The sequence below is a fragment of the Ovis aries genome, chromosome 24 (genome assembly GCF_016772045.2).
Source record: "Ovis aries strain OAR_USU_Benz2616 breed Rambouillet chromosome 24, ARS-UI_Ramb_v3.0, whole genome shotgun sequence".
Lineage (NCBI taxonomy): Eukaryota > Metazoa > Chordata > Mammalia > Artiodactyla > Bovidae > Ovis > Ovis aries.
This window is the reverse complement of record NC_056077.1, coordinates 7,232,841-7,304,929: the sequence shown is the minus strand read 5'-3', so window position 1 is coordinate 7,304,929 and position 72,089 is coordinate 7,232,841.

Here is a 72,089-nt window from a genome sequence, read left to right as displayed (position 1 = left end):
AGAAGGAAATAGAACTTGCAAAATCTTGATAGTGAAGCAATATTATATTTATCATTTATATTATATTCATTATATTATTTTACATTATATTTATTATATTATATTCAGGGACCCTTTGGTTAGTAGTAATAAGTAGCAAAATATGCATAGGGAAATATGAGCATCCAGGGAGGTAAAAGACAGTTCATGAAAAGCTGTGATGCAACATTTAAAAAAAAAAAAAGGACGCACAAAAAAACTGAGTTGCAACCTCCATCTAGCAAACCATATACATCTAACTATATAGCTTGAAGAGTTTGGACAGATGGGTGCATGGATATGTTCATGGAAATAACACTCTAATCAATATATGAAACCGTTTCAGTTCTTGATTCTAGCCTCATCCCCATCACTATCTCCTTAAGGTTACTTCTCTGTTCTCTGTCACTGAATATTGTGTTTACCTGTCTTTGAACTTCATATACCTGGGATCATGCAACATATACATTTTGGATCTGACTTCTTTTATTCAATATTCTCTCCATGCGTGCATGCTCAGTCACTCAGTTATGTCTGACTCTTTGTGACACCTTAGACTGCAGCCCTCTTTGTCCATGGAGTTTTCCAGGCAATAACACTGGAGTGGGTTGCCATTTCCTACGTAATGATGTTTTATTATTGTGTGTGTTTAATTTATTTATTTGCTTGTGCCAGGTATGAGCTGCAGCACACGGGATCTATGATCTTCGTTGTGGCACGCAGGAACTTTAGTTGTGACATTTGAACTTGGAGTTGCTACTTGTGGGATCTAACTCCCTGACCAGGGATTGAACCTAGGCCCCTATATTGGGAGCACAGAATCTTAGCCCTGGACCACCACAGAAGTCCCTCTTATTGTGTTTAGTTATATCCTTATTGTTGTGTATCAGCCCATGTTTTGAATGCATCACAATGTATGGACCCTTTTCTACTGAGGATGAACATTACAGTTATTAATAGTCTCATGTGTTATTAATAATGCTGTGATAAACATTCTTGCACATGTCCTTTTGGAGGACACTGGTGTTCATTTCTGTTGGAGGTTTACCCAGGAGTGAAGTTGTTGTGTTGGTGGTGTGGGTTAAGGCTACTATGAACCATCACATGCATTATCCCATTCACTCAACATTTCTAGAATACCTGCTATGTGCTGGGGGGGTAGAGCAGCCAACAGCAAAGCACCCTACCCTCTTGACACTTGCTTCTGGGTATACCCTCAATGGACTATGTGTACGTGTGTATGTTAGTAGCTTAGTCATGTCCAACTCTTGGCAATCCCATGGACTGTAGCCCACCAGGCTCCTCTGTCAATGGAATTTTCCAGGCAAGAATACTGGAGTGGGTTGCCATTTCATACTCAAGGGCATCTTTCCAACTCAGGGATAGAACCTGGGTCTCCTGCGTTGCAGGCAGATTCTTTACCATCGAGCCACCAGGGCAGGCACCAATGGACAACATAAGCCCCAGATCATGACTGAAGTAAACCTGCCATCACAGTGCCTCTAAGACTGGAGCATGATGCTGGGGATACTGACATTTACCCTATCAGTCTGCCTGAACGCTTTTTTAAGGAAAGCTGAGATGTGGAGAACATGTGATCTTTGACTCAGCAACAGCAGAGAACAATTTTAGGGGGAAAACATCTGATGGAAACACATTGCCTACCACACTGCCTCTGGGTATGATGTGTGATGACCTTGTTTAGACTCCAGGGAGAGTATGACATACACAGTCTGCGATGCAAGGGACCCAGAGCAATTGGGATGTGACTCTCAATGAGATGTGATTCCTGGAAACTGGAAGGGAAACCAGAGCTTACAACAAGATGTGAGCAAGCCATTTGGGCTTCCCATGACGGTCATGCCCTGAACTCAGTGCATCAGCTTCTCGTAACGTTTAGACTTGTTTCCAAGCTGAAATCCTCTTGAGGAGGCAGGATGCTGGACCAAGCTTGGTCCCTCTTCCCTGAGGAAGAAGCTGGCTTATCCACTGTACTTAGTTCCTTGCTACATTTTCCTGTATGTTATGTGCATGCAAGCTTAGTCATGTCTGACTCTTTGTGACCCCATGAACTGTAGCCCACCAGTCTCCTCTGTCGATGGAATTCTCCAGGCAAGAATACTGGAGTGGATAGCCATTCGCTTCTTCAGGGCATCTTCCTGACCCGGGAATCGAACTCACAACTCTTGTGTCTCCTGTATTGGCAGGCGGACTCTTTACCTCTGCACCCCCCGGAAAGCCCCACATTTTCCTATGAGCACCCACAACAAAACCAAAGCAAAGAGCTTTGAACTCTTTGACCAGATTTTGAAGGCTATTTCTAGAGCTAGGAACTTATCAAAGGACAAAGAAACAAGGAATAATATTCTTCCCGTTTTAAATGGGAAAACAAACAAACAGTTGATTTTGCATGATAAAGCAAGCAAGAACTTCCAAGGGGAGTGGGAGGGCATTCACACAAATACCAGGGATTAAGAGAAACTTAAGAAAATGCTACAGTCTGTTTAGTATTTAGGGAAAAGTCTGAGTCATCATCACCAGCCTGAACCTCTATCCATCAGAAAAATGAAGACCAAATAAAACGTATCCTCTGAAAAGACCAGTGATGCATTGTGAGACTCCAAAACTTTTTACTCTTTCAATCCAATATTCTGCTTTTAGGATATACAAATGCACAGGATATTCACTCTAGTATTTATGATAGAAATAGATCAGTGGGGAAGCATGGATTCAAAATAGGTGAATGGTTAAATTATCATGTCTTCATAAGGCAGACTGTCACAGACTGTGAAAATTATTTTAGGAAAAAATGCTTAGTACATACAGATGGTATAAATTTAATTGATGAAAAGGCAATATGCAGACCTTTACATATTCAGCATGGTAAATCAATTTCATCCTTCATCTCATCACCAATTGGTTGCTAACACCAATTGCTTGGAACTCTGCATTGGAAAAGATTCTGAGGTCCTGTGGGCACCCAGCAGTAATGATTAGCAAGGACTGTGTGGGCAAAAGAAAGGAGGGCATCTCACCTGTGCCAGCAATTTGCCATGCCAGGTTTATTCAGAATAATTTAAATTCTGACACATGCAATATGTATTCACACACATGAGTATGTTCGTGCAGATGAGAAGGGGAGAAAACTGAGCCAGAAAGAAGTAAACTCTGTTGATCAGCAGAAAACTATGACTTTGTTTACTTATGTGATAAGATGTGTAAGGATTTCTGAAGCTTCCATCTTACTGATTCTTTGGATTAAGTGAAATTGTTAGTCACTCCATCGTGTCCAGCTCTTTGCAACTCCATGGACAGTAACCTGCCAGGCTCTTTTGTCCATGGGATGCTCCCAGCAAGAATGCTGGAGTGGGTAGCCTTTCCCTTCTCCAGGGGACCTTCCTGACCCAAGGATCTAACCCAGGTCTCCCACATTGTAGGCAGATTCTTTTCCATCTGAGCCACCAAGGAAGCCCTGGATTAAGTAAAGTCACGTGGAATGACAAATAGATTTCATGCTTGTGAGAACATTCAAAGCCAAGCAAAACGAGTTTGTGGAGGAGGAGACGTGGGGACCCTTATATGTTGCTGGTGCGATGTTAAGCGATATACAGCTCCTTTGCAAAACGGTTTAGCCATTTCAGAAAAAGTTCACCATAAACTTATGAGATGGCTCAGCAGCTTCATGCCTAGAAAAATGAAAGCATGTAGCTGACACACGAATGTTCTTTAGGAGCATCAGTTCAGTTCAGTCGCTCAGTCATGTCCAACTCTTTGCGACCCCATGGACTGCAGCACACCAGGCCTCCCTGTCCATCACCAACTCATAGAGTTTACTCAAATTTATGTTCATTGAGTCAGTGATACCATCCAACCATCTCATCCTCCGTTGTCCCCTTCTCCTCCTGCCCTCAATCTTTCCCAGCATCAGGGTCTTTTCCAATGAGTGAACTCTTCGCATCAGATGGCCAAAATATTGGAGTTTCAGCTTCAACATAAGTCAGGACTGATTTCCTTTAGGATGGACTGGTTGGATCTCTTTGCAGGGACTCTCAAAAGTCTTCTCCAACACCACAGTTCAAAAGCATCAGTTCTTCAGTGCTCAACTTTCTTTATAGTTCAACTCTCACATCCATACATGACTACTGGAAAAAACATAGCCTTGACTAGATGGACCTTTATTGACAAAGTAATGTCTCTGCTTTTTAATATGCTGTCTAGGTTGGTCATAACTTTCCTTCCAAGGAGCAAGCGTCTTTTAATTTCATGGCTGTAGTCCCCATCTGCAGTGATTCTGGAGCCCCTCAAAATAAAGTCAGCTGCTGTTTCCACTGTTTCCCCATCTATTTGCCATTAAGTGATATGACCAGATGCCATAATCTTAGTTTTCTGAATGTTGAGCATTAAGCCAACTTTTTCACTCTCCTCTTTCACTTTCATCAAGAGGCTCTTTAGTTCCTCTTCACTTTCTGCCATAAGGGTGGTGTCATCTGTAGGGCCTCCTTCAGGAGCATGCTGCTATGTTGCTACAGTCGTGTCTGACTCTGCAGCCCCATAGATGGCAGCCCACTAGGCTCCCCCGTCCCTGAGATTCTCCAGGCAAGAACACTGGAGTGGGTTGCCATTTCCTTCTCCAATGCATGAAAGTGAAAAGTGAAAGTGAAGTCGCTCGGTCGTGTCCGACTCCTAGTGACCCCATGGACTGCAGCCCACCAGGGCCCTCCATCCATGGGATTTTCCAGGCAAGAGTACTGGAGAGGGTTGCCATTGCCTTCTCCGTTCAGGAGCATAGTGTGTAATAACTCCAAGTTGGAAACAGTTTAAATGTCCATCGGTGGGTGAGTTGAGAAAGAAACATGGTGTCTCCATACAATGAACTATTATACAGCCTTTAAAAGGGAATAAGGCTATACCTGCTATAACATGGATGGGCCTTAGTAACACTTGGCAAAGCGAGAGGAGTCAGACACAAAAGCCCACATGTTGTATGATTCCATTTATTTGAAACTCTTCCTAAAACTTAGATATATCTACAGAGATAGAAAGGAAATCAGTGCTTACCTGAGGTTGGGAAGGAAATGGAGATTAATTATAAACGAGTATGAAGGATCTTATCAGACGATGAAAATGGTCTGAAACTGGGTTGTTGTGATGGTCATATAACCCAATTAATTTACTAAAATGCACTGAACTATTTATTTATTTTATTCATTTTTTATTTTAAGATTATCACTTTATTTAATTTTATTTTTTAGTTGGAGGAAAATTACTTTACAATATTGTGTATGTTGCTGCCATACAACAAGGCAAATCAGTCATAATTGTATATATATCCCCTCCCTCCTGAGTCTCCCTCCCACCTCCACCCCCATCCCATCCCTCCAGGTCATCACAAAGCCCTGAGCTGAGCTCTCTGTGATGTACCGCAGCTTCCCACTAGCTATCTATTATACACGTGGTAGTATATCTATGTCAATGTTCCTTTCGCAATTCGTTTCACCTTCTCCTTCCCCCACGGTGCCCACAAGTCGCTTCTCTACACCTTTGTCTCCATTCATTCCCTACAGATAGGTTCATCAGTACCATTATTCTAGATTCCATATATACGCATTAATATACAATATTTGTTTTTCTCTTCCTGACTTACTTCACTCTGTATAACAGCTCTTGGTTCATCTCCCTCACTAAAAACTGACTTAAATTCATTCCTTTTATGGCTGAGTGATATTCTGTTGTATATACGTACCGTATCTTTGTCCATTCATCAAGCTGGTGGGCAACTAGGTTGCTTCCATGTCCTGGCTATTGTAAATAGTGCTGCTGTGAACATTAGGGCACATGTGTCTTTTAGAATTGTGGTTTTCTCAGGGTATGTGCTCAGTAATGAGATTGCTGGGTCATATGGAAGATGTATTCCTAGTTTTTTAAAGGATCTCCATACTGGCTGTGCCAGTTTACATGCCCATGAACAGTGTGAACTGTGCAAGTTAATTTAAATAGGGGATAGTTTTGATGTATAAGTAGGCCTCAATAACGTTGTTTAGAGAGATAAAAATGGAAGGAGACAGAGTGTGTGCTAACACTAAGGTGCTATAAGGTGCCTCTTGCTAGCTTGGTGGAATATTAGTTTCTTATTTAGGTCTCTCTATTTTTTTCCTTGTTTTCATCTGAATATGCCTTTTTATTTTTGAAAAAAAAAAAAAAAACACCAATCAGGGGAAAAACTACCATCCCCTACACCTCCCCCACCCCCACCCCAAGCCCTTTCAGAATCAACAGATCTTTTGAGGGAGCTCTCCTGTGCTCATCTCCATTCCCGCTGGGTGATGCAATTAGGCCAGCATGCAAGGGCACCTTTGTGAATGCCCTAATCGTATCCACGAGCATGTTGAAGGCCCTACTCTTAGCAAACATATCCTTCTCCTCCTCTAATACCTAGATGAAAGATTTTCGCCTTTCGAATGCTTATTTCCCAGCTTCCAATTTCCTGGGGCCCTGGCCTTCAGCACTTATATGAGGCGTGCCGTCATGCTTCAGGCTGGAGAAAAATCATGCCTTCGTGGTGTAAGGTCAAGACTGTGCACCTGTTCGAATCCTCGAGAGCCCCAAGAGAAATAGCCCTGCCAAGGTTTTCTAGACATCACAGATTTCTTGTGTTAGAATTGCTGGCAGTGTCTGGCACAATATTTTAAAGCCGTTCTGCAGGTGAAGGCCCTTTCTCAGAAGGAGACTATTTTTCTACCTGCGTTGGGAAAATGTCACACAATACACTCCATCCTCACCCCGTTACATTACAGAGAGGAGTTACTCATCACTGATATGGGTCAGACACAGCCCATTGTATTGTAGCAAATAACAACAAGTATTAGCACGGAGCTCTTAAACTGTGTGCCAGGGACTGTGTGAAACAGTTTTTTTTTACCTTTTTATTTTGTATGGGGGTACAACAGATTAACAATGTTGTGGTAGTTTAAGGTGAACAGCAGAGAGACCCAGCCATACATATACATGTATCCATTCTCCCCCCAAACGCCCCTCCCATCCGCTGCCACATTGAGCAGAGTTCCCTGAGCTACACAGTAGGTCCTCGTTGGTTATCTAATTTAAATAGAGCATGTCCATCCCAAATGAAGCATTGTAGAAATGTTATTTCATTGCACCCTCACTAAAGCACTGTTCATTATTACCTATAATTTCCTATAAAGGAAATGGGGGTTAAAGAGAAGAAATGAGTCAGTTAGTGAGGTGCAGAGTCAAGGCACGTCTTTCTTATTTTGAATTTGGGATGGACAAGACACAAAGTGGCCTGAAACCAGGGGACCAGATGGAAAATATTCGCTTGGCCAATAAATGTGCTCAGGTTTTCTATAACATGTTAGGGACAAATCTGAATGAACTTTTTGGCCAACCCAATAGACACTACTCATTCATCTGAAACTTGGGGTAGGCCCATACTGCAGGACAAGTAGGAGATGTATACAGCTGGCCCCCATCACAGTAAAGTCCACCCAGCAGATTCTAGTGTAGATCAACAATGATGAACAAGCCACCACAGTCTCCTCCACCCAAGTGATGATAAAAATCTCCTCTGTAAGGCACATACAACCCTTCTGAAAATATACAGGAGCGACTCCCCAGCTGTCTGAAAAACACTGATTTAACTCGTGTTTCCTTAAAGTGATTCGGGCTCAGTTTGTGTCATCAGGCCTCTTGGGGATATTTGATAAAAATTCATACCTGTTGTTCAATACCAAGAATTAATACATTTCCTGCAAATGAATTTGTGTCTGCTGACTTAATTGCTACTCCAGTGAGATGATTTCCTTTCTGATTAAAGACCATCCTTGGATGAGCTTGCAGACAGTGTGACCAGATGGATGGAGCTTCTCAGAGGAAAGCGGGTCTGCAAAGTGTCCTGCTGAAAGGAGGTTTTGGGACGTGAGTGAGAATGAAGGCTCAATATTGAGTGGTGGATATCCTGAGAGCTCGCCCCTACTCGTCCATATATCCTGGGAAGGGGAGGGGGGCGGGCGCCTGCCCTCTCCCACATTTTTTGTCATCTCTCCACCTCTGCAGGAGCAGACAAATGGACCGTGGCGATGTGTTAGACGTTAGAAGGATTTTTCTCTTTGGATTTCTGCTTCTCAGTCTTGTGTACAGGAAGGATAAATAATGTCGGAACATAATAAAAATGCTTTCAGTCCCCTGAAGCTAGGAAAGCATTTTAATGTAGTGAGTGATGTTGCAAAACCTTCTTTATCAAGAAACATGAAGGAAAAGCTTTTCAAATACCAGCTGAGTACAAACAGGCCTGCAATGTTCAAGACACCTCCCCAGAGATGGTCAGGAAGGGGCTTGCTCAGAAAACAGCACCCTCATCCCATCCTGTAGGTGAGGATTCAGGTTGATGGGGCATTAAGCTTTTCAAGAACTGGCTCTCACCCCCTCTTTAGCCTCCTGAGGCCAATTTTACCCTCTAAGCAGGCTGATGAAATTTCTGGTTCCCAAACGGGCTCTGCGGCTTCCTGTTTACGAGCCTTATATCCATGGGGTTCTCCCTGCCTCGTGTTCCTTTGTCCTCTTCTGATTTATACTGATGCTTCGAGACCCATTTCCTATGTTCTTCCCTGAAGAAATTCATTCTGGAAGTCCTCAACCACAGAGCGGTGTCCTCTCTATATGCACCCTTAATCTTGCATTTTCTTCTGACAAATGCTCTATATCAATATGTCAATATATCTACGTCTGTCTTTGTATCTGAATCTAATCCACACTTCTCTCCCTCTCCATGAGTGGTGTGTGTGTGTGTCACTCAGTCATGTCCAACTCTTTGTGACCCCATGGACTGTAGTCTGCTAGGGTTCTCCGTCCATGGAATTCTCCAGACAAGAATACCAGAGTGGGCGGCCATTCCCGTCTCCAGCAGATCCTGGTCCAGGGACCTAACTCAGGTCTCTTGCATTGGAGACAGATTCTTTACCATTTGAACTACCAGGGAAGCCCTTCCTTATACAGGGACAAGGCCAACACATATATGCAAGAAAAGATGGGGATTTTAACCTAAAGTTATATCTTATACTTTCCCAAGAGAAAAACCACTCTGGTCAAGAAAGTTGCAAAAAAAAAAAAAAAATGGAAATTGATTAGTAGTAGAATGATGGTTGACAGGCATTGGGGGCTGGAGGAAATGTGGAGGTAGTGGTCAAAGGATGCACCCTCTCAGTTATAAGATGAACAAGTTCTGGAGACCTAAGGTACCACACGGTGCCCACATTTAATAATGATGTATTGGATACTTGAAGTTTGAAAAGGGAGTAGATCTGAAGCACTCTCCCTCCCACTCCCCAACAAACACACGCAGAACAGTAACTTTGCGAGGTGATGGCCAGCTCAGTTCGCTTGACTGTGGCAGTCATTTCACCACGCATACTTACATCATGTCATCCTGTCGTATACTTTCAGTCCAGTTCAGCTCAGTCGCTCAGTCGTGTCTGACTCTTTGCAGAATTGCAGCACGCCAGGCCTCCCTGTCCATTACCAGCTCCCGGAGTTTACTCACACTCACGTCCATCGAGTCCGTGATGCCATCCAGCCATCTCATCCTCTGTCATCCCCTTCTCCTCCTGCCCCCAATCCCTCCCAGCATCAAAGTCTTTTCCAATGAGTCAACTCTTTGCATGAGGTGGCCAAAGTACTGGAGTTTCAGCTTTAGCATCATTCCTTCCAAAGAACACCCAGGGCTGATCTCCTTCAGAATGGACTGGTTGGATCTCCTTGCAGTCCAAGGGACTCTCAAGAGTCTTCTCCAACACCGCAGTTCAAAACCGTCAATTCTTCGGCGCTCAGCTTTCTTCACAGTCCAACTCTCACATCCATACATGACCACTGGAAAAACCATAGCCTTGACTAAGATGGACCTTTGTGGGCAAAGTAATGTCTCTGCTTTCCAATACGCTATCTAGGTTGGTCATAACTTTCCTTCCAAGGAGTAAGTGTCTTGTAATTTCATGGCTGCAGTCACCATCTGCAGTGATTTTGGTGCAATTTTTATTGGTCAGACATCCCTCAATAAAGCTGGAAAAATTATGTGAAAATTTTAATTGAAGTTGATTTTAACCCTAACTGCTGAGTTCTGGAGCCTAGGGCAGCAGCATTTCTGAAATCAGGAAGCCATGTTAGAAATCTAGATATCAGATAGTTTTGCCAATCCTGGTGACAGGAGCAACAGGGCCCCCTGACTCCCCCATTGATATGCGGTCTCACCCTTCTGTCCTTAAATATTTAAATAAAATCATATCCAACTCCCCATCCTATATAAGTTAGGGAACTCGGTCTTCAACCTTCTCTGTTTCAAAGGACTCAGAGATGGAGTATTATGCTTTTAAAAATTACTCTTGAAAATTTCTCCTCTAAGCCACAGGTGGGTGCATCTAAGTGGCTTCACTAGTGCCCGACTCTTTGCGACCCTATAGACTGTAGCCTGCCAGGTTCCTCTATCCATGGCAGTCTCCAGGCATGAATACTGGAGTGGGTTGCCATTTCCTCCTCCAGGGGATCTTCCCAACCCAGGGATTTGAAGCTGAGTCTCTTATGTCTCCTGCATAGGCAGGAGGGTTCTTTACCATTAGTGCCTCTTGGGAAGCCCATCTAAGCCACATATTTCCCACTAAATGTGAATTCCCACCTCTTTAAATTATCCCACCATGGCTGTTTTCAGTGGGTGAAATGGTAAAATGGGAAGAGAACGGGTTTTGAGGTAAACATATTGACTGCAAAAGAAGGCAATTAGATGAGGTGCAGGCTCATGAAACTGAGCTAGAAGTCAAGCAACAAAATGGAAAATGGAGCTAATGATGGTCTAATTGTCCCTCCCCTGTAATGTGGTTATAAAGATTAAATGAATCAATATATGTGAAATGTTTAGAACAGGCTTTGGACATAGCAGGCATTGAATGCATATTATCTATTGTTGTTGCAAGTCAGGGCCAAGGGTGTGTTGGGGGTAGGAGAAGTCAAGATGGAAGAACAGTATTAGAAAACAGGAGATAATGGAGTTCTATTTACTATTTCAGTGTTTAAAGCTTAGCCTAAAGTGCTATTGATGAAGTGACTCCTGTATAATGAGAATAATAAATACTAAAAAGATAATGAGCTTAGAACATCCCTCAAAAAAAAATAAAAGCCAATTGTTTACTCAATTATGGTAAATTGCTTATGTAGTTCCCACAGATTGTGAATTAAGTCTCCTTTTTCAAGCAAAACACTGCATAGGTATGTGTGCTTGTATTTTTTCTTTCAATTGTTGAAGATAATGAGAGGGATATAAAACTTCTTGAATTAAAACTGTGTTTCTGGACTAAGTGAAGAATACTTATGCAAAGTCCTACCTCATGACTTGAAACACAATAGGAACTTGATACAGTAAATCTCCTCCGTTGGAACCTTCAAGTTGCAAACTTTGAAACAATGCGAACGTGTGTTCCATCAGCATCAGGTATGAGTGAGACTGCAGCTTGTCCTCCGTCTCCTATTGCTGACGATCCTTCAGCTGTACCATCTCCCACCACCTCTCCCTCCTCCAGTCAGTAATTCTTCTTGCCTGTTCAGTCCATGCCAGCCCCTGGATGCCAGCTGTTGAACTGAATTACTATACTTTCTAAGGCACTATACTGTAAGATTAAAAATGTTTTATTTTTTGTCTTTGCTTTTTATGTATTATTTTGTCTGAAAAGTGTCATAAATCTATCCCAAAATAGTACCATATAGCCCCTTGTGTTAGCTGGATACCAAGCTAACTTTGTTGTTACAAACAATTTGAAAATGCTTTCTCAGAATGAAACTGGTTCATATGTAGGGGACTTACTGTATCTTTTTTTTTTTCTTTTCATGTATTTCAGCTGTGAATCTTCTATACCTTGATTTTCCTTGCAGTGCACTAGCTGATGGTCTTGGAGTAGACAAGATTTCTTAGGATACAAAAAGTGTGAAATGAACCAGAAGTGAAAAATAATGTGTGTTTTCTCAAGTCCTCCTGGTGACTCCAGTGATCACTCCAAAGAAAGCCTGTATTCTGGGAAGGTGATACTGGAAATAATCTATTATGGAGCCGAAGAAGGAATCATCACCGGAAACAACAGAAATAGGAGGGGCTTTTAACATTGGTAAGTTTCATCAGTGACTACTGTCATCCAAATCCTAAACTGGGTATAACCAGGAAGGGAAAGTAAGATACCAACCATGAGATGCTATGACAAAGACATGTTTATGAAACTGATTCTGTTGTTATTCCAACTTATGAAACCAACACCACTCATTGTAAAAAGAACTTAAAAGTATATTTTCAAATACATTTCACATTTATTCCTTTATTTTGTAGCTGGCCTTTTCATTCTCTTGTGTGTTTAGTCACTCAGTCGTGTCTGACTCTTTGCAACCCCATGGACTGTAGCCCACCAGGCTCCTCTGTCCATGGGATTTTCCAGGCAAGAATACTGGAGTGGGTTGCTGTTTCCTCCCCCAAGGGATCTTCCCAACCCAGGGACCAAACCGGCATCTCTTGTGTCTCTTGCATTGATAGGTGGGCTCTTTACCACTGAGCCACCACCTGGAAGCCCTTCATTCATTCTCTTAAGTATTTATTAAAGAGCAGAAGATTTGAATTTTGATAAAGCCCAATTTCTCATTGTTTTTCACTTCAGGTGCAGCTTTTGGGTCCTAAGAACTCTTGTCTACCCCAAGACCATAAAAAATAATCCTATCTTCTAGAAAGTTCAAAATGCTAGCTTTTAGCTTCTTGATGTATGATCCACTTTTAGTTAATTTCTATACAGTGTGAAGTTGGTTTCTTTTCATATAAATATCCAGTTATTCCAGTAACATTTATTGAAAATATTATCCATTCTCACACTGAATTACCTCAGCACAATCATTGAAAATCAATTGATATGCACTATATTTATGGATGCTGTATTAGGTTCCATTGACCTATATAGTCATCTTCATACCAGTTTCTATTCTATTTTTATTTCTATTCAATTCCTTGATTATTGTAGCTTATTCTGGTCTTCATTTTCTAAATTATTTAGGTTATTCTAATTTCTTTGAATTTCCACATATATTTTAGAATTAACTTGTCAAAATCCTATGAAAAAAAAAAAAAAACCATGGGGGCTGAATCTATAGATTCAAATCCCTTTAAATTTGTTGAGACTTATTTTGTGGTCAACTTTTCTGGGGCAAGTATTGGAAAACCTTAGTTTAGCTCAGCTTTATTCCTAAATCATGGTCTTTCTGCATCTTCATGGAATGCCTCAGATAATCACTAAGGATCCTCCATTTTTTCTGATTAAAACTTGACCATCTCCCAATACTGTCTGATCTCTGGTAATTTACAGTTTCCTTGTTCTTTGAACAGTCTTTCATAATGTCCCTGTGTTCGTATGTTGCCTCATGCTAGGCAAAGTATCCTTATGTAGACCTGAGGCATTCGTTTTCAGCACAAATCACTTCTTTTTCCTCTTCCTTTTTTAAAAGAATAAAAAGATTTTACTGCACACTTCCAGCAATTTAATTTTGGGGGGAAAATCAGCTTTAGCATAGACGTCTACTTCTAATATCAAAATATATTTATGTTTTATTATTTTTATAAATTTATATTATTTAAGATATACAATATGATGTTTTGATATACATGTACATTATAAAATAATTATATTATCATTATTACTAGGGATATATATTTTATCTTTGTCCCTGGCACAGAACTCCAAAAACCCTTGGAATTTCCTGAGTGATAAGAGTTCATGAAAAACCCCTTTCAACCACACCTGAGTTTATGTTATTGAAGAGATAGCTGGGGCTTCCCTGGTAGCTCAGCTGGTAAAGAACCCGCTTGGCAATGCAGGAGATACAGGAGACATGGTTTTGATTCCTGGGTTGGGAAGATCCCCTGGAGAAGGGAATGGCAACCCACTCCAGTATTCGTGCCTGGGAAATCCCATGGACAGAAGGACCATGGGGTCACAAAGGGTCAGACATGACTGAGTGTGTGCATACGAGCACACACACACACATACACACACACACCTAAGGATGGGGGCTGGTTGCCAAGGAAACCAACTATGTGTTTAGAGGGTTGGAAGTTTCAGTCCCACTCCCTTGACCCCCAAGGAGGAGAGGACTAGAGGTTGCATTGATCACCAATGGCTGATGACTATTATATCGATGGAATAAAGTTTCTATTAAAAAAATCAAGACAGGGTTTGGGGAGCTGCCAGGCTGGCTAATATGTGAAGACTGGGGGAGAGTGTTAACTTTTCTTTATATCTCGCCCTCTGCATCTCTGCCATCTGGACTTTCCTGAGTTATAACCTTTTGTAATAAACCAGGATTCCAGTAAGCAAAATGTTTCTCTGCATGTTGTGAGCCGAGCTAGCAAAGTAACCAAACCTAAGCTGGGGACAGTTGTTGTTTTCGGCCTTAGATAGTATCACCAACACAGTGGACACGAATTTGAGCAAACTCCAGAAGATAGTGGAAAATAGGGGAAGCCTGGCGTGCTGCTGTCCGTGGGGTCACAAAGAGTCAGACATGACTTCATGACTGAACAGCAACAATGACAACAAGGAGGGAACAACTGGAATCTCCCACCTGTGGGTCAGAAGCGCAAGTGCCAGCCGAGACTTGGGATGGGCCTGGGAGGAGTGCAGTGTTTTAGGACTTTGTCAGCCAATGCAATCTCTGGGCAGACAGAGTCAGAGTTGAGTTACATTGTAGGACGTCCAACTGCTGTTGAAGAATTTCTTGATACTGTGGTGGGGGAAGGGCTTCCCAGATGGTACAGCAGTAAAGAATCTGCTTGCCAGGGCAGGAGCTGCAAGAGAGGCAGGTTCGATCCCTGGGTCAGAAAGATCCCCTGGAGGAAGGCAGAGCAACCCCCTCCAGTATTCTTGCCTGGAGAATCCCATGGACAGAGGAGCCTGGCAGGCTACAGTCCATGGGGGTCGGAGAGTCTGACACAAGCACCATGGTAGGGGTGGAAACCTCACCCTTTGTAATTGAGTACAGAATTCTTACAAGGACATACCCTCAATATTTCAGTTCTGCTTAGTCTTTAAAAATGAGAGTGAAAATCCTTAAAGATTTTAGAAGAGACTGCTCTAAATCTCAGAAAAGCCTAGAAAAAGAGGCGTGGCATTCCAAACTTCACCCCGCCCTCCTTCCAGCTGCCGCCGAGAAGCGGAGGCACCCTCTCCATCTTTTTTCTTCTGAGTGGAGTTTTGGCAGAAGTGCCTCCAATTTGTTTGTTTTTTAGATTTGCTGTCTTGCCTGAGTAAGCATTAAACAGAAGGAAACCTCTCTCTCAAGGTGAAAAATTACTTTTAAATTTTCCACTTAGGAAACCGCGTCTTGGTGCCTTCATTGGAGAGGAACATGAAGGCTGACCTCAGGGGATCTGCAGGAAGCCCAGACAGATACAGGCAGGGGCTGTCTGCAGACAGACCGTCTCTCCTCTATTTCCACCCGCCTCTCCAACTTACCCTGTTTTTGTCTATTTTTTTCCCCCCTTTTCCTTGAAGGTCTAAATGCCTTTGAAAGCCTCTGGATAAACATATATCCACCGCTATACCAATTTGCACGGTTCTTTCCTATTGATTTAGCTTGTAATTTATTTCTTTATTTCTGACAGATTTCACTTACATTCCCAGGTAAGGGTGAAGTGCTGAAGCTAGAAAACTGTAATTAAATAATCGGGCGGCTGGCAGGCTGGGAGAGGCTCTGAAGCTGCTCTTTGTGGGTCATCCAAAAGAAGGCAGAGACAGGAGTGGCAAGCGATGGGAAAGCCATGTGCTTGTAGGCATGGGTAGGCTTTATTTTTGTAAATAAGAATCAAAGCAGGTTTTCATGCTGAATTACGGCAGTTCCTTCAAAGTGCCATGAAATGGTATATTATTACCATCGCATGCCTGATTCCTCGGCCTGGAGCCGGGGAGGGAAAGGGCCCACTGTGTTATCCACTGCCAGCTCTTTAATGAGATGATGAGAGGCGCAAACTGCATAGTGTGCAATATTTTTCTTCCCGACTCAATCTATAATAAGTCGATAGCCCGCTGAAACCCAGGGTTTGGTGCATTTTTCCAATTTACTTGCTGTCGATGACTCTGAAAGTGCTGATCCCATCAAACCGCCCCTCTCCCACACAGATTTCAATAACTTGGGAAAGAGAAATTCCATTAGCCTGCGATGGCGCTTTAAACAAACAGCGTGGTTTCCCTCTTCATCCACTTTACCTCCGATCGGCTTGTCTTCTCATCAGGAATTATAACAGTGTGTGAAGCCACCTTCCCCAGGAATGCTGTGAGAGCGCATTTATTTACTCATGAAACAGTGGGTGGAATAATAGATGACGGTGGCTATTTATGAAGCACAGGAGCCATGCTATTAAAAAAATAAAACAGCAAACACAAAACACGGTAGATGAATGGATTGCTTCAGATACTCCAAGTCCAGGAGGGGGCCAACTTTTCCCATAAAAGAGCAGATAGTAAATATTCCATGTTTTACAGGGCCACAAATATGTTTATTGTATAGTCTTTGGGTTTTTTTTTTTTTCCCTGCTCTTATTGGTGGTGGGTTTGCTCTTTTTACAATCTTTTAAACACGAGGGAAAAAATATTCTTACTTAGCTCGAGGGCTTTGAAAAGAGCCCTGCTTCAAATGATGTTTGGAAGATCAGCCCCCAGGTTAGTTTTCAGGATGGTGTAAAAAGCACTTGAGTGTCATTGAGAAATCTCACAGTTTGGGAAGAGTCAGCTCTGAGTTTCCCCTCTGCTGTGACTGCTCCTAGTTAGATCTTCTTGGACTAGTGCTTGATTTCTCTGAGCCACGATTTTTCTCATCTGAAAAAAGGGAATAATACCTAACTTATAAAGGCAGAGGGCTTCCGGGGTGTTAAATAATCCACCTAGCAATGGAGGACAGGCAAGAGACACAGCTTTGATCCGTGGGTTGGGAAGATCCCCTGGAGGAGGGCATGGCCCCACTCCAGTATTCGCACCTGGAAAATCCCATGGACAGAGGAACTTGGTGGGCTACAGTCCGTGGGATTGCAAGAGTTGAACATGATTGAGCAACTAAGCACAGCACAGCATATATATGTATATGTACCATATGTATATATGCTTGAATACTTACATGTGAGTATATGAGGCCGTATGTTTCCCTCTGGATATCATTTGAACTTCATCCTTCACCTTTTGATATCCCATATTTTAATGATAATTCAGTTCCAAATATTTTGAAAACATCCAATATGTTTCTGTGAATCATGGGTTATCTAGAGGCAGTTTTTAAAATTTCTTTATATATTAGTTATCTTTGGTAACACTTTTCTAACTTAATTGTATTATAGTCCAAAAAATGTGATCCATATAAAACCAATTATTTGGAACTTGGTGATGCTTGCTTTATTAATGTCCGCTAGCCTCTGCAGCTGAAGGTGCATGCTATCCTCTGCAGGAGGGCTAACATGTTTTTATTCCCATAAACTATCCAGCTTTACCCCATTGGAAGCACAAGTTCTTTAGTCCTAAATGTTTCATGTTCCAGGAAAGAGTGCTTACCGTCCAGGTGCTTTATGTATTAACATACCTATTAAATCAAAAGCCTGTTAGGAATCTAAGACTCGTGACTCTTATTGTTTTAGGCCTCCATCTTAGATTAACACAAAGCTGGCTACCCTGGGGCTCAGTGCGAAAGAAACTGCCTGTCATTGCAGAAAACGCAGGTTTAATCCCTAAGTCGGGAGAAAGAAATGGCAACTGACTCCAACATTCTTGCCTGGGAAATCCCAGGGATGGAAAAGCCTGGTGGGCTACAGTCTATGGTGTTACAAAGAGCTGGACTCTGCTGAATCACCCCCGCCCAACACACACAACCTTATCTTCCTTGTTTTGTATTGATGGGTCATAACACAGTTAAGGGTGAAAAGCAGGTGCTCAACAACTATTTGCCCTGATCCTTTTTCATGTGTTATTTTGATAGATTGATTTCTTTTGGCCGTCTCTATTAGAAGGTGGATGTTTTGAGGTCAGGAGTGTCAGTACCTCCGTGTTGTCATGGACGCAACAGATGCTTAGTCGATGTTGGTGGAAATAAAGGAGGGTGACAGAGGCTTTCATTTTTTTTTCCTGATAAGAAAAAAAAAAACAAACCATTGATTTGGGAAAAAAACAGAGAGATTGAAACTTCAGATGACTTTGTAGATAGTAAGACACGTTATGTTAGAATAGTCCTAAAATCCCCTTTTACTGAATTTCTTTGCATAAAGAAATCAATGAGCCATTCTCAGGTTTGATTTACCTGAGAACTGCCAGGTGGTACAGGAGTGAGGAGGGGGCTTCTGGGAAGATCCCATACCCTTTGGCATGCCTCTCAGATACGCAGTGTCTGATGGCATAGCAAAGAAATATTTTAGTCCTCAAAAAAATGGAATGAAGCATTTTACCCCCTATTGAAACTTAACCATCTTAAACTAATGATCAATAAATCTGATTAAACAAGATTAGAGGACTCCAAGTACTGAAAATCTCATGACGAGCGTGGAACTCTCTCTGTCCATCCAGCTGTTGTCACAGTGAAGGGTTCATCCAGCATTAAGCCTCATCCTTTCACAATTCAAGCTATTTTTTTCAACTTTTTATTCTGTATTGGAGTATAGCCGGTTAACAATGTTGTGATAGTTTCAGGTGGACAGCGAAGGGACTCAGCCAGGCATATACATGTATCCGTGCTCCCCCAAACTCGCCTCTCATCCAGGCTGCCACATAACTTTGAGCAGAGTTCCCTGCACTGTACGGCAGGTCCTTGTTTGTTATCCATTTTAAATATAGCAATATGCATATGTCCATCCCAAACTCCCTAACTATCCCTTCCCTCCATCCTTCCACCCAGCAACCATAAGCACAATTCAGAGCTGTCTTATTGGGAATGATAATGGGCAGAAGGAAACCCATGTGTTCTGCATGTATCCACACCTTAGGGAGATGAAACGAATAGAGGATTGGGGGGGTGAGATCACCCTGAATTTATCATGTTTCTCATTTGAGTTTTTAATGTTTATTTCTTTGGCTATGTTGGGTCTTAGTTGTAACACTCGGGATCTCTTAGTTATAACACATCAATCTAGTTCCCAGACTAGGGATCCAACCCAGGTCCCCTGCACTGGGAATGCAGCATCTTAGACACTAGGCCACAGAGGAAGTCCCCCTCATTTGAATTTTTAAAAATAATAGTGATTATATATATATATGTAACTTTCAATTTAATCTGAATATCTTCATGTGGTAGCTATTGTCATTAGCCCTAGTTGGTAAATGAGAAAAACTGAATCCAGATGTTAAGTGACTTGCCAATGGGTATGTTGTTGTTGTTGTTCAGTCACTAAGTTGTGTCTGACTCTTTGCAACCCCATGGACCACAACACAGCAGAGTTCTGTGTCCTTCAGTCTCTTCCAGAGTTAGCTCAGATTCATGTGCGTTGAGTCGGTGATGGCATCCAACCATCTCATCCTCTGTTTCCCCTTCTTCTTCTGCCTTCAGTCTTTCCAAGCATCAGAGTCTTTTTCAGTGAGGAGACTCTTGGCATCAGGTGGCCAAAGTATTGGAGCTTCAGTTTCAGGATCAGTCCTTCCAATGCAAATTCAGGGTTGATTTCCTTTAGGATTGACAGGTTTGATCTCCAAGGGACTCTCGAAAGTCTTCTCTGGCACCACAATTTGAAAGCATCAATCCTTGAACATTCAGCCTTCTTTACGGTCCAACTCATACATCCTTACATGACTACTGGAAAAACCATAGCTTTGACTAGATGGGACAATGGGTACAGTAGCTAATAAACAGTACTGTTATCCCTACAATTTTAGTCACTCTGATGCAACATTCTGGCTAGAGAAGCATCTCTTGATGCTTCATGAATCCAGTGAAGGGGGGTGCGGTATTGCTCTTTCCTTGAAAATCAGGTAGATTCTGTAGCTGAAGATACTGTCCTAAGTAGCATGGCTAATGTGTTTCTTCTCCCCATGAGACTTTGGGTTTTGCTGCACTTGGAACACAACGCATTTTGTGCTGGACTGAGCTACTTCTCTTCATTTTGTTGGTTGATTGGGATACTGTGCTGGGATCTTGTATGTCTCTTCTCTTCTCACAGAACAATGTACCCACGGACTTGTAGACTGGCAGGGCATTTGGGGGTCATCAAGCACACAGGTCTTAAGTTGTGGCTGCCCAGTGCTTTACTCGTAAATGCAGAGTGAGAATCAGTCCATTGTTGGAGAACACATGGACCAATCCAGGTGAAAACCGTGAATCTACTTCACACAAATCCCACTTTAAATATGTGTTCAGGGAGATCCAGAGGGCGGGGAGTTATTTTCTCAAGGTCATTTTGTTTCTTGCTGGCTAATACCAGAATCAGGTCTGACACTCCAAGTCTGAATTTATGCTTCGAGTATACATTCTCAATTCAACATCCTCTGTCAATGGTGCATCCCAATAAAAGCTGATTTTTTCAACTTCTAAAGAGAGAAGCACAGTAAAAGTAGTTGCTACTAACTTTGCTTCTGGATTTGTCTCTGTGATGTGAAGGTGTGTTTTCCAGTGTTTAGAAGTAGGGGGGAAAAAAAGAAAGTTTGAAGTTTTCCTGAGAGGTTTAAGCCTCTTTGTAAGAGGTTTTCTAAAAGAAACTTGACTATTGGGTGAGATAAAGGAGTTAGAGAAAGGAAGATTCAAGGTGGAAAAGTAGGTGGCTCAGGCCAGTCTAGGGCCTGAGATTCTTTTCACACTTTGTTATAAGCTGTGAGGTGGATAAGTGTGTGTGTGTGTGTGTGTGTGTGTGTGTGTGTGTGTGCATGCGTGCGCACGTTTATGCATGCATATGTGCACACAAGTGCCACTGATTAGATAATGGCAACAACAAAATCACAGAACAAAGCTGTTTAGCCAAGAGAAGCACATTTCTATGTTGACTTTTTAAAGTGCAAAATGAGACATGAAAATGACATTTAGGGCAGAGCCCTGTTGGGCTGGACAGAGAAATATGGAAAGAAGTCAGCACCAACACCCAGCTAAGCATCACCACGGAAGAGAGAACGGATGTGGGCAGCTCACCCCTCTTCTCTTCTCCAGTTCAAGGTGGGAGCATGTTTACTAAATGACAAGTAATTTGACAACAAGGAAGTTTAGTTGCCAAGACATTTAACGGGTACTGAAATGTCATATTGATTTGAACCTTGCTCTAAATGGCACATTATGTTGTTAGAGGAGAAAATTAAAAATCAAAACATGGGCAAGGTATTTAATTAAGAGCAATCGTTTGCATAAAAGTGCTACAATGAGTGGATTGCAGGCTGTGGTACCTGTTTCTTCACTGACCCCCTGGAAGGCTGCATGAGCCACACTTATGTTCAGTGGAAGCCTCTTGCCTCGTTTAAGGTTGCAGGTCTAACTGCTTAAATGTCAGGTCGGGTGGGGGCTTCCAGGTACAACTCAAATCCATAAAAGAAGTTACTGGAGGGTCACACAGCAATGGTTAAAAGAGACTCAGGAGTCAGAGAGAACTGGCTTGACTTCTTAGTCTAAATCTAGTCAAGTTCTTCACCTTCCCTTGGGTGTAAAATAAAACCAATAGTAGCTTCCTTTTTTAAAAAAATTTTTAAAATTGATTAGAGTATAGTTGCTTTACAACACTGTGTTACTTTCTGCTGTACAGCAAAGTGAATCAATCATATGTATAGATATATCCCCCCTTCCTTGGATTTCCTTCCCATTTAAGTCACTGCAGAGCTTGGGAAGAAGTTTCTGTGCTTTACAGTAGGTTTTCATTAGTTATCTATTTTACACACAGTAGAGTATTTGCATCAATCCCAATCTCCCAGTTCATCCCACCTCCCCTTTCCTCCTCGGTATCCACAAACCTGTTCTCTACATCTGTATCTCTATTTCTGCCTTGCAGATAAGTCCATCTATACCGCTGTTCTACATTCCTTGAAGAATTGCTTGAATGAATGTCATCTTAAACTGCTGTTAATGGTAGACTCAATCACTGATGACGGTTCAGTTCAGTCCAGTCACTCAGTCATGTCCAATTCTTTGCAACCCCATGACCTGCAGCATGCCAGGCCTCCCTGTTCATCACCAACTCCCGGAGTCTACCCAAACCCATGTCCATTGAGTCAGCGATGCCATCCAACCATCTCATCTTCTGTCGTCCCCTTCTCTTTCTGCTCTCAATGTTTCCCAGCATCAGGGTCTTTTCTAATGAGTCAGCTCTTCACATCAGGTGGCCAAATTATTGGAGTTTCAGCTTCGAAATCAGTCCTACCAATGAATACCCAGGACTGATTTCCTTTAGGATGGACTGGTTGGATCTCCGTGCAGTCTAAGGGACTCTTGAGAGTCTTCTCCAACACCACAGTTCAAAAGCATCAATTCTTCAGCACTTAGCTTTCTTTATAGTCAAATTCTCACATCCATACATGACCATTGGAAAAATCATAGCCTTAACTAGATGGACCTTTGTTGACAAAATAATGTCTCTGCTTTTTAATATGCTGTCTAGGTTGGTCATAACTTTCCTTCCAAGGAGTAAGCGTCTTTTAATTTCATGGTTGCAATCACCATCTGCAGTGATTTTGGAGCCCCCCAAAATTAAGTCTGACACTGTTTCCACTGTTTCCCCATCTATTTCCCATGAAGTGATGGGACCACATGCCATGATCTTAGTTTTCTGAATGTTGAGCTTTACATCAACTTTTTCACTCTCCTCTTTCACTTTTATCAAGAGGCTCTTTAGTTCCTGTTCACTTTCTGCCATAAGGGTGGTGTCATCTGCATATCAGAAGTTATTGATATTTCTCCCAGCAATCTTGATTCCAGCTTGTGCTTCCTCCAGCCCAGCATTTCTCACGATATACTCTGCATATAAGTTACATAAGCAGGGTGACGATATACAGCCTTGACGTACGTACGCCTTTTCCTATTTGGAACCAGTCTGTTGTTCCGTGTCCAGTTCTAACTGTTGCTTCCTGACCTGCATACAGGTTTCTCAAGAGGCAGGTCAGGTGGTCTGGTATTCCCATCTCTTTCAGAATTTTCCACATTTTATTGTGATCCACACAGTCAAAGGCTTTGGCATAGTCAATAAAGGAGAAATAGATGTTTTTCTGGAACTCTCCAGCTTTTTCGATGATCCAGCGGATGTTGGCAATTTGATCTCTTGTTCCTCTGCCTTTTCTAAAGCCAGTTTGAACATCAGGGAGTTCACGGTTCATGATGACTGTTAGTCCTGTCAATTGTAGTAGTGAAAATGAAAGTAGCTAGTTGTGTCCAACTCTTTGTGGACCCATGGACTATACAGTCTTTGGAATTTTCCAGACCAGAATACTGGAGTGGGTTGCTTTCGCTTCTCCAGGGGATCTCCCAACCCAGGGATGGAACCCAGGTCTCCTGCATTGCAGGCAGATTCTTTACCAGTTGAGCCACAAGGGAAGCCTCAGTAGTAGTAGTAGTAACAACATTTAAAAATAGCATTTCTGTTAAGAGTCTTATATTGCTTATTTTGTAATCTATTTTGTGATACAAGTTAACAGCTATAATCTCATGTATCAAATTCCTTCACCAATGTTGGTCCAATGTTGGATGCTTTGAATCTCTTTGAATCTCAGTCTTGGCTGCTCCTTACCAAGAGTCCTCTGTGTTGACAAAAAGACTGACTCATCCATCATTCTTTTCCTTGGAGTCTAACCTCAGGTGGATATACCAGAGCCTGCCGTGTGTGATGTTCTTGGAGGTTATGTTCTATATCCCTGTTAATAAACACATTTGGGAGGTTAAGTAACTGGACCCTTGGAAAAGAGTAAGAGAAAGCTTGAAGTTGAGATTGTTCCTGAGGGAGGGAGAAACACTGCTGAGTGACAATCTTGGGCTCTGGGACTCAATCTTGAGAGCGGGGTCTTTATTTTGACTTCTCCCAGGAAGTGCTCTTTTGCTCTGTGTATTTATACAGCAGATCCATGTGTTTGAGAATAAATATACTAGATGGGAGGCTGAACAGAACTGCGGAATTTCTTTATTTCTTCCAGTCCAAAGATCCCTTGGTTCTTGACCAGTGAAAAATCCTGGAGAGGAGATTCATGCCACTTGTGAGTGATGTTACAAAAAGATGCAGTGAGCCAGCCCCTCCCCGTCATCCATCCCTTGCTCTGGTTTTCTTATTTTCTATACATTTTCCATAACAGCCTTGGCAATTGGCTTTCTTTGGTGAACTCTTTCTAATAAAGAAGCCAGGCCTGTAATCTGTGATAAACAAAGATAAGCAAAGCCATAGGGAGACAGGACGCTGAGTGAAAGTTTCACTCACTGGTGAGTCACTTCCCCCTCCCACAATCCAGGTTCCTTAAATCTCAGCAAAAGGGCAAATGACTGCATTGACATGCCAGACACATGGGAGAATCTGGTAAGTTACTTCGTGAATGGAGTAAGTTCTGCACAGGACAGAAAATCAGGGCTGTTTTTGCAACTAATCTATCATAGGCACCAGTCCAGCTCTGAGTAACTTGAAAGCTGTTGCACACCTTTCCCTCATTTTAGGTTCTACTGCAAATTTGTATTACTGATGACCAACCTGGTCTGCTTATCTAAATCAGAATTCCCCATCTGGTTTAGTTCTAAGTGCTGAGCTAGTGCATACATGGAGCAAGATAGCAAAGGTTTGCTGCTGTGACTTGCCAGAGGATAGGACTACACCCTAGGTAGGCAGGAGACTGGCTGCATTGGGAGAGAAGAGCTTTAGCAAAAAAGCCCCAGTTTCCAGGTAATGAGAGATTCTTGACAAGTAACTAGAGCCATGCAGCCATAATAGAATTTCAATGAGATAAATTCCACTTTCTGCCCAAGTTTAGCCACTCAGGGAAGAAACAATTACCTTGTGAAAATGCAGCACTCTCCCTATATTATCTGTTCATTAAAATATTCAAATGAAGGTAACAACACTGTTATAAGCTCATTTATAAGGAAAAATAACATTAATGCGTTTAACGCTAATGCATTTACCTTAGAGCACTTCCCAGAGATGGTAAAATGTGAAGTTTATAAAATGTTCAGTGATGTTGAACTTGAATTGCAACCTAATGCTTGAATTGCTACATTTAACATTAAAAGCATGTTATTAATCTTCAATTTAGGGGAGAATAATTTTCACTCACTGTGCAGGAAAAAAAAAGCAGTTATGATGGGATTTCATTCAGATCAAATTTGCTTTAATTGCAATTCTATTAAATTAGAAATAGACATTTTATCCTGATATGGTTCTTTGATGTCTTTAGTTTTAATGCTAATAAAAGCATTATCACCACAGGTGTGAGTTGCATTATGTACAATAATTAGGACTTAAATTAAAGATGTGTCAAGCTACCCAAAAGTAATTTGGAAAATGAATGCAAAATAAATAAATCAGGTGAAACTTTGGGTGCAGTGTAGTTCTGTACACTTTTGCCAACATCAGTTTCTCATTATTGCAGTTTTTTTTTTGTTTGTTTTTTTTAAAGAACAGCAGTAATACCGCTAAGAATAATACCTTCAAGACATGGTTAAACACAGTACTGCAGAGCAATTGAGTGGAACATTTTGCCAACAAAGAAAGGCAGTGTAGAAGAATATTTAATAAAATGATGAAATGCAAACAATGTATAGTAAGTGATGAAAAGCCATAAATTAGTATGTGTTGTATACCGTGTTTTTAAGATATGCATAGAAAAGTCTGGGAGGAAATACAACCAAATGTTAATTCGTTATTATTAATTTTTAAGTGTGGGATTATAGGAGATTCTTTTTTAAATGTTTTGATTAGTGTCTTTTAATAATTAGCAAATATTATTTTGCATTATGGGAGAATCATAAAAGAACAAAATTTATTCAGTGTGATGAGCTTGCCATAATCAAATATTGCATCATATTCCTTTGTCAGATCTAAACACTGAGATGATTTTAGGAAGACAGCACCTGCTAGGGAGATAAGTGTATAAATGAATGAATGAATATATGAATGAATGAAGAGTTGGAATTTATTATGTGGCTTATAAGAAAGTGGCCAGAAATTATGATTTTGTCTTTTGTTTTTTTTTTTTTCCTGTGAAGAACTCTTTTCAGAATCTAAATCTCTTCATTTTACTGAAATATATTAAAGGAAGGATGGTCAACATGACCTGATTACCCCCCTCTTCTGGATAAAATTTGGGGACAGAGTCAGAAGATATGGACCTAGCCTCAGCACCTCTGGTAAGAGAAGGCAGCGTCTTTCTGTTTATACAGAAATAAATTCACCTTGAACTTCCCTGGTGGTCCAGTGGTTAAGAGTCCGCCTGCCAATGCAGGAGACGCAGGTTCAATCCCTGCTCCAGGAAGAGCCCACATGCCCTGGAGCAGCTAAGCTCGTGCACCACAGCTCCTGAGCTCACGCACCTGGAGCCCATGCTCTGCAACAAGAGAAGCCACTGCAATAAGAAGCCTACACACTGCAAATACAGAAAGCCCACAAGCAGCAACAAAGACCCAGAGCCACCAAAAGAAACAAACAGCTTGTAAAGTGAAAACAAAGACAGAAGATAGTAAAGAAGAAGTAAATTGACCCCATTATGGCAATGCAACATTGGACTTCTGGATTTCTTTTTTTTTGCTAATCTTTGTTAAATATTTTATTACTGTTTGCACCCTCTGTGTGTTAGGGAATGCACCATATGCTGTTGGGAAGACAAAGATAAATGAAGACAAGTTTCCTGCCTTCGGGGTGGTGTGGAATAGGGAGAAAAGGGAACAGGCTTTGAAATCCAACATTCCTCAGGCCCACTCCAAGTGCCCCCAGCCACTAGCTGAGTAGCAAGTAGCTTACCATCCCTTGGCTCCCATTATCTTCATCTCTAAAATCAGAAAAATAATAACACTCTGCCGGGTTTTCTAAAAAATTAAACCAGATATTTAAATTACTTAAAAAATCAGCTGGCACATAGTAAGCACTCGTATAAAAGGTAGCCATCCTCATGAAAGATAAAGATACACAATAAAATACCGCAAAACACAAAGTAAAGACCTCCCTGGTGGCCCAGTGGTTAAGAACCCGCCTGCTAATGCAAGGGACACATGTTTGAACCCTGATCTGGGAAGATTCCACGTGCCGTAGGGCAACTAAGCCCATCAGTTCAGTTCAGTTGCTCAGTCGTGTCCAACTCTTTGAGACCCCATAGACTGCAGCAGGCCAGGCTTCCCTGTCCATCACCAACTCCTGGAGCTTGCTCACTCTTACATCCATCGAGTTGGTGATGACATCCAACCATTTCATCCTCTGTCATCCCCTCCTTGTGCCTTCAATCTTTCCCAATATCAAGGTATTTTCCAATGAGTCAGTTCTTCGCATCAGCCAAAGTATTGGAGCTTCAGCTTCAGCATTGGTCCTTCCCATGAATATTCAGGACTGATTTCCTTTAGGATTAACTGGTTTGATCTCCTTGCTGTCCAGGGAACTCTCAAGAGTCTTCTCTAACACCACAGTTCAAAAGCATCAATTCTTCAGTGCTCAGCTTTCTTTATGGTCCAACTCTCACATTCATACATGACTACTGGAAAAATCATAGCTTTGACTCGATGGACTTTGTTGGCAAAGTAATGACTCTGCTTTTTAATATGCTGTCTAGGTTGGTCATAGCTTTTCTTCCAAGAAGCAAGCATCTTTTAATTTCATGACTGCAGTCACCATCTGCAGTGATTTTGGAGACCCCCAAAAGATAAAGTCTCTCACTGTTTCCATTATTTCCACATCTATTTGCCATGAAGTGATGGGACTGGATGCCATGATCTTAGTTTTTTAAAAGTTGAGTTTCAAGCCAGCTTTTTCACTCTCCTCTTTCACCTTCATCAAGAGGCTCTTTAGTTCCTATTCACTTTCTGCCATAGGGATGGTGTCATCTGCATATCTGAGGTTATTGATATTTCTACTGGCAATCTTGATTTCAGCTCGTGCCTCATCCAGCCCAGCATTTTTCATGACGTACTCTGCTACTGCTAAGTCACTTCAGTCGTGTCCGACTCTGTGCGACCCCATAGACGGCAGCCCACTAGGTTCTGCTGTCCCTGGGATTCTCCAGGCAAGAACACTGGAGTAGGTTGCCATTTCCTTCTCCAATGCATGAAAATGAAAAGTGAAAGTGAAGTCACTCAGTAAGTGTCCGACTCTTCGTGACCCCATGGACTGCAGCCTACCAGGCTCCTCCGTTCATGGGAGTTTCTAGGCAAGAGTAGTGGAGTGGGTTGCCATTGCCTTCTCTGTGATGTACTCTACATGTAAGTTAAATAAGCAGGGTGACAATATACAGCCTGGATGTACTATTTTCACAATTTGGAACCTGTTTGTTGTTCCATGTCCAGTTCTAATTGTTGCTTCTTGACCTGCATACAGATTTCTCAGGAGGCCAGTAAGGTGGTCTGATATTCTCATCTCTTGAAGAATATTCCACAGTTTGTTATGATCCACACAGTCAAAGGCTTTGGCATAGTCAATAAAGCAGGAGTAGGTGTTTTTCTGGAACTCTCTTGCCTTTTCTATGATCCAGCAGATGTTGGCAATTTGATCTCTAGTTCCTCTGCCTTTTCTAAAGCCAGCTTGAACATCTGGAAGTTCTTGGTTCACATACTGTGGAAGCCTGGCTTGGAGGATTTTGAGTGGTACTTTGCCAGCATGGGAGATGAGTACAACTAAGCCCATGGGCCACGACTATGGAGCCTGAGCTGCAGGGCCCAGGAGCCACAGCTACAGAGCCCGCGTGCTGCAACACTGAAGCCTGTGTGCCCGAGAGCCTGTGCTCTCCAGCGAAAGCCACCGTGATGGGTGACCCAGGCACTGAAACTAGAGAGCAAGCCCCACTCACTGCAACTAGAGAAATCCCATGAGCAGCAACGAGAACCCAGTGCAGCTCTGCACACCCACTAACAAGCAAATTAAATATATCGCCTTGAACTGCACCTGATTAGATGGTCTTTAACTGACTTTCACATCCAACTGGTTTTGTCTTCTGAGGACAAAGGGCATCTTCCATATTTTTAGGAGTTTAATTATATCCAGTGTGTGTGCTAAGTTGCTTCAGTCATGTCTGACTCTCTGTGACCCTACGGACGGAAGCCCACCAGGCTCCTCTGTCCATGGGGTTCTCCCAGCAAAAATACTGGAGTGGGTTGCCATGTCCTCCTCCAAGGGATCTTCCCAACCCAGGGATTGAACCCACATCTCTTATGTCTCCTGAATTGGCAGGCAGGTGCTTTATCACTAGCGCCACCTGGGAAGCCAGAGCAGTCACAACTGCTTGCAATGATGTTTGGTTGCTCTTGAAACTCACATATTTCTCATCACTGCCATGCCCATTACCCCTTCCCCTTGAATCTTCAAGATAAGTCTCTAATGACAGGGGAAAGGGTATTTGTTATCTATTGCTGTTTAATCAATTATTCCAAAACTCAGAGACTGAAAACAACACACAGTTACCGTCTTGCCATTTCTGTGGGTCAGGGTTTAGGGCATAGCTGAGCTGGGCACTTGATTCAGTTCCTGCAAACTGTAAGCAGAAAGCTGGCCAAGGGCTACTTAGTGTCACCTTAAGGTTTGCCTGGCCCGCATCTACCTCCAATGTGACTTATGCCGTGAAACTTGGGATCCCATTCTTGTGGCTGGTGTTTGGAGGTCACCTGCATTTCTTGACTTGTGGGTGCTCCATGAGGCAGCTCACAGGGTAACACTTTGTTTATCAGAGACAGAACCAAGAGGGGACTCTCTTTGTAACCTAATCTTGCAAATGATATTTCATCATTGTATTCATATTCTACTCAATAGAAGCCAGTGTTTCAGTCTAGCCTAGACACAGGGGATGGAGAGATGGAGAGAGGGGGTTATGCAAAGATGTGAATACTAGGAGGTGAGTACTGCTGTGATCATCCTAGAGAACTGCCGTACACAGTGAGAACTCAGAGAACCACTCCAGTAATATCTGAGCCAGTGCCTTAAAAGTCTTAGTTTTGGAAGCCCAGGAAAGGCTAGAATCTAAAGATCTGGAAGTCTAAATGGTGACTCCTACACTCTTCCCTGTGATTTGGAGTCTGGAGGCCAACATACTCAGATAAACTGAAAAAGAGGTCAGAAAATGAGCTAGGTTATCAAGGATGACCTTGAGCAAGTCAGCCCACCAGCTGCAAGTTCAAGAAAGTGTGGGAAGAGTGTGAAGGGCTGATCCTGGTTCGATGTTCACAGTGTTGACAGATTGCCAGAACACACACACACACATACATACATGCACACATACACACATACATGCTACGTGTCAGTCTCTGATCTGTGTACTTTGCAACAATTATGTGACATAATTACTATTATTATTGCCATCTCTACCCTATGAATAAGGATGCTGATTCCCAAGGACAATAAGCCTCATGGTCCGAGGACATACAGCTAATAAAGTACTTGGACTGGGATCCAAGCTAAAGCCCTTCCATTTTTCCTTTTCTATTTATTTATTTGTCTGTGCCAGGTCTTAGATGCATCATGAGGGATCATGGAACTTCACTGTAGCATGTGGCATCTATGATCTTCAGTTGCAGCATGTGGGATCTAGTTCCCTGACCAGGGATAGAATTCAGGCCCCCCTGCATCGGGAGCAGAGAGTCTTAGCCGCTGGGCTACCACAGAAATCCCCCAAAGCTCTTTCTTGATTGCTCTGGTATAAAATTTCCCTAAAGCCCCATAATTCAACTCAGTGTCCACTGAAAGTGCTGGACTCTGATTCATAAAAATTAACTTGGAAGTAAAAGTTGTTAAATAGTGGCTGGGGGCAAAGGCAGAAGAAGCAACTGGGGAGCTGGAGGGGGGACACCATCTGTGTCTCCAAGCACCACCATTCCTACAATCCTTAAATATTTAAGGAGCTGGCCATGCTTCCTTTTCTCACCTTGTAATGCCTTGCATGGAGCCTTGGATAAGGAAGCTCATTATGTGACAGTTCCGTGGTTACGCTTTTCCACCCACATTGGCCTGAAGCTTAGGCTGGGCACATCTCAGCAGAGTCCTGATCAGCAAGCCTCAACTTGGGCACCTGACATCTCAGTTCAAATCCTGGAGTTCCTCCGTAGTTTGTGTGACTTGATCTTCCTTATCAGTCCCTGAGCTTCCCAGGGCTGGAATGAAATGACAGTGTCTTCTCATGAGATTGTCACAAAGCTGCCATCAAACTGCGTGTCAAGTGCCTATCATGGAGTCAGGCACTCCAGGTTTTATTCTTATCATCATCTAGGTTTAAAACAAGGGGCTTTGCTTCTACTTTACTTTCCAAATTACCAGTATGATTTTCTTCCTTAAAAAAATTTATTGAAGTATAGTCAATTTATAATGTTGTGTTAGTTTCAGGTAGACAGCAATGTGATTCAGTTACACACACACACACACACACACACACACACACACACACACACACGTATATCCCCAGGAGGAGGGCATGGCAACCCACTCCAGTATTCTTACCTGGAGAATCCTTGTTGACAGAGGAGCCTGGCAGGCTACATATATATACTCTGTCCTTAGTTGCTCAGTCATGTCCTACTCTTTGTGACCCCATGAACTGTAGCCCACCACACTCCTCTGTCCATGGGATTCTCCAGGTAAGAATACTAGAGTGAGGTGCCATTTCGTCCTCCAGGGGATCTTCCCGACCCAGGGATCAAACCTGTGTCTCCTGCACTGGGGGCAGATTCTGTCCCGTTTCAGTCCTATAGATAGTTTGGGCTGTGTTATAATTTGCTTACTCATTCCTTTATCATCAGGCAAACATGTAGGGTCTTTCTCGTCCTCCTGCCGGAAATGTTACAGCTTCATCCTGTCAACATGGATAAGGGTAAAGCACCTTCCACCATTGTGGGTGCCTCGCTGTGCAGTTACAAGCCAGATTCCCAAATCGGCCAATGTAACTATCATGCCTTCTTGAGCAAAGGAATATTCACAGTCCCAGAGGCCAGCCTGACAGTTCTTACCCTGGGTTCATTGCCTCTGAATTAGAACAGGAGAGTTAGAGAGTGCCTGAGTCAAATTAGACTTGACTTGGATTATATTTTCTTGCATAGAAGCAAACCATCTCTATTAGAATGTTCAGTGGCCAGTGTCAGGGGGTAACGGCCATGGTTTCAAACGATTGCCTGGCTAAAAAAAAAAAAAAAAAAATCAGAGGACAGTCATGCCGATCAGCAAAAACTCGCCCCCTTCAGCAGTGTTGCACGCACCGTAACTGCAGTCCTTGATGGCGTGGGATTGCAGAGAGAGTGCAAATAAAATGCAGATTTGTTTCCATTTTATTCCATTCCAACAGCCGTTATTCATAACAACTTAATGTGCAGCTGCTGCATTTCCCAAATGCAATGTGCTGAGGGTTTTGCACAGTTAAAATTGGTTTTATAGGCAAGGGAAATGCCACCAACTCTGCAAAATTGCTGCTACCCTTTCACTCTCCTGGATTTCACTCTGTCGGATGAGTATTCACCTCCTGGAATAGTTGTTGCCTCCGTAAAGCAAACATCCAAACTACCAGAGTCAGGATTATGCTGGGAAATTTACACACAGACATACACACACAGGAAGAGCAGCTTATATAACCCCATAAATTAAATATGAAGCCTCTTTGTGCTTTCAGAAAAAATCAGAGAGAATCAAAGGCTTGTACAAATTCTTCTCACTCTGCTTGGAGACATGGTTGCCCTTGTAAGCCTCCCTATTCCAGGTCCCGATGTGACTCACATTGCTTCATGATGCTTTGCCGGTTTCTGCATGCAAAGGGTTAATCACAAGCACACATGACTTTTAATTCTGCTATGTGGTTCTTTAAGAAAGAGGACTTCCCTGGTGGTCCAGTGGTTATGAATCCACCTGCCAGTGCAGAGGATACAGATTTGATCCCTGGTCTGGGAAAATCGCACATGCTGTAGGGCAACTAATCCCTGCGCCACAGTTACTGAAGCCTACGTACCTAGAGCTCTTCTGCTGCAACAGAAGAGGCCATCGCAATGAGCAGCCCTCAAACGGCAACAAAGAGTAGCCCCCACCTGCTGCAACCTGAGAAACCCAGAGTGCAGCAATGAAGGCTCAGCACAGCCCAAAATAAAAGTTAGAACAACAGAAAGACCTGTCCAGCAAACATTTAAAAGCATGGCAAGTATTGGCAAAAGAATGATTAGAGGCAAGGTAACATCTTTACACAGGAAGAATACACATCTAGACGTGCTTCTTCATACATAAAGATTATGTTCTGACCCATAGAGTTTTGCACTGGTTTTTCAGGTTTGTTCCTGGATTTGGTCTGATTCGTTTTTACCAATCTCTACTCTTTTCCCAGGTGGCTCAGCAGTAAAGAATCTACCTGCCAATGCAGGAGACAGGGCTTCAATCTCTGGGTCAGGAAGATCCCCTGGAGAAGGAAATGGCAACCCACTCCAGTGTTCTTGCCTGGGAAATCTCATAAACAGAGGAGAGTAGTGGACTGCAGTCCATGGGGTTTCAAAGGGTCAGACACAACTGAGAGACTCAACAGCAACAACAGCTCTTTTCAGATCCATGACCCCTGTTTACCTTCCATTGCTTTAGGAGTTTCGTTTTCAGACAATGAGACGTGTCTGTGTATTCCTGACATGGCCTCTACAATTCAGAAACCACTTCAGAATTCAATACTCTTTTGAACTAAAGTTTCCTGATGAAAGTTCTACACAAGATTGTTTGATGAGCACAGAGCATGGCCAAGGACCCCGACCTGGTGACATGACATGTATTTCTTTAGCATCCACATTGGGGAATGTCAGTTAGGCTAGAGACAGACAGAGCTCAGCATCCTTGAAGTTGCCGCAAAGCCGGTTTTGCTGAAAGCAGCTCAGATGATCGTGACGGCTTTCCCATCATTCTCTGAGTGAGGCATTAAAGTGAGACATGCATCATCAAGTCATTTTGATTCATTTTTTGGGAAGCGATGGCATTTAGCGAAATCCAGTAAATTGTCCCTTTCAGCACTAATAACATGTTCTCAGCTTTCCCCACTAGATGCTGTGTAATGGTAATATAATAGGATTGCTATGGCAATTAAGTGATTGCATATTTTTGGGCAATGGAGGGCATCCACCAGGGCACAAACCATTAGTAAAATGGAAATGTTGTCCCAGGATTGGATGGGATCTAGCTCAGACATTGAGGATACATGCTATCAGCCACTTTATTTTTTCAAGAAATTCGGAGGTGGGATTAGAATATCTTTGGGTTCTACTGTTCACACTGGGATTGTACTGGGGAGGGTCCAAGGGAGTCTCTACCTAGTAAGTGACGATCAACATCATTAAAGTGATAACCAACATTTATCTGCACAGATGCTAGCCAAAGTGGATTATTAGGTATGTTTTTCTGATGGCTGAAGGGCAGTTTGGAGGAAGGCATTTAATATCTTGTACGTATCAGGAATTTCTTTGTTATCAGAATATTTTATGGTTTCCATACAGGCAAGTTTCCTGGGATTTCCTTGTCCATCCCTCTTAATCCCCCTCCCCCAACATTCATCCCAACTACCATGTGAGATCAATAAATAAGAAGGCATTATCCTTGTTTCAGGCTTCCCTGATGGCTCAGAGGGAGAAGAATCCACCTGCAGTGCAGGAGACCGAAGTTCGATCCCTGGGTTAAGAAGATCCCTGGAGAGTGACAACCCACTTCAGTATTCTTGCCTGGAGAATTCCATGGATAGAGGAGCCTGGCGGGCTACAGTCCATGGGGTCGCAGAGTCGGACATGACCGAGCAACTAATGCTTTCGTTTCTTTCATCCCTGTTTCACAGATGAGGATGCCGATTTCTGATGATCAGTCCCAGCTCAACTTAAGCCCACAGAGCTGTGCACTGCTGAAGAGATACACTTGGGGATGGAAGATAGGGACTGTCGGAGAACCCGGCATAAGTGAGTCTCTTTGTTTTTTTGGTCTTTCAACTGGCAGTACAAACATTAAGGCTGGATGCTGGTGTGTGGATGATCACTGTCCGTTATTCTGTGCTCTTTGCTATGTTTGAGAATATTCCATGATGATCAATGACCAAAATCAAATGAATTGGCTGCCTAAAGTGGGGATAACCACCTCAAGGATCTATTAGGGGTACTGACTTTAGAGCACGAATACTATATATCATGGCACTTAAGAAATGTGCGTCTCTGTGTTCCCGTTTCCGTTCTTGTTGCTGGTATTATGACCTTCGGAGGAGTGGCAGTAAGCGGGGGTCCTAGGGTCTTCCCAGCCTGCCTTTGAAGCTAAATCCAGCCTCAGTGCCCCTGTGCTGAATTTAATCTCAGAGACAGAGTTTGGGGTGAAGTAGAAAAGAATAGCTTCATTGCTTTGCCAGGCAAAGGGTGCCACAGCGGGCTAATGCCTTCAGAATTCTGTGTCCTGATCTGGAACCGGTAATGAGGAGTTTTATAGTAATGGTGCAGAGAGGAGGGCGTGACCAGCTCGTTAACATTCTTCTGATTGGTTGGCGGTGAGGTCAGTGAGCGTCAGCATCCTCAACCTTGTCTTTCCAACCAATCTGGGCTCGGCGTGCTGGCGGGCAGCTTGCAGTTAACTTCTCCCACGTGGTGGAGGCTTCAGTACTTGCGAAGCAGATCTAACCTATTGTCAGGTGTGTCGCTTGAGGGGGAACCAGGACCCTGCCCTAAGGCTGTACTATTCTTTCTTGACTGCCTCCCTTGTCTCTGCCTCCCCTCCCTTTCCTGATAGCAGCTGTTGGAACCTGCCCATTGGAACTCAGGAAAGTCCTAGAGGCTGAATGAAGCCTATTTCCTGTAATCAAGAAATGGGAAACACAGAAAGGCTTTTGTGCCCAGGAGCCCGGCAGGGTCCTGCTGGGTTTCAACTTTACTGCTAAGGTGTAGACCCATCCGGAAGACTTGAGCCTCCTGCGTAGGATTAAAGTAGCAAGCTCACAGCTGTAATGCACTTAGGTCAGGGAGTGGGGTCTTGACACAAGCCATTCCCCCTGCACACAGCCCTCTTTCTCCACTATCATAGTCTCCATCCTCCCCTTCACCTCCCGCCATACACCAGGCTAATGTGGGGCTCTTTTTACCGCTCTTGGTAGAATAGACTTCTCTATTTTTATTGTGGTAAAATACACATAAAGAGCCTCTTGATGAAAGTGAAAGAGGAGAGTGAAAAAGTTGACTTAAAGCTCAACATTCAGAAAACAAAGATCATGGCATCTGGTCCCATCACTTCACGGCAAATAGATGGATAAGCAGTGGAAACAGTGGCAGACGTTATTGTACAGGGCTCCAAAATCACTGCAGATGGGGACTGCAGCCATGAAATTAAAAGATACTTACTCCTTGGAAGGAAAGTTATGGCCAAACTAGACAGCATATTAAAAAGCTGAGACATTACTTTGCCAACAAAGGTCCATCTAGTAAAGGCTATGTTTTTTCCAGTAGTCATGTATGGATGTGAGAGTTGGACTATAAAGAAAGCTGAGCGCCGAAGAATTGACGGTTTTGAACTGTGGTGTTGGAGAAGACTCTTGAGAGTCCGTTGGACTGCAAGGAGATCCAACCAGTCCAACACAGTCCTGGGTGTTCATTGGAAAGACTGATGTTGAAGCTGAAACTCCAATACTTTGGCCACCTGATGAGAAGAACTGACTCATTTGAAAAGACCCGGAAGGTGGTAGGAGAAGGGGAAGACAGGATGAGATGGTTGGATAGCATCATCGACTAAATGAGCATGAGTTTGGGTAAACTCTGGGAGATGGTGATGAACAGGGAGGCCTGGCGTGCTGCAGTTCGTGGGGTCGCAAAGAGTCGGACATGACTGAGTGACTGAACTGAACTGAATGGAACACATAAAATTGGCCATTCTAACCATCCTAAAGAGACCAAGGCAATGGCATTTAGTGCCTTTCGAATGCTGTACAACCATCACCACGCCCTAGCTCTAGAATGTTTTGACGCCAAAAGGAGACCTCATGTCATTTAAGCAGTTTTTCCCCACTTTTCCCTCCTCATCCCCTAGTAACCACTAACATGAGTTCTCTCTCTCTAGAAATTTGCCTATTCTGCGTATCTCCATGTAAGTGAAATCATGTAATATAATTTTACATCTGTCTGTTGTCTCTTAGATTATTTGTTTATTTATGCTTTATTTATTTATTATGGCTGCACAACATATGGGATCCTAGTTCCCCAGGGATCAAACCCTTACCCCTTCACTGGAAGCACAGTCTTAACCACTGAACCTTCAGGCAAGTCCCTGGCTCCTTTCACTTGGGATACAGTGCCCAGGGTTTTCCCATGTTATAGCAGCAATCCATACTTCATTCCTTTCCAAGGACACTATCAAGAGAGTAAGACGTCAGTCCATAGAATTGAAGAAAATATTTGCAAATCATATATCTGATAAGGATCGAGTATTTGGAATAGGGGAAGAACCCTTATGACTCAAGAACAACAAAAGCTAACAATCTTATTAAAAAAACAAAAACAATAAAACTTATCATACTTTTATAATTTAAAAAAATGGGTAGATATCTCTTCAAAGACATACCAATCGCCAACAAACACATCAAAAGATGCACAATATCATGAGTCATTAGAGAAATGTAAGTCAAGTTGTTTTTGTTTTTTTGTGTGTGATTTTTAAAATAATTCCTCACACCTTCTGTTTGGGCTTCCCTAGTGGAGAAGGCAATGGCACCCCACTCCAGTACTTTTGCCTGGAAAATCCCATGGATGGAGGAGCCTGGTAGGCTGCAGTCCATGAGGTCGCACAGAGTTGGACACAACTGACCGACTTCACTTTCACTTTTCACTTTCATGCATTGGAGAAGGAAATGGCAGCCCACTCCAGTGTTTCTTCCTGGAGAATCCCAGAGATGGGGGAGCCTGGTGGGCTGCCATCTATGGGATCGTGAAGAGTTGGACACGACTGAAGTGACTTAGCAGCAGCAGCAGTGGCTCCGATGGTAAAGAATCTGCCTGCAGTGCAGGAGACCCGGGTTCAATCCTTGGGTCAGGAAGATCCCCTGGAGAAGGAAAGGGAGACCCACTCCAGCATTCTTGCCTGGGAAATCCCATGGACAGAGGAGCCTGGTGGGCCTCAGGCCGTGGGGTCGTAAAGAGGTAGACATGACTTAGAGACTAAACAACCACAACAGATATTTCTATCTATTGTCATAATCCTAGCTCAGTGCTTGACACATGATAAGCCTTTAGTAAATATTTGTCGAGTAAACAAAGGGAAAAGAAAGAGAGGTCTCACCCAACAAGAGGTCTGAATTTTGTTCATGGTTGCTGAGAGGTGATCTCTGGGCCCTTGGAATGCGGAATGAAGCAGGGCAAAGACTAATAGAGTTTTGCTAAGAAAATGCACTGGTCATAGCAAACACCCTCTTCCAACAACACAAGAGAAGACTCTACACGTGGACATCACCAGATGGTCAACACCAAAATCAGACTGATTATATTCTATGCAGCCAAAGATGGAGAAGCTCTATACAGTCAACAAAAACAAGACCAGGAGCTGACTGTGGTTCAGATCATGAGCTCCTTATTACCAAATTCAGATTTAAATTGAAGAAAGTAGGGAAAACTGCTAGACCATTCAGGTATGACCTAAATCAAATCCCTTATGATTATACAGTGGACGTGAGAAATAGATTTGAGGGCCTAGATCTGATAGATAGAGTGCCTGATGAACTATGGAATGAAGTTCGTGACATTGTGCAGGAGACAGGGATCAAGACCATCCCCATGGAAAAGAAATGCAAAAAAGCAAAATGGCTGTCTGGGGAGGCCTTACAGATAGCTATGAAGAGAAGAGAGGCGAAAAGCAAAGGAGCAAAGGAAAGATATAGGCATCTAAATGCAGAGTTCCAAAGACTAGCAAGAAGAGATAAGAAAGCCTTCTTCAGCGATCAATGCAAAGAAATAGAGGAAAACAACAGATTGGGAAAGACTAGAGATCTCTTCAAGAAAATTAGAGATACAAAGGGAACATTTCATGCAAAGATGGGCTCGATAAAGGACAGAAATGGTATGGACCTAACTGAAGCAGAAGATATTAAGAAGAGGTGGCAAGAATACACAGAAGAACTGTACAAAAAGATCTTCATGACCCAGATAGTCATGATGATGTGATCACTAATCTAGAGCCAGACATCTTGGAATGTGAAGTCAAGTGGGCCTTAGGAAGCATCACTATGAAGAAAGCTAGTGGAGGTGATGGAATTCCAGTGGAGCTATTTCAAATCCTGAAAGATGATGCTGTGGAAGTGCTGCACTCAATATGCCAGCAAATTTGGAAAACTCAGCAGTAGCCACAGGACTGGAAAAGGTCAGTTTTCATTCCAATTCCAAAGAAAGGCAATGCCAAAGAATGCTTAGACTACCGCACAATTGCACTCATCTCACATGCTAGTAAAGTAATGCTCAAATTCTCCAAGCCAGACTTCAGCAATACATGAACTGTGAACTCCCTTATGTTCAAGCTGGTTTTAGAAAAGGCAGAGGAACCAGAGATCAAATTGCCAACATCTGCTGGATCATGGAAAAGAAAGAGAGTTCCAGAAAAACATCTACTTCTACTTTATTGACTATGCCAAAGCCTTTGACTGTGTGGATCACAATAAACTGTGGAAAATTCTGGAAGAGATGGGAATACCAGACCACCTGACCTGCCTCTTGAGAAATCTGTATGCAGGTCAGGAAGCAACAGTTAGAACTGGACATGGACCAACAGACTGGTTCCAAATAGGAAAAGGAGTACAACAAGGCTGTATATTGTCACCCTGCTTATTTAACTTCTATGCAGAGTACATCATGAGAAATGCTGGACTGGAAGAAACACAAGCTGGAATCAAGATTGCTGGGAGAAATATCAATAACCTCAGATATGCAGATGACACCACCCTTATGGCAGTAAGTGAAGAGGAGCTAAAAAGCCTCTTGATGAAAGTGAAAGAGGAGAGTGAAAAAGTTGGCTTAAAGCTCAACATTCAGAAAACGAAGGTCATGGCATCCGGTCCCATCACTTCATGGGAAATAGATGGGGAAACAGTGGAAACAGTGTCAGACTTTATTTTTTGGGGCTCCAGAATCACTGCAGATGGTGACTGCAGCCATGAAATTAAAAGATGCTTACTCCTTGGAAGAAAAGTTATGACCAACCTAGACAGCATATTGAAAAGCAGAGACATTACTTTGCCGACTAAGGTCCATCTAGTCAAGGCTGTGGTTTTTCCTGTGGTCATGTATGGATGTGAGAGTTGGACTGTGAAGAAGGCTGAGCACCGAAGAACTGATGCTTTTGAGCTGTGGTGTTGGAGAAGACTCTTGAGAGTCCCTTGGACTGCAAGGAGATCCAACTAGTCCATTCTGAAGGAGATCCTCTCTGGGATTTCTTTGGAAGGAATGATGCTAAAGCTGAAACTCCAGTACTTTGGCCACCTCATGCAAAGAGTTGGCTCATTGGAAAAGACTCTGATGCTGGGAGGGGTTGGGGGCAGGAAGAGAAGGGGACGACAGAGGATGAGATGGCTTGATGGCATCACTGACTCGATGGACATGAGTCTGAGTGAACTCCGGGAGTTGGTGATGGACAGGGAGGCCTGGCGTGCTGCAATCCATGGGGTCACAAAGAGTCAGACACGACTGAGCGACTGAACTGAACTGAACTGAAACAAAGGGATAGACAAGGAGAAACAAAGAGGTTTAGGAGATTGAAAAAGAGAATCCTGTCAACTCTTTCAAATTTGGGAAATCCTACCTCCAGCTGGTGGATGCCACCGTTGTGTACAAGGAAGTAGTATTTTTTTCTCTGACCTCCTTGCCTAGATCTCCAGATTATAAGGCTGCATAAGTTTGTTATTTTGTTGCTGTTGGTGAAAGTGTTGAACTACCCTGTGTTTATTCAATACTTGGAGTAAGGCATTGCACTGGATGCCAAGGACATGACCAGGAATTAATACAGTCATGGCTTAAGCTTTACATAAACCCCTTCGCCCGGATCTCAGTCTCCTAGCTTGCTTATGAAGGAACGAGGCTCAGAAAATCCTTTACAGAAGTGATTGATTCAAGGACACTCAGACCAGAACCAAGAAGCCGCACAGGCCATCCATCTTACTTCATTCCTCCACGCTCCTGGATCATTTCTCCACCACCTCTGCAGTCCTCGTATCAAACACAGGGCCAGAGGAAAGGGAGATGTCAGAAGTTATTTCATAATGAACAGTTGATGGTTATAAAGTAAGGGAGGGTAGGAAGGAAGAAACAATAAGTAATTTAAGTTTGGACCCATATTGTTTTTTAAGATGAATAAAATGATGCTGATAGCTAATATGTATTGAGTCCTTACTGAAATAGGAGGGAAGAGAGCAAGGCACAACCTTTAAAAAATTATAGCCCCAGGACACAACATAAACTGTTTAGAACAAAATAGGTCCCAGGTGGCAGATGAATTCCACTAGACCTGAGCCTCAGTATACACTCACTGAAACACATCATTACTTAGGCCACCTGATGCAAAGAGCTGACTCATTGGGAAAAAACCCTGATGCTGGGAAGACTGAAGGCCAGAGGAGAAGGCAACAGAGGATAAGATGGTTAGAGAGCATCACTGACTCAATGCACATGAATTTGAGCAAACTCTAGGAGATAGTGGAGGATAGACGAGCCTGGTGTGCTGCAGTCAATGGGGTTGCAAAGAGTTGGACATAACTTAGTGACTGAACAGGGGGAGCCAAGAACAGTGCTTGACATACGCTGAGAAAAGTGAGGAAGGGAGGGAGGAAGGAAGGGAGAGAAACTTTAGTGAGCCTTCTTTAGTTGGAGGAACCTGTTGTGGCACAGAGAAGTTGCCTAGCCTGCCCAAAGGCACACAGCAAGTGAAGGAGAGTCACCCACGTGTGTTTGACGCTACAGCCTCTGCCTTTTCCTATGATCTCTCACTTCCTTGCTGGTTATCATGCTCACATGGATGAAATAATATTTCTACTTTCTGCACTAAATGCAAACCAACCTCTCCTCTGTCTTCTACCCTCCTCTAGACATTTCCTTTGTTATATCAACTTGAACACTGTTGACCTTGGCTTTTTCTACAGTGCTTAAAACTTAGAGAAGAGAGATATCTCCTGTTCCAACCCGTCCTTCATCCCACGTTTTTCCAAAGCAGTCTTTGAAAAAAGGATGGGTATCTTAGGTTCTCAGGCTTTCTGGGTGGCTCAGAGGTAAAGAATCCCCCTGCCAATGCCTGAGACGCAAGAGATGGGGTTCAGTCCCTGGGTTGGGAGGACCCCTTGGAGAAGGAAATGGCAACCCACTCCAGTATCCTTGCCTGGGGAATCGCATGGTCAGAGGAGCCTGGAGTGCTGCAGTCCATGGGGCGGCAAAGCGCTGGGTACAACTTAGTGACTCGACCACAATCTCAGGCTCTCACTCTGCACACCACTGCTGTTTCCTGTGTTTGTTTACCAACAGCCCATTCATATTTTTAGGAGGAACACCTAAGGAGGAAAACCAAGGCATTTGAAGTAATTTACCATCTAGACAGTCTGTCTCTCCATTGGATGAGATTTTGCTTTATTCTAGACACCCAAAACACTCAAGTAAGGAAAGCATCCCACGTTTGATCATTTTAAAATGCTCACTAAAAAGAAAGAAAAACTTAATTGAAGAAGAAATGCAAAGCCCCCTTGATCTCTATGAAAACATAGGCAATTATCAAGACAATTTCCAAATAACCCCAAAGCTTGTATAAATGTCTTTCAGCACTGGGAGAGTAAAACTAAATATTTACTGCATGCCAAACAAAATTAAGATTTGTCTGGCACCAAAGGAAAAAGGAAAAAAAAGAGAGAAAGCTCCTTCTGCAGGCTGAAATCCCACTGCTACAAAGAGAAGCAGGGCCTTTTGAAAGGAAAACGTTTTAACCGTGTTTACAAGGGTCATTTCCATGTTTTTGAAACCCTGCTATTAAATAATGCATGTTTCTCGAGTGGAAAAATAGAGCAGCTAAGTACTGCCTTCCTGAAGAAAGCCTCGATGCCCAGGTGAAAGGGAAGACTGAACCCGCTGGGGAGGTCTGATCGCTTCCTTCCCAGGAGAAGGTGCCGAGGGGCAGAGCAGAGGCATCAGGGTCTTGTACAAGATCTGAAGCTTTTTTTTTTTTTTTTAACACTTTATTTATTTATTTTTGGCTGTGCTCAGTCTTTGTTGCTGCAGGAGGGCTTTGTCTAGTTGCAGTGATCAGGGGCTACTCTTTGGTCACGGGCTGAGGGCTTCTCATTGTATTGTCTTCTCTTGTTGCAGAGCCCTGGCTCCACAGTGTGTGGGCATCAGTAGTTGTGGCACACAGGCTTGGTAGTTGCAGCTTGTGGGCTCTAGAGTGTGGGCATCAGTAGTTGTGGCATATAGGCTTTGTTGCCCCTTAGCATGTGGGATCTTCCCTCATCAGGGATAGAACTTGTAACCACTGTATTGGCAATTGGATTCTTGACCACTGGACCAGCAGGGAAATCCCATCTGTGGCTATTTTTGGTCTCATCAGGTAATTGGGCTGCAGGGAGGTAGGGATAGGCATTGGTGAACAGAGAGAGTGTTGGCTGGGGAATCAGACACTGTGACACCCACTTCCTGCTCACTCATTTTCTTGCAGGCACATCCCTTAACTTTACTTGCCAGGTAAACAGGGAGAGTTGCTTAGCTCTCAGAGTCTTTGGGGGAAGATTACATGAAATAGCCTGGGTAAAGCACAGTGCCTTGGGCATAGCCTGCACTCCATAAAGATGAACTATTTCATTAGTAGTAGTCATAGCAGCTGAGTAATATTGGCAGAGACCGCTAGTGGTCATCAAGTATCCCAGGTGCTCCTCTGTGTTCCCAGCATCCTTTGCAGGGAGGTCTGGGCCGTGTGACCTGTTCTAGCCAATGGGCTACCAGTAAAGACAGTGAGGCCTGGGTGTGGGTTTCAAAGCCTTTCCTGGTAGGAGAGCCATGCTGATAAGGTGGCATCATGAGATGGTAGACTCTCCATGAGTCTGATTGCCAAGGGATTCTATAGAGAGAAGTCTCCCCCACAGACCTGTGGGACACAGAACTTAAGAGGGAAATACGTCTTTGCTATTAGGCTACTGGGATTCTGGGTTAGTTGGTCACTGCAGCAGTTAGCCAGTGTCTTACATGATTTATTATTATTTCTCTTATTTCTTTTTATTTTAAGATTTTTTTAAAGCCTTTATTGAATTTGTTACAACACTATTTCTATTTTATGTTTTGTTTTTTTGGCCCCAAGCCATGTGGGATCTTAACTCCTTGACTAGGGATCAAACCTTCACCCCTTGCATCGGAAGGTGAAGTCTTCTTAACCACTGGACTACCAGGGAAGTCCCCTCTTATCATTTATTTTTTGATCAAAGTAGTTCAAGGGGACCAGAAACCTCAGGGAGTCATAGGGAGGAAGGCATTCTGAAGTGAGTTTTCATAGAGACACATTTTTATCGACTAATGCCTTCTGTGACATGTGTATGTAGTCTATATATCTTCCTTATATATATTCTATATATCTACATAATATCTATATTATCTATAGATATCACATATACTTTTACCCAGCTGTGAATTCCTATTGGCTTCTGGATTTTACCATGAAGTTACGAACAACCTTAAAGTTTTTCTGAAATTAGGAAGGAATACATATTATTCCTTAGACTGCAAGGAGATCCAACCAGTCCATTCTAAAGGAGATCAGCCCTGGGTGTTCTTTGGAAGGAATGATGCTAAAGCTGAAACTCCAGTACTTTGACCACCTCATGCGAAGAGTTGACTCATTGGAAAAGACTCTGATGCTGGGAAGGATTGGGGGCAGGAGGAGGGGACGACAGAGGAGGAGATGGCTGGATGGCATCACTGACTTGATGGACGTGAGTCTAAGTGAACTCTGGGAGGTGGTGATGGACAGGGAGGCCTGGCGTGCTGCGATTCATGGGGTCACAAAGAGTTGGACACGACTGAGCGACTGAACTAAACTGAACTGATATATTATACCCTTCCAATGCTTTCTTCTAACTGCTGTTTTCTTGTATTCTAAAACACCATTCTGCCTCCCAAACTCATTGCTCCCATTTCTGTGAAGATAAAATACAGTCTTTTCACCTGATGATCACGGCTCTCTGAGACCTGGCCCCTTCATTCGCATCCCTTTCTAAACACTCCGCTACAATCAGGCCACACTTGACATTCCTCCCCCATCTCTGCAGGAGTCAGAAACTCTGAGTGTCAACATCTTTGCTTTTATCTTTTTAAAAACAGTAAACAAACAAACAAACAAAACCAGAAAACAACAGTAAAAACCTTGTATCTCTTTTCCTTGAAGGAGGGAAACCAAATGAAGAAACCAACACTTAGCTGGTTTTTTTAAATCACCCCAAAGATGCCATGGACTTTGTCTTTGCCTTTTTTTAAAAAGAAAATAAAAAAGGAAGCTTTATTGAGATAGGTTTGAGATGCTGAACACTTGATCTATTTAAATCATGAATTTACGTTTTGATATAATTATAGAAAAGATAAGTACCACAATCAATTTCGGATTGTTTTCATCACCTGTCCCTTTCTAAAAATACCCATACCTATTAGCAGTCACTCCATTTTTTCTCAACCCCCAGCCCCTAGAAACCACTCATCTGCTTTCTGTCTCTTTAAATTTTCCCATTCTGGACATTTCATATAAATGGACTTACAATAAATGGTCTTTTGTGAATGATATAGATCATTTAGCCTAGTGTTTTCAAGGATCATCTGTATTGTAACATGTATCAGTACTTCATTTTTGTTTAATGCCAAATAATATTCCATTGCATAAATATATTATATTTTATGTATCATTTGTCATTTGATGGGCATGTGGGTTTTTTCCTTTTCCTTTTTTTTTTTAACTATTTTGAAAAATAATGATATACTGGCTTCCCCACTGGCCCAGCAGGTAAAGAATCTGCTTGTAGTGCAGAAGACATCAGGTTCGATCCCTGAGTTGAGAAGAATCCTGGAGTAGGAAATGGCAACCCACTCTAGTGTTCTTGCCTGGGGAATCCCATGGACAGAGGAGCCTGGTGGGCTACAGTCCATGGGGTCACAAAGAGCCAGACAGGACTGAGCTATTTCACACTACTACTACTACTACTGTCGTGCTGATATGAAGATGCTTGTGTATAAGTTTTTCATAGACGTACATTTTCATTTTTCTAGGGCACATATCTAGGTGTGTAATTGCTGGGTTACAGGGTAATTTTGTTTCATGGTCTTTTGGCTGTTGTTAAATTAAAGCACAACTTTTTCTCACCTCCTGTGACCACGTGGAGAAGAAAGGGAAGGGTCCCTAATAGAGTGCTCACAAATACTGTGCTTGTTAATGGCAGTTGAGAGGGGAGATACTTCTATCCCAGCAGCCTGAGGGCCCTCAGAGACCCCAGGATAGAAATGCAGATGCGCTGGAGGGGTGATCTGTTGCTGTCTTCCTCTGATTCCCCTCATGACTTCGCAGGACTCAAGCGGAGCAAGTGGGCACTCACTGTTGAGAGAGGGAGGGATGCCTGCTGCTTGTGAGGTCAGTATTCACATCCAATGTTGGGTCAGCCCACATGGAACGGCTCCCTTCACTTTGCACTAGGATGGTCACACTAAGGATGGTCATGAATAATTGGCTTCATCACCATCACATATGAACACCTTCTTGGTAACTAGCCTGTGCAGTATTAACCCATTCAACCTTCCAAATGATCTTATTAGATGGATATAAAGTTTCCTTTTTACTTATGGGGAAGCTCAACAATGTAAGGGCTTCCCAGGTGGCACTAGTGATAAAGAAGCCACCTGCCAATGCAGGAGATAAAAGGGACTCAGGTTCAATCTCTGGGTCACGAAGCTACCCTGGAGGAGGGCATGGCACCCCACTCCAGAATTATTGCCTGGAGAATCCCATGGGCAGAGGAGCCTGGGGGGCTGCAGTCCATGGGGTTGCAAAGAGTCAGACATGATTAAGCAACTTTGCACGCAGGCAGCAATTTAAAAGAACGTGCTCAGGGACTTTCCTGGCAGTCCAATGGTTAAGACTCCATCCTTCCACTGCAGGGGGTAAGCGTTCAATTCCCAGTCTGGGAACTAACATGCTGCATTCTGCAAGATGAGGCGAAAAAAAGAGAACATACTCGGAGTCACCCAACGGGCATGTGACCAGGAGTCTCCTGGTTGTAGAGCAAGGCTGCACCTTGCCGTGTGCTCCTAAACAGCCAGGTGGAAGCTCCAAACACAACTGTCAATGGAATCAGCGTTGCATGTTCATCCCAGAGTTAGGTGAGTGCCGCATCTGTCCCTAAATAGGGCTCATTTGTTAAGTCTGTGCAGGTGACAACAGTTACAGCTAAGAGAATTGTTTATACATATGTTAAAGCACATCAATTATTTTTCAATTTATCAAATGGATGTGACCAAAATCACAAGTCACTGCTTTGCAATCAATGATTGGAAGCATAAAATAACAGAAATTAAGCATTTTAAATCCAGCTTATTTTTTGATTCTCTGTAGTATCTTTCAGATCATTAAAAAAAAATCTGTTCACTATAAAATAGGGATATCAAGAAGAATGTAGGGCATTTGGGAAAACCACAGAATTAAAACCAAAATATCATCCTTAGCCCTACTATCCAGAAACAACCACTGTTCCCATGTCTTCCTATGTGTTTTAAATTCATTAAAAGTTAAATTGGGACTATTGAATGGGGATTAAAGGTCCCAGTTTTGGACTCAGACAGGCCTGAACTTGATTCACAGCACCACTTCCACCTGCTGGCTGTTTGACCTTGGGTCAATTAATTAACCCTCTGAAAATGCAGGGAAATCACACCTACCTTCCTGGTTGTGAATTAAATGTTGTGATGTACCAACAGCGTGGAACAGAGTGTCTGGCTCATGGCAAGGATTTGGTCACTGGTGGCAATTATGTTTAATGACAGTGCTCTTTATTTTTATTTCACTATATTTTTATTTCACCCTTTCTCCCCCAGATGATTCCATAGTTTTTATTTTTTTATTTTATTTTTATTTTTTATTTTATTTTTTATTTTATTTATTTTTTTTTAATTTTAAAATCTTTAATTCTTACATGCGTTCCCAAACATGAACCCCCCTCCCACCTCCCTCCCCATAACATCTCTCTGGGTCATCCCCATGCACCAGCCCCAAGCATGCTGTATCCTGCGTCAGACATAGACTGGCGATTCAATTCTTACATGATAGTATACATGTCAGAATGCCATTCTCCCAAATCATCCCACCCTCTCCCTCTCCCTCTGAGTCCAAAAGTCCGTTATACACATCTGTGTCTTTTTTGCTGTCTTGCATGCAGGGTCGTCATTGCCATCTTTCTAAATTCCATATATATGTGTTAGTATACTGTATTGGTGTTTTTCTTTCTGGCTTACTTCACTCTGTATAGATTCCATAGTTTTTAAGTGCATGACTTTATTTCAGTTGTCTTGTCTCTCTTATTCATATACCATGATTTATTTAGCCAGTTTCCTAATTAGGTCATGGGTATTTTTGATCTCCAGTAAATTAAATAGTGCTAAAATTTTGTCTTATCCTTTTTTCTTAAACTGAAATATAGTTGATTTATATGTTGTGCTCATTTCTGCTGTATAGCTACGTGATTCAGTTATACATATACATACTCTTTTTTAAATATTTCTTTCTGTCTCTATTGGCTGTTTAAAAAATGTATTTATTTTAATTGGAGCAAAATTGCTCTACAATATTGTGATGGTTTTGGCCATACGTCACTATGCATCATTACTACTATCGAGAATAGTGTGGAGATTCCTTAAAAAACTAGAAGTAACTACCATACTCTTTCTGTTGTTGTTGTTTTCAGCTTAACTGCATTGGGTCTTTGTAATGGCCCGTGAGGTCATCACTGTGGCACGTGGACTTCTCTCTATTCTTGGTGAGGGTTCCAAGGTGTGCAGGCTCAAGTCCATGTAACACGTGGACTTAGTTGCCCTGTGGCATGCAGGATCTCAGTTCCCTGACCAAGAATTGAACCTGTGTCCCAGCACTGGAAGGTGGATTCTTAACTGCTGGGCCACTAGGGAAGTCCCTATTTAACACTTCAGACAGTTGTCAATGCCAGGGTCCTCTCACTCCCATCAGTGGCCATGTCTGGGATATCCCCATGCCACGTAGTCCATCCTGGAGAGGAAAGACAAGCTGCTTAAGCCCTAGACACAAACCCCCCAATGAAAATAAAATCAGCCAATTTCCCCCTAAGCGGAAGCCTTGGTGTTTGCTCACTTGGCTATCTTTCGGGAGCATGGGGGTAATTTGTAGCCTGAACAATTGAGACAAACACTTGGCGTGAGATGGGGAGACATAGGATGAGTCTGTAATTGGAATATTTTGTCTCATTTATTCTTGACGACGTGCCATATTCCACTCCATCAGCCAGAGGGGATTGTTCACAGAATGCCTCACACCTGGAATCGGTGCTTCTAGAAACCAGCTGTGGGTGTTGTTAGACGCTATTTGAAATCTAGGGTGAGCCAGCTTCCTCTAACCACCCTCCTGCCCTTTCACATTCTGCTGTATTTTTCCTAAGATTTTCTGTCCTTTCTGGGGTTCTAGTTACATTTATCTGGAGTCCAGGGAAGCTGGCCTGTTTTTCCAAGTCTCTGAATCATCTCTTTGAATCCCCTGCAGGCAGTGATGGAAAGCTGGTATGCTGGGGAGAGGGCAGGGGAGTCTAGCAGCATCAGAAAGGATGGCACACTCGCTCTGGTACCCATGCTGATTCAAGCGTCTCTTTCTCGTGTGGCAAGAGCAGGTGCTAATCTGTAGCATGGAGTTCAAGTTCAAATTCAGGAATCTGCTTCTGTTTTTGTTGTTTTACGAAGTGACACATGTATGTTTAAGAACCTTTGCTCTCTTGGGTCTCTGCAGGTTACAGAAAGCTGAAAGGGACTGCATGGACAGGCTTCTTCACAGAACTTTGTCAAGATGCAATCTGGTAACTTAGATATGGATAGGAACCAACAACCGAGGAGCTTGTAAAACACACAGTCCTATTCCCAGCTCCAAATACATAGACTCAGAATTTTCAGGGGAAGGGGTTGGACACCTGCATTTTTCACAAGACTCCCGATGACTCTAACAGGGCCAAATTGGAAAACCTTGATAGGGAGTGATATAGCTCAAGCTTCATGTGCCCCACACGGGGAACCTTGATCAAATGCATGTGTTGAACCTACAAATCGGGGTGATGGAAAGAGAGGGGCCTGAGATTGCTTTTTTCAGGTACTGACGCCACAGACGTGCGGACTACAAGATACATAGCAGAGATTAGCTAGCACTGCCTGGCTGCTTGTGTACTGCTCATGGTTTAAGAATGACCACAAAAATCAAACAAAAAGAACAGTATTTCATTGTATGGAGCATTGTATGAAATGTAAATGTCAATGTTCATAAATGAGGTTTTCTTGGAACGTAGCTATTACCTGAAACCTGGGTTCACCTCTTGGTGTGTGTCAATAGACACAAACAAGCCAAGATCCAGAGAAGTAAGGATTTATTATTACTGGCAGCAAGTAAGGAGAACACCGGACTGTTTCCCAAAGCAGGGTCATCTCCCTGAACAGCAAATTGGAGAAGTTTTAAGCTGAGGGTACATGCCTCTTCCCAGGTGGAGCTAGTGGTAAAGAATCTGCTTGCCAATGCAGGAGACCCAGGTTTGATCCCTGAGTTGGGAAGATTTCCTGAAGGAGGGCACAGCAACCCACTCCAGTGTTCTTGCCTGGAGAATCCCATGGACGGAGGAGCCTGGCGGGCTACAGTCCAAGGGATCGGGAAGAGTCAGACACGACTGAAGTGACAGTGTACACATGGGCATGCACACACACACACAGGCATGCACGCGTGCCTATTCAGGAGGGCACTTGGACTGTGTGTGCATATTCAGGAGAGGATTTGAGCAGAGGGGAATTCAGCATAGAATTGGGGCAAAGCTCAACAGTGTCCAAGCTTTAGTTGACAGAAGTCAAGTGGGTCAACACCATCATCCCATCTCCAGTGCGAGGGGGACTTCAGTTCAGTCAGTTCAGTCGCTCAGTCGTGTTCGACTCTTTGCAACCCTATGGACTGCAGCACGCCAGGCTTCCCTGTCCATCACCAACTCCCGGACGCAAACTCATGTCCATACAGTCGGTGATGCTATCCAATCATCTCATCCTCTGTCATCCCCTTCTCCTCCTGCCTTCAGCCTTTCCCAGCATCAGGGTCTTTAGCTGCTGCAGAGCTCAACAATGTGTTATTATGTATATTACTTGAGGAACAGGACCCTGCCCCAAGGCTGTACTGTTGTTTTTTGACTACTCCTCACTGGTTTCTTTGGGCTTCTCTGATAGCTCAGTTGGTAAAGAATCCACCTGCAATTCAGGAGACCCTGGTTCGATCCCTGGGTCAGGAAGATCCACTGGAGAAGGGATAGGCTACCCACTCTAGTATTCTTGGCCTTCCCTTGTGGCTCAGCTAGTAAAGAATCCACCTGCAATGTGTGAGACCTGGGTTCTGTCCCTGGGTTGGGAAGATCCCCTAGAGAAGGGAAAGGCTACCCCCTCCAGGATTCTGGCCTGGAGAATTCCATTGACTGGATAGTCCACAGGGTCTCAAAGAGTTGGACACAACTGAGTGACTTTCACTTCACTTCACTTCACTCTTGTTTCTGTACCCTCCTCCCTTAAGATCATGAAATACTGAGAACTGTTTGAAGGCAATCAATGTGGCCTGGCTCAGATCACAAACGGACTTTTTAGGCCAAAATGAGTTCTATTATGTCAAGAAAGCTATTCCTGGTTCTCTTTCTCCAAAGACCCTCTACTCTATCTGTTTACACAGCCACACCCAGTGGGTGTGATCGAGATCATGTGTGTGCACTAAGTCGCTTCAGTCGTGTCCAACTCTGTGCCACCCCAGGGACTGTAGCCCACCAGCCTGCTCTGTCCATGGTATTCTCCAGGCAAGAATACTGGAGTGGCTTGCCCTTTTCTCCTCCAGAGGATCTTTCCAAACCAGGGATCCAATCTGTGCCTCTTGTGTCTCCTGCATTGGCAGGCAGGTTCTTTACCACCAGCACCACTGTGACTCCCCAAACCTGAAATATTTTCTGTCTGAGTCTTTACAGAAACGTTTGCCAGTCCCCGATCTATGGCAACCCATCCCAGTACTCTTGTCTGGAAAATCCCATGGATGCAGGAGCCTAGTGGGCTGCAGTCTCTGGGGTCGTGAAGAGTGGGACATGACTGAGCGACTTCACTTTGACTTTTCACTTTCATGCATTGGAGAAGGAAATGGCAACCCACTCCAGTGTTCTTGCCTGGAGAATCCCAGGGACGGGGAAGCCTGGTGGGCTGCCGTCTCTGGGGTCTCACAGAGTCGGACACGACTGAAGCAACTTAGCAGCAGTAGCAGCAGATCTCGATCCAGAAACAAAACGCAGAGATGTCCTGTACGGAAATTTCTTACTTAGTGCAGTTGGGATGCGGGCAATAAGACAAACAATTCAGGATGTGGCATTTGAATATCTGTAATGATCAGAAAAGGAACATTACAGTAAAACAAGAGGTGAACTCTGACAGTAAGAAAATGCTCCAAACCTTTATTCTTCCCACTCTTCACCTCCAGACCTCAATTTCTGACTTCAGATGGCATGTATTTGCATAATGGTTTTCTTTGCTTCTTTTTCTTGCCAACTAATTGAATTAGAATGGCTTAAAAAACATACCTTCAGGCTCCAACCCATTTCCAGATGCCTGCCGATGAGGGTATAGGTAAGCCCAAGGGAAGCAATTTTGCTTCTATTTTGCATTCGATTTTGTGGTTCAGATGATAAAGAATCTGCCTTCAGTGCAGGAGTTGCGAGTTTGATCCATGGGTTGGGAAGATCCCTGGAGAAGGGAATGGCAACCCACTCCAGTATTCTTGCCTGGAGAATTCCATGGACAGAAGAGCCTGGCAGGCTATATAGTCCATGGGGTTGCAAAGAGTTGTTCAGACACACTGAACAATTAACACTTTGCTTTTTATCTTTAGTCTATGGACATTAAGGAAATCAGTGGTAGAATGTCAATGGGGCAGTCTTTTCAGAGAATGGAGTAACAGTTCAGCTTAAACCAGTTTTTCCTGTACGGACTTTTTCCATCTCTCTTCAGTCTATAGCTATGCTGCTACTGCTGCTAAGTCGCTTCAGTCGTGTCCAGCTCTGTGCGACCCCAGAGACGGCAGCCCACCGGGCTCCCCCATCCCTGGGATTCTCCAGACAAGAATACTGGAGTGGGTTGCCATTTCCTTCTCCAATGCATGAAAGTGAAAAGTCAAAGTGAAGTCGCTCAGTCATGTCTGACTCTTTGAGACCCCATGGACTACAGCCCACTAGGCTCCTCCGTCCATTGGATTTTCCAGGCAAGAGTACTGGAGTGGGGTGCCATTACCTTCTCCAATCTATAGCTATAGAATCCAGTTAGTCAGGGCCTAGAATGGGTGGAGGAGATTCAGAAATTTTTGAAAACCTGAATGTTCTAAGATATGAAGACCTCATTGAGAGGATGTAGAGTAGGGTTTTATGCCTGGGTTCAATCCTTGGGTTGGGAAGATCCCCTGGAGAAGGGAAAGGCTACCCACACCAGTATTCTGGCCTGGAGAATAGCACAGACTGTATGGTCCACGGGGTCGCAAAGAGTCGTACGTGACTGAGTGAATTTCACTTTCTGTTTCTTCCAGTAGACTAATTCCTTGTTCTGTACGTTGTCCTAGGAACCCAGTACCAGAGTTTGGAGACACAGTGAAGTTGGGAGCTTTAGTTTTTCCTGAAAACAAGAAGGAAATGAATCTGCCTGCAGTACAGGAGACTTGGGTTCAATCCCTGGGTCAGGAAGATCCCCTGGAGAAGGAAATGGCAACCCACTCCAGTGTTCTTGCCTGGAACATCCCATGGACAAAGGAGCCTAGTGGACGGCAGTCCCTGGGGTTCAAGAGTCAGACACGACATAGCAACTAAACCAGCACCACCAAGGAAATGGTGAGAACTGATCACGCGGTAAGTGTGTGAGTGTGCGGTAAGTGTGTGAGTGTGCGCTCAGTCACGTCCAGCTCTTTGCAACCCTATGGACTGCAGCCTGGCAGGCTCCTCTGTTCACAGGATTCTCCAGCAAGGAGACTGGAGTGGGTTGTCATTTCCTACTCCAGGGGTTCTTCCTGACTCAGAGAAACCATACCTTCTGTGTCTCTTGCACTGCAGGCGGATCCTTTACCCACAGAGCAGTGAATACGATGATTAGAATCCCCTTCCAGTTGTAGCTCTTGCCTTCTGGACCCTCAAAGCATGCTTGGAAAATATTTGGGCACTTTAAAATTTATTTGGCTTCCTATAGAACAAGAGTATTCTTCCATGTAAGATCTTTAGTCATTTGTGCAGCACACTGGGTTATATTTGCTTAACTCTACTCGTATTCAATTTCATGCCAGAGTTCAGAACTCATGAAAGCCCAGGCAAACACTGACCCTGTCTGCATCCTTACCCTAAACTGCTCCTTTCTCCAAGACAGGGACGTCACTCCTTGCTCTTTCCCGTTGCTCTCCTAAAAGACAAAAAACAAAGATGAAAACAATCAGGAAAAAGAAAAATGAGAAGCAAACTTGCCCTGAGTTTTTTTTCCTTTATAATTATGACACTGAGCCTTTTTTGTGTTGTGCATTACGAACTGGCATTTGCCATCTACTTCTACAAGGATTAAATCATGTGCTGCTGGCTTTCAACAACCCCTAAACAGAGTTCAGGGTAGAAAGCAGAAATGAGTCACTCCGTGCTCTGGGAAAAACTGGCAGCACAGGTCTTTAGATGGTTAGATATATTCAGGAGCTGATTTTATGAGCCGAGCTCTTGTGTCTGTTCATACCTAGAAAAGCACTAAAATCCTTCGTGGTGATGACTGCTTCTTGACACTAGTAGAGAGCTTCTGCAAAAAATATTTGCTTGATTGCATGCATTCCCCTTTCACCAAAATTAGGTATATACTGACCTTTGCCTCTTCCCTTTGGAGCAGTTTCTCAAAGCTATCTGAGGTGCCGTCTCTTGGGCTATAGTCCTCATTTTGCCCCAAATAAGACCTAACTCACAACTCTCACAGTGTGTATTTTTTTTAAGTTGACAGTGTCTTGTCTCTGAAGTTGGATGAGATGATCACCAAAGCTTCTTTCCATCTCTTCTTCCAAGGCTCCTCTTACTGCCCTTCTCTTTGCCAGACTTGAGCCATGTCTGCCACCTCCTGCAAAGAGCTTGCAGCCCGTGTTCCTTGTGTTGTTGAACCCAAGTTCACGTGCCTGACACCCCGTGAGGTCAAACAAACCAGAAGGTCAGAGTTTGGAGCAGAAGATGGTTTACTACTGGACCAAGCAAGGAGAATGTGTGGCTTCTGTTCAAAGGAATCCTCGATGGTTTTCAGGGAAGAGTTTTCAAAGGCGAAATATTGGATGAGGTTGCAGGGTTGTGACTTTCTTCTGATTGGCTGGTGGTGACGTCACAGGGCGGTGCTCCGGGACTCTTGCACTTGGCATTACCAGTCCCCCCCCGGGGGACTTAGTCCCTGCAGGAGAACTCAAAGATATATTGTTACATACATCCCTTGAGGAGGAACTAGGACTCTGCTTTATGGTGACACTATTGTTTATTGACTGCGTTTCCTTTGTTTATACATTCCCTTACTTCCCAAATCAGTAATTGTTTGTATCTGCCCCTTAGAACTCAGGGGTGGTCTGGGAGCCTGAAAGCTTTTTCCTACAAACAAGAAGTAGGGGATACAGAAAGATCTGGTACCCGGGAGGTTCCTTCAGGGGCCTGCTCAGTAGCACTTGCTCAGGCTACATAAGAGGCTCCAGCAAGCTACGAAGAAATAAGAGGCAGGAAGCCACTTATCTCAGCACATAGTCTTCTTAAAAAAATGGTGACATATCTTAGCACGGATGGACTCTGCATTTCTTGATGTTCCTGACATCACTAAGTGCACAGTATTGCTGAAAAGCTTACTGCCTATCTCCTTCTCTCTCTCGCCATCTAAGTCTCTCTCTGTTCTAGGAACAAAGAAAACTTTTAAAGGAGAGAGGGAGAAAGATCAAAAAGGTTCTTAATTTTTTTATATGTCTATGGATCCCAGAACTCTGATAACAGTAAGGTGAAGGGGGCGGGGATGGCTGGAGTAGGAAAGAGCAGCTGACATTGGATATGATAGTAGTCCTTTTAGGAGGGGGGAAAAAAAAGACCTGTCACCTCTAATTACATTTCATGACTCTTGCTGAATGCTACCCCAAAAATGGAATACTTTGATGGGAAGAAATAACAACTTCACCTTTTCCATTTCCACCAATGCAATCACTAGGGAAGGAGGTTGTCAAATTTGAACTTGAATCATTTTATCAGTCCTCTAAGACATTACGTGAAGACTTACTTGTTCTGTATCTATTAGCCGTGGCTGGGGAAGGGACAATTTACCCCCTTCCCCTTCTTAAGTTCTTTTGGCAGCTCTAACAATTAAGTTGATACAAAACAGATTAGTAGAAGAAAAAAGTAATTTGTGAGCATGGAGGTCTCCCAAAATGGGGCCCAAAAGAAGGGGTCAAAGTAGGCAGCTTTTGTACTTTTTCAGATGTAAAAACAATAAGTTTGTGAGATGTTGACAAGGTAAAGAAAATTTGGCTTGGGTGTGATACCGTGCAGGACTCTGTGGGGCTCCTGGACTCATGACCTTTGTGTCCCCCATTTATTTGATTACAGGGAACAGCCTCATTCAGCCTCTATGACTTTCCCTGAGTTCCAGTGGGGAGACCCAAGCAGGGAAGGGTGACTGCAGCCTTGAAATTAAAAAACGCTTGCTCCTTGGAAGAAAAGCAATGACAAACCTAGACAGTGCATTAAAAAGCAGAGACATTACTTTGCCTCCAAAGGTCCATAGAGTCAAAGCTATGGTTTTTCTAGTAGTCATGTACAGATGTGAGAGCTGGACAATAAACAAGGCTGAACGCTGAAGGATTGATGCTTTTGAATTCTGGTGCTGGAGAAGACTCTTGAGAGTCCCTTGGACTAGAAGGAGATCAAACCAGTCAATCCTAAAGGAAATCAACCTTGAATATTCATTGGAAGGACTGATGCTGAAGCTCCAATACTTTGGCACCCTGATGAGAAGGGCCAATTCATTGGAAAAGACCCTGATGCTGGGAAAGGCTGAAGGGAAAAGGAGGAGGAGGCAGCAGAGGATGAGATGGTTGGATGGCTTCACTGCCTCAATGGACATGAATATGAGCAAATTCCAGGAGATAGGGAAGGACAGGGAAGCCTGGCGTGCTGCAATCCATAGGGCTGCAAAAATCAGACACAAATTAGCAACTGAACCACAGCAATATCATAGTTAATTTACAATGTTTTAATTTCAAGTATGCAACAAAATCATTCAGTTGTACATAGAAATATATTTTTTCAAATTCTTTTTTCCATTATAGGTTATTACAAGTTTTTGAATATTAGTTCTCTGTTGCTATATAGCAGGTCCTTGATGTTTATCTATTTTTTATATAGTAGTGTTTGTATGTTAATCTCAAACTCCTAACATATCTCCCCCACGCCCCTAGCTGATTATTTGTAAGGTTCAAAAGACTTAGGAATAACTTTTTCTTTCCCCTAACTCCCTGAAGGAATGTAGATAGAGGGCCTGTTCCTTGAAGGAAGCATCACCAGAGATCACTATAGTGAAACAGGTGTGTGGACAGAGAAACCTAGCAAAGTCTATTTGCTAAAATTCCTCTCTGGGTCCAACTGTCTCTGCTGGCCCAGCAAACATTTGTTTACCAAACAATTGCTTTTCCTACTCCATGTCATTTGCCTTTCTCCCGTTTGAAGTCTCAACCCCCCCATCCCCAACTTTCTCTTTAGTCTTTCGCTGAAGATGGTATTAAAGGTGAGAGTCTCTGCTATTTTGGTGAATTATTCAATCTTCCTGGGTCTCTCCCATGTATGGTACAGTACATGTGTATGCTTGCTCAGTCATGTCCAACTCTGTGACCCCATGGACTGTAGCCTGCCAGGCTCCTCTGTCCATGGGATTCTCCAAACAAGAATGCTGGAGTGGGTTGCCATGCCTTCCAGGGAATCTTTCCGACCCAGGGATTGAACCTGCGTCTCTTACGTCTCCTGCATTGTCAGACAGGTTCTTTACCACTAGTGCCACCAGGGAAGCCCCCAACCATGTATGCAGTGTTATTAAACTCTCCTGTTAACTCTGTGTCATAGCGATGTAATTGTTTTTTTGGTGGGGAGGTGGTTGGCCTCACCACTCGGCATGAGGGATCTTAGTTCCCTGATCAGGGTTTGAACCCCTGCCCCTGCAGTGGAAATGCTATCTTAACCACTGGACCACCAGGGACGTCCCCTCAATTTAATTCTTAGACCAGCTTGAAGAACCTAAAAGAATAGAGGGAAATGCTTTCCTCCCTGACACCTGACTTGCCCAAGACTACAGATAATGAATGTATACGTACAAGACTATATATCAGACCTACTCTAGGTGTTGGGGTATGGAGATATACTGGTGGTCCAAGCAAGTATAGTCACTGGATTCCAGAAGCTTTTAAGACAAGTGTAAGCAAACTATCAAACATATGGTTTATAGATGGCAATAAGTGCCTACAGTTACAAACTGGCACATGCTGTGGGCAATTAGGGCTTCTCAGATGGCACCAGTAGTAAAGAATCCGCCAGCTAATGCAAGAGACAGAAGAGATGCAGGTTCAGTCCCTGAGTCAGGAAGATCCCCTGGAGGAGAGAATGGCAATGCACTCCAGTGTTCTTGCATAGAAACTCTCATGGACAGAGGAGCCTGGCAGGTTACAGTCCATGGGACTGCAGAGTCAGACATGACTGAGTGACTGGGTACTTGCTGTCTACCTTGACAAGGATTGAATCATGTGCTGCTACAGCTGCTGACCTTCAACAGCCCCTTGAAAGGTGTTCAGGGAGGAGATCAGGAATGAGGCACTCTGAGATTGGGGAAAACCTGGCAAGACACGTCTTCAGATCGTTAGATATTCTCAGGAGCTGGTTTTATGAGCCCAGCTCTTGTGTCTGCTTATATCTAGAAAAGCTCTAAAATCCTTCATGGTGAAGACTGTACCTTGTGACTAGTGGCAACCTTCACAAGACCAGCAGAAAGCTTCTGCAAAATATATGTTCTTGATTGCATGTATTTCTGCTTCACCAAAATCATATATAAACTGACCTTCCCCGTTGCCTGTTTGGAGCAGTTTCTCAGAGGTATCTGAAATGCTGTCTCTTGGGCTATAGTCCATATTTTGCCCCAAATAAAATGGAACTCAACTGTGGTGTGGATTTTTTTTTTTTTTTTGGTCTGCTTGCCATAAGGGGAAATAGCCAGGAAATGAGACTGGAGATTCAAGAAACCTTTGTGAGAAAGTGATAGTCTTGGACTCATTCTGTATGAGTGGCTCAGACAGTAAAGAAGCAGCCTGCAATGCAGGAAGCCCGGGTTCTACCACTGGGTTTGGAATATCCCTTGGAGAAGGGAATGGCTACCCACTGCAGTATTCTTGCCTGGAGAACTCCATGGAGAGAGGAGCCTGGCAGGCTACAGTCCATGGGATGGCAAAGAGTTAGATATGACTGAGCAACTAAGGCACACAAGAAATAATAAGAGAGAGTAGAAAGGGAACAAGCCACTGGCAAAGGCTTAACAAGGACCGTTTTCTAAGTTCAAATTCAGCTGTGTTTTTTCCACTGCTTTCAACCAGCCTTTCTCAGCACTCCTCAGTTAGCTCATTCCTCAGTAAATAACCCCCAAAGGGGCCAGAGCCAATATCATCTCTAAGACTTTGGGCTTTTGTTTTCCACCCTAAAGAGTCTATAAATCAATTTTCCCACAGGTGGTTCCTGAAAATATATGAGTGGGGAAAATCCAAATAAATGCCTTTTGCTTTATTATTAGAAAAACAGATGAACAATAGCAACAAGAAAACCCCAATATGCCTGGAACACGGCTCAAGGAGTCTCTCCTTTCATTTTCTGAGAACCAATCTCCCCATTTCTACTGACCTCCAGACCCCCGGGTGGGTACCCTAGAGCTCTATCCACTCCTGAATGCATACAATTGTGTACACCCAATGTCAATAGAACACGTTCACATGCTGGTTACTGTCTACTTTAAAACTTTTTTTAATCTCTATTTTTTATTTTTAAAAACGACTGCCTCAGGCATTAAAAAAAGAATGAAATAATGTCATTTGTAGCCACATGGTTGGACCACAGGTGATGATACTAAGTGCAGTAAGTCAGACAAAGACAAATATCACATGGTATCACTTACATGTGGAATCTAAAAGAAATCACACAAGTGAACTTATCTATAAAACAGAAACAGACTCACAGACATAGGAAAACAAACTCTCGTTACTAGAGGGGAAGTAATTTGTTCAGTCGCTCAGTCGTCTCCCACTCTTTGTGGCCCCATGGACTGCAGCACGCCAGGCTCCCCTGTCCATCACCAACTCCCCGAGCTTGCTCAAACTCATGTCCATCAAGTCAGTGATGCCATCCAACCATCTCATTCTCATCCAACCTTCTCCTCGTGCCTTCAGTCTTTCCCAGCATTAGGGTCTTTTCCAAGGAGTCAGCTCTTCACCTCAGGTGGCCAAAGGATTTGAGCTTCAGCTTCAGGATCAGTACTTCCAATGAATATTCAGGATTCATTTCCTTTAGGATGGACTGGTTTGATCTCCTTGCTGTCCAAAGGACTCTCAAGAGTCTTCTCCATCACCAGAGTTCAAAAGCATCAATTCTTTGGTGCTCAGCCTTCTTTATGGCCCAGCTCTCACATCAATACATGACTACTGGAAACACCATAGCTTTGATTATGTGGACTTTTACTGGCAAAATAATGTCTTTGCTTTTTAATATGCTGTCTAGGTTTGTCATAGCTTTTCTTCAAGGAGCAAGTGTCTTTTTTAATTTCATGGCTGCAGTCACCATCTACAGTGATTTTGGAGCCCCCCAAAAATAAAGTCTGTCACTGTTTCCATTGTTTCTCTATCTTCCATGAAGTGATGGGACCAGATGCCATGATCTTAGTTTTTTGAATGTTGAGTTTTAAGCCAGCTTTTTCACTCTCCTCTTTCACCTTCATCAAGAGACTGTTTAGTTTCTCTTCACTTTCTGCCATAAGGGTGGTATCATCTGTTTATCTGAAGTTATTGATATTTCTCCAACATTCTTGATTCCAGCTTGTGAGTCATCCAGTCCAGCATTTCACATAATGTATTCTGTGTATAAGTTAAATAAGCAGGGTGACAATATACAGCCTTGATGTACTCCTTTCCCAATCTGGAACCAGTCTGTTGTTCCATGTCTGGTTCTAAATTTTGCTTATTGACCTGCATACAGGTTATGCAGGAGGCAGGTAAGGTGGTCTGGCATTCCCATCTCTTTAAGAATTAGGGATGTTAGGAATTTGGAATTAACAGATGCACACTACTATATATAAAATAAATAACAAAGACATATTTTAGGACTTCCCTGATGGTACAGTAGGCGTAATAACCCATCTGCTAATGCAGAGGACACAGGTTCGATCCCTGGTCCCGGAAGATTCCACGTGCTGCAGAACAGCTAAACCCGGGAGTTGTAACTACTTAGTCTGTGTGCCTGAAAGGCTGTGCTCCACAACAGGAGAAGCCAGTGCAATGAGAAGCCGGAGCACTGCAAGGAAGAGTAGCCCCTGCTCACCACAACTAGAGAAAGCTCTCGCAAAGCAGCAAAGACCCAGCACAGCTAAAATACAAACAAATGAATAAAAATCTTTAAAAGGCCTACTGTATGGCACAATGAACTGTATTCAACACTGTGTAGTAACTTATAATTTAAAAAACCTGAAAAAGAATATATATATAATATAATATATGTGTGTATAACTGAATCATTTTGCTGTACACCTGAAATGAATACAGCCTTGTAAATCAACTATGCCTGCTGCGTGCTAAGTCACTTCAGTCCTGTCTGACTCTTTGCACTGCTATGTACTGCAGCCTGGCAGACTCTTCTGTCCATGGGATTCTCCAGGCAAGAATACTGGAAAGGGTTGCCATGCCTTCCTCCAGGGGATTCTTCTCCACCCAGGGACCATACCTGCATCTCTTAGGTCTCCTGCATTGACAGGCGGGTTCTTTGTTGCTAAAGCCACCAGCCCTTGGTTTCTCTTGAATCATCCAGCCAGACTTCTGAACTCCCCTCTGATTGCTGACACTGATTCCCCTCTACGTGCTTCTTGCGTGTTGTTGTAGGTTCTATAATCCTGGGTTTCCTCATCAACTCCCCTGTACTTGAATCCATACAAGTCAATCCACAGGAGCCAGGGTAGGCAACCCCTAAATGTGCCTCAAGGGCATATTGGTTATTTTGAATTACAGTTACTTGAAGAAGAGCTGATGCAAGAATTACGCTCTGACCCTCTTCTCTGTCTCCCTGAAAACAGGTAATAAATCTCTCATATGAAACATCCCCTCTCCATATCTGGAGGGAGAATGACACCCTTACCACCAAAGATATGGAGTATGGGGGCAAGAAGCATGTATAAACAGCCCTTGTTATTTCTCTCTTTTTTAAAAGTAATTTATTTATTTATTGTTGGCTGTGCTGGGTCTTCATTGCTGCACCAGCTTTTCTCCAGCCACAGTGCACAGGCTTCTCATTGCAGTATCCTCTCTTGCTGAGGAGCTCGGGCTCTATGGTGCTCAGGTTTCCGTAACTGTGGTGCACGGTATCAGTAGTTGTGGCTTATGGCTTTCTAGAGCACAGGCTCAATAGTTGTGGTGCACGGGCATAGCTGCCCCGCAGCCCGTGGGATCTTCCTGGCTCGGGGATTGAACCCACGTCTCCTACATTGGCAGGCAGATTCTTGACCACTGAGCCACCAAGAAGTCCTAGGATTTTTATGTTGTAACATGGATCAGCACTTTATTTATTTTTATACCCAAATACTATCCCATTGTCCATATTTATCCCATTTTGCTTATTCAGTAATCTCTGATGGGCATTTGGATTGTTTCCATCCTTTGCTGATTGTGAACAGTGCCGTTATGAATGCCCCTAGATTTTTGTTTGAATATCTATTTTCCACTTTTTGGAGTATAAACCTAAGGATAGAATTCAGGGATCATATGGTAATTCTGGGGCCTCTGAGGTGGTTCTAGTGGTAAAGAATTAGCCTTCCAATGCAAGAGATATAAGAGATGTGGGTTTGATCCCTGGATTGGGAAGATCCCCTGGAGGAGGAGGGTATGGCAACCCACTCCAGTATTCTTCCCCAGAGAATCCCATGGGCAGTGAAGCTTGGTGGGCTACAGTCTATGTGATCACAAAGAGTCAGATACAACTGAAATGACTTAGCACACAGGCGTGCATGGGAATTCTGTGTTTCGCCTGTTGAGTAATTGCTAAACTGCTTTCCACAGCAGTTATATCATTCTACATTCCCACTAGCAGGGGTTTCAATTTATCCTCAACCTCATCAGTGCTTGTTATTTTCCATTTTTATGTGATTTTAAGTTACCGCTGTGTTAGTTTTCTAGGCTTGCCATCATGAAGGATCACGGACTTGGTGACTTGTGACTCTGAGCAGACCCTTTTTCTCTTACAAACCTACATTTCTCTTTGGGCTAAAAAGAGACCATGGATGGAATCGTCCTTAAAGTCTTTTTTGAGATTCAAAGTCTATGATTCTAAGGCCACAAAGTTGTCCTATCCTTAAAGTGATCAGGGACACACACACACACACACACACACACACTGCTTCTTGTTTAGTCACTAAGTCATGTCCAACTCTTTGCAACCCATGGACTGCACTATGCCAGGCCTCCCTGTCCCTCACTATCTTCCAGAGTATCTGCCACCCTCTGCTTGTAATGAGATAAAATTTTCCACCCAGGGTGCTGGTAGTAATCCCTTTGAGGCAAAGCGATGTGACTTGGGGACACCAGAGCCCTCAGGCCAAGTCACCTCTGGATAAAAGCAACTTTATCCATTTATCCTAGCATATGAAGAGCTGACTCATTGGAAAAGACCCTGATATGGGAAAGGTTGAAGGCAATAGGAGAAGAGGGCAGCAGAGGATGAGATGGTTAGATAGCAATACTGACTCAATGGACATAAATCTGAGCAAAGTCTGGGAGACAGTGAAGGACCAGGGAGCCTTGCGTGCTGCAGACCATGGGGTCGCAAAAAATCAGACACGACTGAGCAACATATGTATACACAGATCGTTTTTCTCATGTGCCATATGTAAGAAGTCTGGGAAGCCTTTGCTATTAGACGGCAGTATGATCAATTTGGGGAAACCCAGGAGGCTCGTGGTAAAGAATTTGCTTGCCAGTGCAAGAGGTGCAGGAGTCGCAGATTCAATCCCTGGGTTGGGAAGATCCCCTGGAGGAAGAAATGGCAACCCACTCCAGTAATCTTGCCTGGAGAATCTCATGGACAGAAGAGCCTGGTGGACTGCATCCCATGGGATTGCCAAGAGTCGACACAATTAAGCATGAGACGCTCTCTAAGTTTTATGGTCAATGTGAAAAACAATCCTTCTGGAGTCAAACAGCATCCTAGCTGAGCATACTATCTTCCTTCTCTTCTTTAAAAGTGTTGGTTTAAGCCATTCTCCTTGTTTGGAGATACCTGTATATCCTTTAGAACTCTGGTAAGCCAAACTTCCTTTGGAAGCTGTATCAGTAGGGTCTGGCCAGGAGACAGAACTCACACTAGTTCTTTTAACAGGAAAGACTTAATATAAAGAATTATTAACTAGGTATCGAACTAAAAAAGCAAAAAGAACACTGAGATACCACAGGTGGAACGTAGCTACCACCCCTCGGGCTGGGGGAACAAAGAGAAGTTGGGATTATTAAAATTTAAAGGCTTGGAGGAGGAGTCCTGCCAGGCCAGGATACGCACGGCTGTCTGAGTCTGCTGCTAGGCTGGGATGAAGTCTCTGAACTCAGAGGAGGGGATGGGCTGGCCAACTGGGACGTATGTCTCCGATCGGGTATAATCAGGCTGGTTCTGTGAGTCTTGGAGAATCTGGAAAGTGGAATTAATCGCTGGTCCTAGAGCACCCAGCCAGAGGGCAGGAGCCAGGCTGGGAGGACGCTGATAGAAACAGAAAGGAAAGGGAAAATCGGTGGTGACCTAAAAGGCAAGAGCAAGTCCCTTCTCCCTCCTCCAGCTTTGCAGGCTCCCCGGGGCACCCCATTTTCAGAGCCAAAGCAGCAACCACTTGGCAGAGCAGAAATGTGGGTTTCCCAGCCTCAGTACCACAGAGTATTTTTTTAAAAATGTGACTTTGAAGCTAAGAGGCTGTAACATATTAATTGGAAACAAAGCTTCCTCAGTACCTTTTCCTTGATGAAATCAGTGAGTATCTCCCCTGTTCCCACAGCCCCTTGTATCCTGCTGTTCATTGATAATCTTCTCGGCTCTCTCTTTCCCTTTAGACAATGAGCTACCTTGAGAGCAAGGGTTGCATTTTGCTTGCTTCTGTGTCCTCACATTTTCCAGCATTCGCATCACAATAGATGTTCACTCAGTGTTTGTTGAATGATGCCTGGGTGAATGGATGGACCGAGCAAGCCAAGCGCCGAGGGAGCCCCAGAGAATGGCCCTTATCAGAGCCTGGAGAGGAACCACTGGGGTGAAGCCAAGAGAAAAGATGGCAAGCGAGACCCATGACAACATCATTTGACATCTTGGATCCGCCCTTGTTTTTCTCAGTTGGGTTTTTGTAAGAAATTGTGTTCTTTCAGCAAGCAATCGGCCATGCAGAGAAGGTAGAGATGCACAAAGAAGTCCATCGTGTGTGGGGGGAGGATAGTCAGATACCCTCTAGGTCCAAGGTGCTGAGAAAATTATTAGCAACACTGAAGCACATTATCAGAACCATAGACAGAGGCACTGGAATGAATAGCCAAAGGGGCACCTAGTAGACTGGAATGCAAAGCTCTTTGCAGCCAGGGTCCTGCTTATTCCTCCAACTCCATTCCTTAACAGTCAAATCTCATCCAGCTCAGTCCATGAATCATTCCCTGTAGCTTTCCTCTATGTGAAACTCCAGCCTTGGCCCACCCAATTAATTCTTAACCATCCAGAGAAATTCAACCTAGTTGCCTCTTCTAGTAATTTTGCCTCCCAAGCTGTTCCTTATCTTATAGGATAAGATGCAAGTAGGATAGGATGCAAGTCATCTGACTGCAGGAATCTACCCAGTTTCTGGAATCTGGTTGCAAAACCTGACACCATTCCTTGCCATCTGGGCATATTTCTTAAACCTGCCGCAGTTTCCTTATTTGTAAAAGAGCGCTAATGGTGCTCCCTCCTCAACAATGACCATAACACTGCGTAAGCCATTTTCATTGTTTAGATCGTGGGCTAGTATAGAGTGTGAGCATAAGCATGGATGGTTAGTGTTATTATCACACTGTATTGTAATTGTTGCTTTAAATAAAATCTCAGTTACCAAGTCCTGGCAGGGATTAAGTAGCTTGCCCAAGGCATCTCAGGTTTCCTTAGTGGAACTGCCTGTCTAATAAGAAATTCACAGAAAATTCTCTTTGCTGCTGAAAATGTTTCTACTTTGGAGAAAGAGGCACATTTTCCTGTAAGAAAATGTAGTTGTGGTAAACATCATTAAGACTTTCTTGAGAAACTGCCTCCAGGTCGACAGAGTAAGAATCAGAGCCCCGATAGGACCATAAATGCAGATGATATGAAACAGGGCTCTTTTGTTTGACAGGGAGAGAAACTCAACTGGAAAAAAAAATTAGAAGAAAAGACAACTTATTGACGTTACTGGGATAGGACTGAATAGCTGCAGGGAAATAGCTGGATCTGGGGATCGGCTGGAACCAGCGGTTTTTACTTTCTCCAACTCTTATGCCAATTCATCAGTCTGGATTTCTAGTCTCGTGTCCACTGATTCAGTGATGCCACCCAACCATCTCATCCTTTGTCGCCCCCTTCTCCTCCTGACCTCAACCTTTCCCAGCATCAGGGTCTTTTCCAATGAGTTGGCTCATCTAGTATATAACAGAATGAAAAGTGTCATTGATTGAGTTAATGAGAATGAAGGCCTCTCTTTGTGTATCATGTTCAATCTTTCCTTTCAAATAGGTGTCCTCTCTATGCAGGAAAACACACTGTCAATGGTTCCTGAAACTTGGGAATCCCCACCTCCACCACAACTCCTGAAAAATGCTTAATTTCTTTCTTCATCTCCTTTGAAAACTCTTGGAGGTGAGCCTGATCAGTCCTACTTGACTCAGGCTCATGTGCAAGCCAACTGTGCAGAAAAGAGTGGCTACTCATGGTGGTTCTCAAATCCTACTGGGGCTTCCCTGGTGGCTCAGAGAGTAAAGATTCTTCCTGCAATGTGGGAGACCTGGCTTTGATCCCTAAGTTGGGAAGATCCCTGGAGGAGGGCATGGCAACCCACTCCAGTATTCTTGCCTGGAGAATCCAATGGGCAGAGGAGCCTGGCAGGGTGCAGTCCATGGGGTCGCAAAGAGTCGGACACAACTGAGCGACTCATCCTAACTCAAACCTCATTAGAGTAAGAATAGAAGTAGCCCCTCAAATACAGGGAATATTCTTCCTTAGCATATAGGAGGTGTTTTGTAGACAGCCAGTGAGTCTATATCCACAAGCCAGATGATCCAGGAACTGGTGAGAGAGCTGTTCCTGTCTGAAACTTGTTTCTATTTCTGTCCCAGTTAATATGTTCTTTCATTTTTTTAAAAATTATTTATTTATTTGGGTTGACTGAAGCGACTTGGCAGCAGCAGCAGCATGGGGTGTTAGTTGCAGCATGCGGGATCTTTCATTTTGATGCGTGGACTCTAGTTGAGGTGCTTGGGCTGGCTCAGTAGTTGTGGCACACCAGCTTAGTTGTCCTGTGGCAAGTGGGATCTTAGTTCCCCAACCAGGGATCGAACCTCTGTCCCCTTGCATTGCAAGGCAGATTCTTAACCACTGGGCCACCAGGCAAGTCCCTGTTCTGACTTTCAGATCAAATACCAAATGTCCTCCTTTCATTTTTCATAAGATTAACTTAGTGTGTAACAGGCTACCAACTGAAGTTTAGGTGTGACCCAATGAATTAATTGATTCTAAAAATCTGAAAATTGCTACTTGAAATCTGTGCCCATCATTCGGTGTAGAAACTTACTAATATTTCCTAATGATTCATCACTTTTGCCTAAAAATAGATCGCTGCACAGCAATGCCAAGTACATAAGGTTCTGGTTATGAGAGTTTCAGATCAGTGGTTTTTAATCTTATCAAATTCAGTGCCCCCTCTTATTAAAAATTATGTCTAACTTCTGTTTTATGAGATTAAAGTGCAAGTCATAAGTAACAGATATACCCACACAATTTTGGATGCCATCAATTCTCAAGATCTAATACATGTGCCTGTGGGCTCAGTTGTGTCCAACTCTTTGCAACCCCATGGACTGTAACCCGCCAGGCTCCACATTCCATAGGATTTCCTAGGCAAGAATACTGCAGTGAGTTGCCATTTCTTCCTCCAGGGGATCTTCCTGACCCAGGGAGCAAACCCATGTCTCCTGAACTGGCAGGCGGATTCTTTACCACTGTGCCACTTGCAAAGCCTGAGGTGTAAAAAAAAAAAAAAAAAAAGAGTGTAAAAATGTAATTCATAGTAAAATAATTTGTATTGCAATGTGTCACTTGTGTAGCACAACTACACTTATAAAATAATGAGCTCACTTGCAAAATTCCAAAGTCTCAATAGGCGGTACTACCAGCCCTGTAAAAAACACCTCTCTTGGTAGTTAGGTATTGCAAACCTAACCTCCACCCTTTCCCATGCCAATTAATTTCTATATGATTTCTATCCAATCATAGAGTTATGACCCTTCATGGCCCTTACTCCCACCTAAAGCCTTCTTCTTCTGTTATTTGCTGAGCCATTAATTGGCTCTCTCCTCTACTTGAACATAAGCTTCATGATATTGGAAATCTCTTTTGCAGTACCCAGCCCATAGTAGAAGCTCAATATATATAAATGCTGAACACACGAACAAATCAATGTTCCTTTTGACAAACCAAAGCATTTCAGAATTGGGAAGGTCCTTCCTGATTATCTGACTTGATGACACCAAGACCACACAATGGTGGAATTGACCTGCCCATTGTTACAGAACTAGTAAGTGGATAGGCCCTGGTCTCCTGATCCATACCCTTGCATCCAAGCATCACACATGTATGGCTGAAGTTTATCCCTCAATAACCAAACAGATTTTTATTTAAGGACACTGGTATTTCTTCCCTTGTTCCTAATAAATCAGGCAGTGGGAATTTAAATAAAATCATTTTTAATGATGAGAAATATTTAGCATATCCTAGCTGGCACGTGATAGCTTCCATTTTTTCCCCCTTACTTTCCGTATCTCTCTCCCATGTCTATCCTGTATAACCCTCAAAATGGTCCCTCCCAGGATGCTAAGGTAGCATTTTTCTATAGTCATCAACCAAGCCAGCAAGCACTTTGTTTGTTTTTTTTTTTTTTTTTCCTGATCAACCTTCCAGAAAGACAAATTTCTTATTGAGAAGAAAGCCGGAGTGTGCTTTACAGATGGCATGAAAAAGGAAATAGTGACAGAGAGTACAAATTGCTGAAAATAGCATGTGCCAAGGGCTACTTTGCAATATTAGTTTATGAATTTTGCCAGCTCAGTAATGCTTTAGCAGCAGCAAACCACTTGGAGGTTTTCCTTGTTTATTCCATTCAAAGAGATATAGCATCTTAGCATACAAAGCACTATCTAACAGCAGTTGGGTCTGCTTAGATTTAGAAGTAAGCTGAGAGAGCAGTTTATATTTGCTTTTGATTTCTCTGTGTGAGAGGAATGCAGTGATTACTTCCAGCCACTTTGAAAGTCATATCCTCAAAACTAGAGACATACAAGCGAGAGAGTAACAGAGGTGCATTTAAGAAAGATCAAGGGCAAGAGAGAGCCCGTGATTTGTTTCTGGGAGCCAGTGACCCATTTACAGTTTACTTCAAGATCAGAAATAAAGCCTGTTGAACTCACCCCCAAGCCAATGTGGATGTGCGTTAGCAAAGGGAACATTCCAAGTGTAGCTTGAGCCTGGGTGTTGGTTTTTCCCTGATCTGATTGTATTCACGTCAAGTCGTGCAAAGTTCCAGGCTTCTCTCTTGATTCAAAAAGAAAACGTCCTGTACTGGAAACTAGCACCATGCCCCATATGCTTTTCCATATGGTGAGGGAATCCAAACTTTTAAAATAATGGATTGTTTCCTAACATCTAACGGGTACTCTGGATCCGGGTGACTGAAAACATTTAAGCTTGGTGACAGCCCACTTAAATCGCATCGCAGAAGCTGAAAGAAACTCTAAATCATTATTTATCACAGGTGGAAGGGACATTCACCATCTGGTAGCCCAAACGCTTCTTTTTACAAGTGGTGGTGGAGGTGGTGGTTTAGTCGCTAAGGTGTGTCCGATTTTTGCAACCCTATGGACTGTAGCCCGCCAGACTCCTCTGTCCATGGGATTTTTCCAGGCAAGAATACTGGACTGGATTGCCATTTCCTTCTCCAGGGGATCTTCCTGACCCAGAGATTGAACCCACATCTCCTGCATTACAGGCAGTCTCCTGTATTGCAGGCAGATTCTTTATACCTACAGAGCCACTACATATGGGGAACAGACCAAAGTCCAAAGAGGAGAGGTGACCTGTCTAAAGTCCTGAAATCAGCTGAGGGCAAGTCTGATGTCGGAAATCGGTGTTGAGGTTTCATTAGTCTTCCCTGTTAGCCTTACGGGGCGTCCCTGGTGGCTCAGCTGGTAAAGAATCCACCTGCAATGAGGGAAACCTGGGTTCGATCCCTGGGTTGGGAAGATCTCCTGGAGAAGGGAACGGCTACCCACTCCAGGATTCTGGTAGGGAGATTTCCATGGACCGTATGTTAGCCTTATGAGCAGCTTCCTCTTGAATCACTTAATTGACGTCTTTGTGAATCAGTTTTCTCATCTGCAAACTGAAGGTAATCATATAATGCCAATCCCAAGGCTGGTGAGGGGGTAGAGAACGCTGTGAAGTTTCTTGCCGTGCTTTCTCTGGTTGAACGCACTTGATAAATATCAGCTTTTCATTATCTTTAGAGTTGCTATCTCTATCATCAATCCCACCATCATGACTGTGTGTATTCCTAGTTCCTTGTATGGATCTTCACCTGGCTGCAAACCTATCAACTCTAAAATCTGAAACCCAGAGGAGTCCTAATAGGGAAAAAGACTGAAAACTGAAGTCTCTTTAATTGCCTCCATGACTTGCCAACACTACATCACAATGAAGCCAGAATTTATTTCCTTATTTAGGGATCATGCAAGGAAGACTTAACTTTACTCTTTTAATAACCAAACAGAGGTGGTTTTTTTTTCTTTTTTCTTTTCATGTTTAAATAACAGAAATTAGAGGAGAGGCACCGTTGGATCCCATTGACCCAGATGGTTTTGTCTCTTTTCTTTTGTAATTATTAGAAGAAACGTCAAGGGGAAACTACCCTCTTGGCTGTCTGGGACTAAATTGTCAAAATTAAGAACCTGCATCCCTTATGTCTCCTGCATTGGCAGGCAGATTCTTCACCACTAGCACCGCCTGGGACACACAGACCCATCCAACCGTGTTGCTATGATGACAGAAATGCACCTCAGTAGACAGAACTTCAGATCATAGTCTGCCTCGGAAAGCAGTGAATGCTGT